Consider the following 72,089-nt stretch of genomic DNA (forward strand, 5'->3'; position numbering starts at 1 on the left):
AAGTATAGGGATAGAGGGAATGTTTCTCAACTTCATAAAATCGATCTATAAAAAACCCACAGCGAATATCATCCTCAATGGGGAAAAGCTGACAGCCTTCCCTTTGAGATCAGGAACAGGACAAGGATGACCACTCTCGCCACTCTTGTTTAACATAGTACTAGAAGTCCTAGCAACAGCAACCAGATAACAAAAAGAAATAAAATGCATTCAAATTGGCACAGAAGAAGTCAAACTCTCTCTCTTTGCAGATGACATGAAACTTTATATGGAAAACCCAAAAGACTCCATGCCCAAACTACTAGAACTCATACAGCAATTCAGTGATGTGGCAGGATACAAAATCAATGTACAGAAATCCGTTGCTTTCTTATACACTAACAATGAAAATATAGAAAGGGAAATTAGAGAATTGATTCCATTTACTATAGCACCAAGAACCATAAAATAACTGGGAATAAACCTAACCAAAGAGGTAAAGGATCTGTACTTGAGGAACTACAGAACACTCGTGAAAGCAATTGAAGAAGACACAAAAAGATGGACGAGCATTCCCTGCTCATGGATTGGAAGAATAAACATTGTTAAAATGTCTATACTGCCTAGAGAAATCTATACTTTCAATGTCAACCTGGTCAAAATTCCACCATTTTTCAAAGAGCTGGAACAAATGATCCTAAAATTTTTTTGGAACCAGAAGAGATCCCACATTGCTAAGGAAATGTTGAAAAAGAAAAACAAAACCGGGAGCATCATGTTGCCTGATTTCTAGCTATACTACAAAGCTGTGATCACCAAGACAGCATGGTACTGGCACAAAAACAGACACATAGACCAGTAGAACAGAGTAGAGAGCCCAGATATAGACCCACAACTCTATGGTCAAATAATCTTCAACAAAGCAGGAAAAAAAATACACAGTGGGAAAAAGACAGTCTCTTCAACAAATGGTGCTGGGAAAATTGGACAGGTGTAGAAGAGTGAAACTCGACCATTCTCTTACACCATACACATAAACTCAAAATGGAGAAAAGACCTTAACGTGAGGCAGGAATCTATCAAAATCCTAGAGGAAAACATATGCAGTAACGTCTTTGACATCGGCCACGGCAACTTCTTTGAAGATATGTCTCCAAAGGCAAAGGAAACAAAGCAAAAATGAACTTTTGGGACTTTATCAAGATCAAAAGCTGCACAGCAAAGGAAACAGTCAACAAAACAAAGAGGCAACCCACAGAATGGGAGAAGATACTCGCAAATGACACCACAGACAAAAGGCTGATATCCAAGATCTATAAAGAACTCCTCAAACTCAACACACACAAAACAGATTCTTGGTATTTTAGGATTCGGCCATGGAAACACGATTTGTTCTCAGGTCGTCCACTACCAATTAAGTGACAGCTTTCTCAGATATGATAAGTCTTCTTTATTTTCCAGATTTCAGAACTGTATTTTTCTTATCTTTTCTTTAGTTCTCTGATCTTGTGTTTTTAAAAATTCTCATTTCTAAACTTTAATAAAGCATCAAGAGGCAGTGAGTTAGACATTTGTACTTCATCTCATACTCTTACCGTGACAGATTTCAACACACCATCTGACACCATTGGAACCATGCATACGAACACTTTTGATTTCCACTTTTTCTAAAATTCCTTATGCTCCCCAATACAATTCCTTCCCTTCGTTTATTGTTATTAATAAAACAAGTAGAATCATTGTGTATGATCTTGTTAGATTTCCTTTTTTATAACATTTATATTATTTAACTTTCTAGATTATGTATCTAAGGACAAAAATTATCTGCCCACTGGTCAAATACTGCCTATCCTATTCTGTTCGGCCGGCAGAGTATTTGAAAAGGAAGACAATTGTATGAAATATGTGTTCTTATGACTTAGAACACGTAATTATTTGACCCCTGAAAATATGTATAAAGTACTTTATCAACCTATATTCTATAAAGTACTTTATCAACCTTAAATGAATAAAAACGGAACAAATAAATAAGTAGATGTCATACTTGTTCAATTTCTTTCTTTCCAAAATGATAACTTTTCATTATTTTTTTTCTTTATCTATAAATTTCTTTGAATGATCCCTACTTTGCCATTAAGAATGATTTTCAATTTGGGGCTGTTTTTTTAAAATTTCTTTGACAGCAATTATAGATTTTATTCATGAACTTGCCATTTGGTAAATGACATTATTGTGCTTATAAATGCTGAAAAGCTGCTCCTAATTTCAGTGTTTGTATTTACTATCTTTGCATCCTTCTTCCTCATGTATAATACATAAATTAAATCCCAAAACACCATGGTTAACTTAGTACTTTGGGTCTAGCTTGGTAACATACACTATTTCCACATACTGTTTTTATTTGTTTGTATTTCTTTTTCTTGAATAAGTTGTAACTTTTTCAAGGACAGCAACCATGACTAACAGAATCTCTAAGACCATTGATAACAAATCTACTCCATTGTTTGGAACATCTTAGCCAAGCAATAAATATTTGTTAAATTAACTTAGCCACTGTTCTCTTACCACTACTTCAGACATCTGATCAGACTGTCATTTTGTTTGAACTGATCTGATTGTTTATATTGCTATATAGACAATTTCCCCAGAATACCAAAAAAAAAAAAAAAAAAAAAAAAACCCAGATCTGGTCAATGTGGTGGGGGAAAAAAAAAATGAAACAAAACCAACAAACAAAAACACAAGTTAACATTGTTAATGCAAAATTGTCAATATGTTCTTCATTCTTTTTAATCTTCCAAAAGGATGTTCTGGCATTATTTAGAAGAAAGAAAGAAAGAAATAGCACATATGTAAATCAGATGGCAATTCATCTCTTTTTCCATTCCTTCTTCAATCTCACTCAGAAATTGATTTGCCTTGCTAAGAAATGGATCTACTGTGAAAAAAAATTACCATCTTCACAATGATTCTAGGATCTCATAAATCATAATAATTAGCATGCCTTTCCTTTCTAATTCAATTAGCTGCAAAGAAACAATTTCTTATAACAGATTCACCTCTATTATCCCTAACAGCATTAATCGGGCAAACTATATCTAGCATTTTGAGAAGTCCAGTGTTTTGTCTAGAAGCACACTTGCCTTAAGCTGAATCTGATGGTTTCTTTCCAAGGGTTTGAGTCCTTCCTCGCTTTGCTGCTACTCTTACTGAATGCTAACTGTGAGGGAATGTTTCCATCTTGTATGTACTGATTCCTCTTAATCTCTTAAAACTGCTTAGTTAAAAGTTTACTGTTGCTATTATTCCTAAAGTTCTCTATATGTCATGATCTTTTTTTTTTATTGTTTACATTGCAAGGGTTGTATTTGGAATAATAATAGTTTAGAATTTTGAAATTCTCTAAAATAGTAGGATAAGAAAGGGGAACAGTGATCATTTCTCTGGTATAAAATAAGAGGTGAGCTTGTATTATCATGAAGCCCCCTTCCTGTTCAACAATTTTAGGATCAAAACTCAGGAAAAGTGCTAGAACTAGTGTATGGTACACATCTTAAAAGAAGCTTGCGTATCCAGGCCCTTTCCCAGAAAGTTCTCAAACAAGTCATGATTTTAACCACACAACTCTGCCCATTTGGTCATAGTGGACTGGCCAGCAAGATCACAACAGGACTTGGAGAGCACTGTCAGTGAAATCCAGAGGTTGGGGAGTTCAGTATGAACCATTGTAGAGGGACTGAGTTAGTTGCTAGTATCAAGAGCCATAGAAGCAGAAGAATACTATCAGAAAACCAGTAAATGGAGTTGAATTGTCAATATATCTAAGTTCTAGGCCTTCAAAGAGTCTTGAATAAAATTCCAATTTCCTGTGGAGCTTATAAAATAATTTCCTTTTTTTTTTTTGTAAAATACTATCTTTACTTCTTTATTTTCATATATCCTACAACTAAAGCCTTAACCTTTGAGGTAACTTGAATATGTCAATTTTTTTTAATAAAGAAAAAGATTCTAAATAACAGTGATATAAAACTATTTATTTAAAAAATATCCTTATATCATCTAACAATAGTTTAAATACAAAATATTTATAGAAATTTTATTCTTGATTAGGTAAGTTATAACATATACATGATTCTTATTTTGTAAAGTTTATTTTAAACTATTTTCTTTTCAAGTTCATTTTGTGTGCAAAGTGGAGGACAATAGTCATATAATACCAGCCAAGTGGTGGAGTTCTATGAAAGCACTTTTTAAAAATGAAGTTTATTTACACAAAGTTCTTTCCTTTAGCTCCTAAATAATCTATATAGTTTCAGCATAAGCCGATAGTCTTAAAAGTAAAGAGTTTTATTTAATTTAAAAAAATATGTTATGGGTGAAATTTTCTTCAAGGGTCTCTGAAGAATTATTTGATTGGTTGCTAACACCCTTGACTTTTTCAAGGTATTTAACTCCACGATATCCAAAACTCTTAACACCCCACAAAAGCAAAGTGTTTGTAACTAGGGGCGCCTGGTTGGCTCAGTCCTTAAGCATCTGCCTTAGACTCAGGTCATGATACCGGGGTCCTGGGATTGAGCCCTGCATCAGGTTCCCTGTTCAGCAGGAAGCCTGCTTCCCCCCCCCCCCCACCGGCTTGTGTTCTCTCTCTTGCTGTCTCTCTCTCTCTCTCTCTATGTTAAATAAGTAAATAAATTTTTTTAAAAAAGTGTTTGTAATTAAATCAACAATATATAGATCATCTGATTCAGACTACAAATTATTTTGGTTTTTTTTTTTTTTTTGTAGATTTTATTTATTTGACAGAGACAGAGAGAGAGAACAAGCAGTGAGGAGCAGAGGGAGAGGGAGAAGCAGGCTTCCTGAGGAGCACAGAGCCTGTTGTGGGGCTCAATCCCAGGACTCGATCCCAGGACTCTGGGATCATGACCTAAGCTGAAGACAGAGGCCTAACCAACTGAGCCACCCAGGTTCCCCACAAATTAAGTATTTTATATAGAAAAGCAAGAGTACTTGCTTCAGCAGCCCATATACTATATAGAAAAACAAGAATATATTTGTAGAAAATGAGAAAATTATGTTTTTTTTTCCTTTACTGCAACCTTTTTTTTTTTTTTTCAGTCTTTTCATTAGACAATACAAAAGGCTTTAAAAATTAAACAGTAATGTAGCACCTGGGTGTCTCAATCAGTTAAGTGGCTGACTCTTGCTCGGCTCAGGTCATGATCTCAAGGTTATGAGATCAATTCCCTCACTGACTTGTGTGGAGCCTGCCTGAGATTCTCTCTCTCCCTCTTCTGCAGCACCCCCTCCCTCTGTGCACATATGCTCTCTCCTTCTCTTTCAAAAGAAAAATTAAACAGTAACTTAAAAAAACTAGAATGATATATTTGAAGTTACTGAAGAATATTGGGTTTCACACCTTAAAAAATAATACATACTTAGGAGTAAAAATAAGTCCAAATTAAATGCACATTGAATAACATTATTCATAGCACAAATATGAAATGCAAGGATAATGGAATCTGGAAAGAATAATAGAAATTAAGTTAATTAAATGAATGGAAAAATGGTAGCCATTTGGATCCATTTTTAAAATTCTCTAAGGCTGCATGTTTTGTGTTTTTTTTTTTTTTTCCAAGTGGTCTACACCCAGCATGGAACCCAACGCAGAGCTTAAACTCACGACCCTGAGACCAAGAGTCAGCCACCTAACCAACGAGCTACTCAGTGCCCCAAGACTTGCATTTTAAATTATACATTTAAGAAGTTTTTAAAGCATGATTTTAAATTGCTTTTTAACACAGAAGAGCAGTTCAAAGATAGAAGGAGAAGAATATATCTTCAGTTCAAGAAGTGCATTGCTTTTCATGAGATGAAGGAAGTCTGTTACAGCACAGTTCAAAAGAAATGGTTTTCTGTTAGCATAAAGTACTTGCCATGGTGAAAGTTCTTTGTACTTTCACTAAAAATACAAACAAGAGATATGTGAAAAATAATTTCAAAATTTAGAATTTACACACGACCTTTCGTTCCATCCCGTTCACCTCCCCATGGAGAAACTCTCATTATCATGCTCTCTGAGTCAGGATCCTGATCGGCTCTCAGAACATGAGTTACTAGGTTCTGGCAATGACTCTAATGATAATTTACAGCAGAGCAAAGCAACTTCCTTTACACAAGTTAAGAAAACTTGGGTGGTCTTCAAATCTTTCTGTTAAATTGGTATTTCTATCCGTTTACATGGTATACTAATTAATGACAGAAGAGAAAATAGTACATGCACAAATAGTATAAATGCTGACTGTAAATGATGTTAAAGATGGTATTAAAACTGACTTTAAAGGAAATAATAAAAGCTAATCTCCATAAAGGTGAACTTCTTTTTCTCTTTTCTTTTTCTCTCTTTTTTTTTTTTCTTTCTAATTTTATTTGTTTGTCAGAGAGGAAGACAGCAAGCACAAGCAAAGGGAGTGGCAGGCAGAGGGAGAAGCAGACTCCGCTGCTGAGCAGGGATGCCTGACTCAATCCCAAGACCCTGGGATCAGACCTGAGCCAAAGGCAGATGCTTAACCAGCTCAGCCACCTGGGTGCCCCAAACTTCATTTTCTGTAAGTAACATTATTTACAGAACAGTTACTAAGCTAAATGTTTATCTCTTCTTTAGAGAAAACAGTTAAACTAATTTTTTGATGTTCTAAGTCTAATGTTTTCTTAATATTTCCAAAATCTTTTATCAGGGATTCTTTTATGTAAGGATTTTTTTTTCCTTTTTAAAGAAAAAAAAATAACATAAAATTTAATCTAATTTAAATAGACATGTGATTTACATGTGATGTAAAAATTTAGCAAATGCACTTAATAAAACTTAATAAAACAGTAACATAACTGGAATTATTTTGAACCTGTGACTCGGTCCTTAGCATCTAAATAAATGGTCCCAACTCTGTCTCTTCTTCCACCCCAGGAAGTGTATATTCTAAAAAGACCATACTCTTATTTCAACATTGTTCATTATTTAAATCTCTCCCCCATGCCCACCCCACCCCCTCTTTTTTTTTGCAATCTGGAAATGCCATTGCTGAGTGTGCCTCCCATCTCGTGGCACAACTTCATGCAAAATCTATCATTGGCTCTATGATGATACCCTCTGTTCTTGAAAAACACCTTTCCCTGTGAAATGTGCTGTCCGGTGCCATCACATTTTTTCCCTCCTATTGTCCTCAAGGACCTCACAGTGATTCTTCCTCATCTGCGGAATATCCAACCCAGTTCCTGCACACGTCCATGTGGACGAAGCTTCCACGGCCTCTCTGCTCCTTGAGGGTCACATCCCAGTGAACGTCTCTTCTCATCTTCTCTGCCTACAGCCATGCTTGGGAGCTTTGTCTCACACAAAGTTACTAATTTCTACAGGCTGCACTGGCTTTCCTGATGTTGATCTTGTTTCATTCTAACTTATTTCCTGTCAGAGAAATTCTTTGGAAACACAGTTCAGGACTTTCTAGGCCCTGCTCAAAATTGCCTCATAGCTACACATCGCACCAGCGGCCACAAACCATGCCCTGTGTGGTGCTTGGTTATGTCTTCAAGTCTTCATGCCCCACAGCCTCCCAATGCACCCCAGCCCCACGGGTCCCCTGCGGTGTCTCAGCCCACTCAGCATGGGCTGAGTGTCTCTGGCCCCGTGCACTAGCTGATCCCTTAGCCTGATATTCTCTTGCCTTGCTCTGTAACTTCTTTTTGTCTCTGCTCAAATATCACCCCTTAAAAAGGTCTCTGAGTTAGCATTCAAGGGCTTCTGTTGCTCCCTGATTGGCTTTATTTTCTTAGGATTTCTTCCCATGTAACATCATATGCTTATTTGTACGTGTGTTTATTGTACATTTGAAGGTACAGTAAGCCTCCATGGGAACCGGGGCTTTATTTGCTTGGTTCCTTCACCTATCTTGAGCACTAAACCTAGCTAGAATTAATAAAAAAATTGTCAATGCGAAAAGGAAAAAAAGAAGGAAGAAGAGGTAAGAGTGACGGAGGAGGAAGAGAGAAAAGGAAAGAATCTTGTTTTCTGGAAACACTTCCTCTTCTTCCAGCTCACATGTGCAGCTATTTCTCTAAGGCCATTTTTTTTTTTTTTTAATCTACACCAGAACATCAGTATGTAAGTGTGCCACGTTCCCAGTCCTTCTGTATGTAGCTCGGTTAATGACGTATGTAGCACTGTTGCAAATACCAGTCTCTTTGTGCTGTGTTCAAGGCATGAGCTGACCTTAGATTGACTTTATGGTCTGCTTTGTCTGTGATTGTATCCACACAACTCATTACTTCTGTAGAGAATAAGAAAATAAAGCAAATGCTATTATCTTAAATATTCAGGGGATAGAATTGACAGAATTGGGTGCCAGACAAACTATGGGAGGTGGAGGCATGTGAGATAAGTGTCATTCTGACTTATGTGACTATATGTTGGGCCCCTCTCTAGAAAAAAGTGATGGAAGATGACCAGGTTGGGGTAGGAAGCATTCACAAATTTGAGCTTGGCTTTGTGAATTTTGGTTCGATTTTGAGACATTCAACTGGGACTTATATTAAGAAAACATTTAGTTACTTTGATCTGACTGTAAATGTGGGAAATTAATAATCTATGGGTGGCTATTAAAGATACAACCATGTACAAGATTGTATGAGTGGGAAGGGTAGAGTAAGAAGAGTAGATGGTCCAGGAGCTTGGAGGACCTCTGCATGTAATGGCTACTAAAGAGGTAGAGGGGCTAGATGGTCAGTTGACCATGTAAGTGATTGTTCCAAGAAGGGAGCACACAACAATATCAAATGCCACTGAGAGGTCAGGTAAGATGTGACCTGGAAAAGGTCTATTGGATTTAGCGACATAGTATGAACGGGCTCCTTGGAGTGAGCCCTTTCAGGGAATGGCAAGAGAAGAAATCAGAATGGATTGGAATAACAAGTGAGTGAGAGGTGAGAAAACCGACATTAATTGCTAGGCCAGGAGAGAGAATAATTCGCAGGACCCCAAGCAGAAGCGGACCCCGCCCCCACTGTAATCTGAGAGAAGACAACGGTAGATTATAAATCTTGCTGCTAACCAGTCAGGGAGTTCCAGTGTATTGGTTTTAACTTTCAAGGAAGAAGGAATAACTTCTGCTGAGGGTAAGGAGGAAGATGTCTAGAAGGGGGAGTGGAGTCCCAGTCTAGGGTCCCTCCTGAGGGAGAGGAAGAAGCAGGATCCCCACTGCAGAGGGAGCCCAAAGCAGGGCTCAATCTCACAATCCCGGGATTCTGACACCTTACCTTACCTGACTGAGCCACCCAGGAGCCCCTAGGACCTTTAGATTAATAAAAAGTTTATAAATGGGACAAGGGAGTAAAATATTGAAGATCCTCCAAAGGTAATATTATTGTCTGAGATAGTAAACCGCTGCAGATCTCCTGGTTAATGGAGATAACTTAACTTTTAAAACATATGATGGAAAGTTCAACTGATTATGAATGGTCTGATTTCCTCACTGCCTTCACAGCTCCTTGTTCAGAATCCAGCCCAAAGAGTAATGGCCATTTTCTCCAGAAAGTTACTTCTTCTATAACTGTTGTTCTGTATTCTTTGTCCACTTTCACAGTACCATGCAAATGTTTCCTTGTAATTCAGTTCTAAATTTTATACACATTAACCCTAATATTTCAATGGAGTTTTTTTCTCATCACTAGAATGTATACTCAGTGACAATTAGGACTATGTCTCTCTTCTTCCTATTATGCAGCAATGCTTACCACAGGGCTTGGCACATGATAGGAACTCTACTAACACTTGCTGAATAAATGAATGAATAAATCTGAAAATGTGCTTGGGAAAATCAGTATACATATTGGGTTATTTTTATTTTTAATGGTCATCATGATATAATGGCAAGCCATAGTGTTCTAGAATTTACTGTATGATCACGTAAAAAAATTATGAAAAGAAATGACCTTTCTTTTTTTTTCTGTAACCATGACTTTTATAGCGAAGCCCTCAAGATGAAACCAAAAACAAATGGAATCGTAATACTGAGAAAACACATAAGTCCTTTCTCCTCTCATTCTTGACTCCCTTCTCCCGGGGGACTTTAGCTGCCATGTTGTTCAGAAAATCAAGCGACCTCATGGAGAAGTCCGTGCAATGAGGAACTAAGCCTTCTGGCCACCCACCAGTGAAGGGCAGAAACTCTATGCCAATGGCCACGTGGGTGAACCTTCTGAAGAACAGCACCCTGAGCTCCATTCAAACCCTCAGAAGACTGTCAGCCCGGGCCCACTGTAATATCATTTTTTTTTAAAGATTTTTATTTATTTATTTGACAGAGAGAGATCACAAGTAGACAGAGAGGCAGGCAGAGAGAGAGAGAGGGAAGCAGGATCCCCGCTGAGCAGAGAGCCCGATGTGGGACTCGATCCCAGGACCCTGAGATCATGACCTGAGCCGAAGGCAGCGGCCTAACCCACTGAGCCACCCAGGCGCCCAATGTAATATCATTTTTAAACATGTTGCCTTGAGTCAGTTTTGAGGTCCTGGCTAGAGGCCAGTCAGTCCTTTTCGTGTGTGGCTATGTCTACACCCCAACTACCCCCTTATCTCACACTCCGGAACAATATACACCGCTTTATCACACCAGGGTCAGGTACCAGACTTCCGGGCTCCGATGCCCAGAACCCAGGGAAGTTATTTAAACTGCCCAGTCTTAAACTGGCTAACCCTGTGTCATTCCTCCCTTCCCTCAAAAACACAGTGAAGGCCTTTGCCTAAGTTCTGTCTCCCTCTGCCCTGTGACTCACCCTGGTGCCTTCCCTAAGTGGCCTTGCTTGGCACACTGTGCTCTCCCTAGGGAGCTGGGAGCAACAAAAGTCTCAAACCCTTTCCAGCTCCTCTCTCTTGCTGTGAGCTGGGCCTCACGCTACCTCACTCAATGTAACATGGTTAAAATACAGACATCTTGACTGCGGCCGCTTGAGAAACCCTGGCTAGAACCTTCTCGTTAAACTGTTCCCGGTTGTTAATCCTCAGAAATTGTCTGAGAAAAGAAATGTTTGTTTGTTTTCAGCTGCCAAGTTTTGGGATAATTTGTTATGCAGTAATAGATAGCGATATCCAAGCTAACATTCTTCAAAACTGGCCTGATATTTGGGCTTTAACTCCCTCTCTGTTAAACCAGATTCCGTTTGTCTGAAGGCTAATTTTCTCCAATCTCTCTCTCTCTCTCATATATATGTTCTCCAGAAAGAGGAATGTATCTGGCAAGAGAACTATGTTTCTAATTCAGATAAAATTTTATAAATGATATCTTTGGAAATGATTCACCCATACATGTGCTTCCCAGATTTTTATATAATCAAAACATTTTGCCATAATTTGATTTCACCACAGTTCAATTCAATAAGAGTTAACTGAGTGAAAAGTGGCTGCCTGAATTCTGGCTGGAACAGATGGAAATACAAAAAAAAAAAAAAAGACAATTTTTGGTCTCAAGGACATAATAGTTTAATCAGCTAGTTCTCAAATATTATTGGTAAACTTGATAAAAATACAAATTCTCATACCTCACCAAGATTCTGAGTCCAAAAGGATCTCCAATGGACACAGAAATTGAGGTTTTTAAAAGGTTTCTGAAAGAATTTTGGTACAGATGTAAACCAGATAATTCCACGAAATACTGCTTTATTTTAAGAAGCATACAGAATAGTTTTTTTTAGAAGTTAATTTAATATCAGCAGAAACAAATCTAAAATATGTTTCATTGGAGTTATTTGAAGATAAATCACATTTTCAACCACGCAATGGCAGGACTGCAGATCTGCATTAAAAATCCCGAGTTCTTGTTGGTCCGTCTCTCTCTCACACATTGAACAAAATTATTTTACTTCACTGGGCCTCAGATTCTTTACCTGTAAAATGAGAGAAGTGGATTAGCTGTGTCCTTAAAATACTCTTGGTTTTTAAAATTAGACAAATTCAGAAAGCAAGTTGCTAGACACCAGTGCACTATTTTTGTCACATTATCCTAAGAGATGATATTTTCCATCCGGAATTTTTCTTAATCTTTTTTTTAATACAGTCAGATCTCAGAGATATTGAGGGTTGGGGTCCAGACCCCCAATAAAGCAAATATCTCAGTAAAGTCAATCAAGTGAATTTTGTGATTTCCTAGTGCATATAGAAGTTATGTTTACATCCTACCATAGTCTACTAAGTGTGCAATAACAGGATGTCTAAAAACATGTACACAACTTAATTAAAAAATACTTTGTCATTAGAGAATGCTGTAATCAACTGAGCTTTCAGCAAGTCAAGATCATTTGCTGGTGGAGGGTCCTGCCTTGATGCTCATGGCCGCTGGCCGGTCAGGGAGGTGCTTGAAGTTCGGGATGGCTGTGGCAGTTTCTTCAAATCACCCAGCAAGGAAGTCGGCCCCGTCCATTAACTCGTCCTTTCGTGAACCATTTCTCTGCAGCACACGATGCTGTTTGATCGCACTTTACCCACAGCAGAACTTTTGAAATTGGGGCCGATCCTCTCCAAGCCTGGCTCTGCTATATCAACTAAGTTTAGAGAATTATCCTAAGTCTTTTGTCGTCATTTCACCCATCTTCACAGCGTCTTCATCAAGAGTGGTTTCTATCTCAGGAAACTCCTTTCTTTGTTCATCCATAAGAAGCAACTCCTTGTCCTTTCAAGTTTTGTCGCGAGGTTATAGCAATCCCGTCCCGTGTTCAGGCTCCATTTCTGCTTCTCGATCTCTTGCTGTTCCCGCCCCATCGTCAGTGACTTCCTCCACTGACGTCTTGAACCTCCAATTTGTAAAAAATGCACATTTGTGAAGCACAATAAGCAAAGAGTAATAAAAGGAGGGATGCCTGCGTATAAAACGGAGTGAATCAAGTATCATTCAGATGATTGTTAGAAGAATTAAATGAGACAAATTATGAAAAATTGCTTTTTAACCATAGAGAGCCTTCGCAGAGTACTCCCGGAGCTCTGCACTGACTGCCTGCCTCTTCTCGCTTAAACGTCACAACTGTCCTTTGCAGTTAGTAAATTTCACAACTGTCCTTTGCAGTTAGTAAATTTCCAATCCCATTTCTGCAGATGAGGACGTCTATATTCAGAAAAGTTATATAACTAGCCCAGTGCCTCCGACGTGGACTCCAACCCAGGACCACGTCGCTCAAAAGTCTAGGCCATTATAGGAGAGAATCACTTTCTAGCCTACCTGTCTGCTGATAACAATCACTCGATGTAGCGACCATGAACACCAAATTTCGGATTTCCTCCCAGCCCCTGAATCAGCATTTCCGGCACAAGGAATGACCAAGTGCCTTCAGTGGCTCTTATCATCAAGGTCTCAGGAAAACATGGTTCTGTCCATCTCTGTTTTCAATTTTTTTTTTTTAAAGTTTAAAATGATCACTAACAAGAGAGATGATTTTCGTCTTGCTTTCTGGGGTTGACTGCATCCTCTGATAGAAAGCTCTGACCCAGGGTGACACCTGTGTCAGCGGGATGACCCCGTTCTTTCCTCCTGAGCCTTCTCGATGGCCAGCTGCCAGGAAATGGCTCAGTCTCATCCCCAACAGTCCCTAGATAAATGGCTGAACCACCACACGCGCTGTTTTTGAATTCCCTCATTGTCTATGGGAAACCTCTGGCTAGCTGTGATGGAAAGTCTGGAAACCTGTCAGCAAGAGAGGATCCAGGATTCCTTTCTGCAGTAGTCAGCCAGCTCGCTCCAGGCCTGGCTGGGCTCCAGGGCTTCTAACAGAAGGGATGCAGCTCTCTGAAAAAGTGCAAACGTCCTAGAGATTTCTCCCCACGTTTCGATTTTTATCCATGTTCCCATTTCCTGAATCACTACTAATCTCTCCACTCTCATCAGTTTAAATGTACTTTTGCAAATAAATATATCTCACTAGTGAGATAGAGAATCCTTCAAAGATATTTAAACCCTATGAAGTAATGATTAAAATACAGAAAATAATTGAAGTAATAATTCCTAACTCTTAGGCCTTTTCATTATGACTTTTCTTTGCGTAAGGCTAGGTAAGCTCCATTTGGCTGGTAATTTTTTTTTCCCCCGTAGAGGTTTCCCCCAAACAGTGCCTGGCCCAGTGCATTCTTGATCGCTTAGTGAATATTTATTGAATACATGAAGGAAATAAAGTGTAGCACATTTCTGCTAATGTAAATATTATTATTTGAATATATCATCAATCTTTGATTGTTCCAGACTGAGCAGGGTCATAGCAGTAGATCACTTAAGAGAAAGAATAGTACTTTTCTCTCTCACATTAAAATGAAAGTTGACTTCCTGGGATAGAATTGGTCTAACAAAGATAAAATCAGGAAATTAATTTTCAGGGCATCCAGCTTCTAAATCAAAAGTCCAAGCCTTCCCTTGTATGATCCAAATTCAACTCACATTCTTATTTTATTTGGCCTTCATGGTGTTTTTAAAAAAAAAAAAAAAGTAAGCCACTAAAAAAAAAAATCTCGCTATTTCACATATAAATCCAGATTTCTGGCTTTCTTTGCAAAAATCAGACTATCTGGTTACTTGGGGCTCTGAATTCCACATACATTACCCAGTAGGAAGACAGTGTGGTGCCATGGTTGGTATGTAGGTTGTTTGAAGGATCACGCGCTACATGCTCAGTGTCACCGTTACCACAAGCGTTAGTACGTCAACATCATCTTAATTCAATGTCATGGTCACTATGTACTAACTCTGCACAGGCCTACGGCGGGGGACTTCTGCTATGAATACTATAACGTCTTTCTCCCTCCCTCCTCTACAGCGTTATCCAAGAGAACTTCTGCAACAAAGGAAGTGCTCTAATCTGTGGTATTCAAAATTATAGCTACTAATCACAAGTGTTATTAAATGTCCAAAAGGTAGGCAGTGAAGTAAAGAGACCACATTTTTATTTTATTTCACTTTAATGAATTTTAATTTAAGTAACCGCAACTCTGGACAACACAGCTCTCTAACTTCACTCACATATATACCTTTTATCCTCCATCAAACTGCTCTCAGGATCAGAAACTAATTTATGTTCTATTGTAAGTGGCTGGCAATATTTTAAAAAGGTTCGCTCTCTAAGGGTAATTTGCCAGTTTTGCATGATCAAAATGGCATTTAGAAATATGAATCCCTTGTATCTCCTTCCCCACCCATCATTCTAAGGTAGGATTTCATATTGTGTATTTTTAATAAGCACTTCTAGGTGATTTTTATAACCAGGCAAATTTAATAAATCCTGCCAAAGAAATAATTTTCAAAGAGGGATAAGAAAGAGCAGTCAGCTTGCATTATGCCATTTGTAGACATTTTTGAACAACTTACGCTAACCTCCCACCCTTCTTCCTGCTATCCCAGCCCTACCCCAACCTCTCCCACCTCTACCTCCCACTATCAAATCCACTGCTTTCACTATGCCTCTCGGGGGAAGCATGACCCTCTGATAGGTTAGTTTACAGTGGATTTTTTTTTAATATGAGCCTGCTCTGTTTTCTGATGATGATTGATACCCCAAACCCACAAATGTCAGCCCCCGTAGCAAGGTTCGAGCTACTTAACCCGGAACCTCTTTCCATCACTGTGTGAGTCAGGATGTAACCCTGACCATGCTGTGCAATCATCTTTTCTCTCCTGAGACTTTGAATCTGGAGTTCAAAAAGGATAATTTATTTCTGCCTGGTGGTAGAATGGAGGTGATATAAACTTGTGCAGAGGAATGGCCATATTTAGTCCTACCCCATGACAGGTCTGGTAAAGCTGATCCTCAAAAGCTAAAGAAGGAAGCAGAGGCTCGAAAGCAGAGAGAGGAGTCTCCAGGGCTTAGACAGGTGGAGAGAGAAGCCTTGCTCCTGGTGGCTTTCCAGTGAGGACGTCTACTGGCGCACATGGCAGCTGGATCTGACAAGCTGACAGCTACCAGGGAAGGTTACGGCTGAGATTATACAAGAACAGCCTGTTCCTTCTGCTCACAGCTAACCTCACTATTTTCTGGGCAATCTGTAAAGAATTGCAAGTTGGCCCCTCACAGACCCAAGATGAACCTCTCTGCTACCTTTCATTTCATCAATTTGCTCCCAAAATGTGCAAAACAAGTCCCACTGTTCCCACATTGTCTTAGTTTTTCTCTCTTCCCCATATTATACCTTCTATTTATCTCACTCATGTGTGAATAAACAATTAGCATGTAAAATAATCAAGCCAGCTACAGAATAACTACCTCCCTACAAGTGTCCGGGCTGTTATGCAACACGGACTCTTACCCTCATGAGACCCTGTGCTCCTGTCAGCCTGGGGATGGCTTGGTTACACACCCAAATAAACCCTCAGACACATTGTCTGGGTGTGTGGGCAAGAGAAGAATGAGAATTCTCGTCTTAGAACAGAGACTCTCAAAATTTGGGTGTGTACCTCAGCCACATCTGAAAAGTGCAGCTTACCCGATCATACACCTAGAGATTCTTAATCCATTAGGGCTGGGACAGATTTGAAAAATTGGCATTTTAAACAACACCCTGATCTTTCTGATCTGTAGGGACTCAAGAATTTTCATTTGGAAGCACTGTCCTAGAAGAAACATTTCAGAGAATAAGAAAGGTGCCCAGGGTGTGCACGGACGCACGCGTGTGTGCCCGTGTGCGTGAAGGGATAGGATTGTTTTAACATCAGACGGGCATTTCTCACAACCCTAAAGCCACATCTTCCCTTTATTGTTTGGGGGAACTTACTGACTTACTGCCATTCGTGCCTGGAAATTCAGCCCTGGCTCTTATTTGAGGAGGCATAGCTGGGCTTAGGCGTGTCTTGGGTCGAGCAAAGAGAGACAGACCCAGTACTGGTAAACAGAAAGACATGTATGAACCAACTGGGTGATGGCTGGCTCTGGAACTAATAGCCAAGAGGTGATGGAAAGTCCGGGGTATAATTTAAGACTCGATTTGAACAACTACCAACAATATGAACATACTTTTTAGAGTCAGTGGACCAGGATGAGGTTTCTCAGACTCAGCAGTGTCAACATTCTAGGCAGGATAGTGTTTTATCTGGGGTCAGGGGCAGGCTGTTCTGCCTTTCGTAAGATGTCTAATCGCAACCCTTGCCTTCTCCCCACTGGATGTCCGCAGTCTTTCATCCCCCAGCAGGGACAATCAGAAATTTCTCCAGACATTTTCAGATCTGCCCCCGGTTGAGAACCACTAGTCTATGAGAGGGGGAAGGGAGAGGGGAAACAGCCCCATCTTGTGCTCCCCTTGTAAGTTTCACTTTGCCTAAAATTTTCTTTCATAGTGAAAGCAAAACTGTATGTTATGCAGATGTGGGAGCAAGGAACCCTCCCATTTATGACCCCAGGGTTTTAGTAGACTTCTGGGGAAACTTCTTTCTCCAGAATTTGGCCGTGGTATTTTTAAATTTTTATAAATCCAGTTGCTGTCATACAGACTCTTGCGTAGCCTGATAAACAAACTCAGGGCACACACGGCCACATCTTCATTAGCAACTCTGCAGGCACATTCCCTGTCATTTTGAGATGTTTTGTATTCAAAGCAATTGCAGAAAGAGTATTTCTAGATTCTACTGCCTGCTTTAAATCTGTGGTTTTGTCTTTATTATTGGTGTGGCCTATTACTGCTGGCCAATTGTGCAATAAAATTTGCAGCTTAAGTTTGGTGCCGGTTTCTGTACATCCGCAGCTGCTCTCTCTCCCAACTCTGGGGAAAACACTAGTTCTAACAGTGCTCATGGGTCAATATAATATACATCTGGCCTTGGTAAGTGGTTCAGGAAATCTGCATGTGAGCTCTCACAGCCAAAACCACCTCAAGGAAGAGCTATGCTAAAGAAGAATAACAAAGTCACCCCCTGACTGGAATGCCTGCTTTCGGAGCAAGCCCGTGCATTGGGGATCTGTGTGTGGTCAGCTGCTGAACGCACAGCAATTGCTTCGTGCATATCTTTTCCCCGATTGTTAAGAGTCCTCCAGAATAACAGATCATGGACAAATAAGATTTCCGTCAAGGGACTTTACGTAGTGTTTTGGCTTGTATTACTGCTTCCATTTTATCTTCCTGTAAAGCCATATTGTATTTACCTTATGTTCTAAGGCTCAGGACTTGGAATTTACCTATCTTAAGACATAAAATTCTTGCAGAAATTCTCCTTAAAATGTTGGCCAACTTCCCAGTCTTAGTTTTCATTTGAATTAAGTCACCCCAAGAAAGCTCCAACTACTGATTGTGTGGTAACAAGCTCCTCAGCACAGTTGGAGTAGAAGAGTACCTGATTCTGCTTAGAACTCAGCAACCCACTTTAGACATTTATGACTTTTTCCTCTTCCACCATAAAATGAAGGTGATAATTCATGTTCAACATTCAACACACACTCAAGACAAAGTGCTGGGCTCTGGGTTAGGTGATGAGAAATTAAAAAAAAAAAATGAAAGAGAGACAAAAAAGAAATAGGAAGGGAGGAAAGAAGGAAGGAAGGAAGACAGGCAGGCTCCTGCCTTGGGGAATCTAGTCCAGAAAACATCATCTCTGTTTTAAGTAGGATGACTGAGGATAGGGCTGGAAGACTTTCAAATAAAGAAAACAAATTTTTATAAATTCTTTGAAATCACGAGCAAAAGTTCACATAGATTTAAGAAACTTTTATATAGTGGGAAATTCCTAGAGTGATAGACTGTACTGTTCTCCACTTATATTAAAATAAGATATCGCTCCAGGATTCTGAATTTAGCAATTCAGTTGGCATACATGCCTCTTGCCACACTCATAAAGGCTTTTAATGTGGAATAACGTAACATATAGCTCATCTCTTCTATGGTTGGATGCGTTATTTATAATAACTAACTTTGTACCATCTTCATGTGTGGAAGAAGCAATAATAGGAGCTATCCATTTTTTTGTCCACAGGAAACAAGACGGTATTTATTCTGCATAGTGCCATTTACATATCACCCCTTCTGCCAATGATTTGAATTGTTTAGCAATAGTTCTTATTTATCTCAACACACTCCCAACTGGGAGATGATGCCTGTTCAAAATGAATTAACCTGAAAGCTCATCTGGAAATACTGAGAAGTTAGGTGCATCCTGCTTCAGTGAAGATATGTGGGGTAAAACTGAAAGACCACAATGTCTGTCCCTAATTCATTCATCTACAAAGTGGAAATGATCATACTGATGTGAATAAACCTGAAAAAAAATCGGAGGTAAGTTTAACTATTTGCCTAGTAGATGGTAAAGCTCGTAAGAATTCTCCATGATTCACTTTGCCCTGGCATCATGAGGAACTTTGGATCCACAGAATGAAAGAACCCCCACCATATGTTTTGTTCTGAGAAAGGGTCTGCATATTTACTCACTGTGTTTACTAACACTAATTCCTTGGCAGTTTCCAAAGCTCCTTTATGAAAAAATTACAGGAATCTCTGCATTTGGGCTCCTCTTTCTCCCAACAATCATGAGGCTGGAAGCCACACTGGGTCACATAAGGGACAATCCAGACACTTCTGGAGGAATTTCTGTACTTGGAGTTCAAAGGAGATCCCCTGCTTGAGAATGAACCTCAGTGGCAGAGGGAATGTTCTGTGGGAACCCAACTGTTAAAGGTCCAGCTCATTTCAAACGCAGATGTAGTGCTTACAGAAGGGATTGAGAAACTGCTAAGGACTTGAGGAACTTCGAAGAGAGCGCAGGAGTCAGGTGAAATATTAAGCACAAAACAAATGATCTGAATACTGAATATAGATACAAATCATAGAGTACTGGAATAATTCATTATTACTAGGGAAACCTAAGAGGTATTTACAGAGACATTTAAGCATCTGCGCTGAGACAAGGATGATGAAAGAACTGGGGTTCGCTGGGCAGAGGACACCACAGGGAGAAGAATGAGATAAGCATAGTTACAGGGGGACCAAAACAAAAGCAAGTTTGGCCATTTGGGTGAGGGGTAGGGTTCCGAAGAGGACAAAGTGGAAGAGTAATGAGGTAAAAGCCACATTTCACCTCCAAGATAAGTTACTTGAAATTTCCTCTGCTAGTTATGGTCTACCATTTAGTTCTACCAAGAAGTGATCTAAGCAAGGTTGCTCCTTTCTTAAGCGACGGATCTGTCCATTTTACCAAAATGGAATGGAGTTGGAGGGAAATGAAGCTATGACCAACCCCCAACCGAGGATGGGCTTGTTCATTTGTGAGGTTTGATGTTTCACTGGATTCCAATGATTACGAAATCACTGTGATAGTTGACGTCAGACCCTGTAGGCTCAAGAGGAAGCGGAATTTCAGATTATCTGCGAGAAATTCCAAATGTCCAGTACAATAGGATTCACAGCTGCTCTAGCAAATCCGAACCCTGGAACTGCACACCGGCATCACAGTAACTGAGACACTGTCTCCCGTTTGTGGGTCTTCACCGAATTTCGCTTCTCATTTCTTTAATGAGAAAAAGATTCCTTCCACTTGTTTGTCTCACACCGTTTCAGATTTATACCGCCAGATAAATTATTTCAATCAATAAAACGGATTATCCTTTTTGTTTTCCTCTGATCTTTAGCATCTGAGCTCTGAAGTCATCCCATATTAACCTGGTATATCGATTTTGTCCTTCTAAGTGACAGCCTGTCTTTCCTTCTGTCCTCACCCGCTGCTCGTCCTAAGGGTAAGTCCTGACATCCCACAGCGTTACCCCGCCTGTTCCCGCTTCTCCCGGTACTTGTATCACGCCCAGAAACTCTCTCCGCCCCCCCGCCGCCCCAGCCCACCCGTCCGCCCTCCGATGACCAAAGGATAAATATCTGCAGGACCCAGGCAGCAGGGGGAGGTCTTCAGACAACTGCGCTTCTAAACGTCCCCCTCCCCACTGCAGCCAGAACTCGCGCTGCTCGAGACACCCACAGACTCGCTTTGGGACCCGGGGATGGGGCGTTTGGCGCGTCCCTGGCCCCGCCCTCCCTCCCGGCTTCCTGAATCGCAGTCTCTGTTCTCCCTACAGCCCCCCGGGCCTAAGGCCCCGCCCACACCTCGTTCCCGCTCCGCCTTCGCCTCGCGTCACGGTCTCTCGCGCTCCCAGGTCCCGAGGCCCCGCCCCTGACCCCGCCTCCGTCCTGCTCCCGCCCCGCCCATTCGTGGCCTCCCCACCCACCCCCTCCCGGGCCTGAGGCCCCGCCCCGGCCCCGCCCCCGTCTCGTTCCCGCCCCGCCCCCGGCCCGCATCGCTGTCTCTCGCCCTCCCCAGGCCGCACGGCCGGAGCTGGCACGGAGGAGCGGCGGCCGCGGCGGCATCGCGGCAGCGTCGCGGCCTGGGGACTCCAGCGCTCCGCTGGACTCAGCGCCCGAGAAAGCGCCCATCGCGCGCGGATCTGCCTTCCGCGGTGCGGGGCTGCCTGGAGCGTCCCGCGATCCCCCAGGGCGGGCGTGTCCTCGCGGCGCGGGGCGGGGGACAAGCGTGGGGCCGCAGCCTGTTGGAGCGCGGGGGGTGCCGTGCTCGGGGCGCGGGGAGCCTTGCGGGGGGCGGCGCGGCCAGGCTTCCTGTGCGGAGCAGTTTTCTGCAACTCTGCACCTCCTCCTCCTGGGCCCAGCGCAGCCGGGAGACCCTGTCCACATCTGCGGAAGGTAAGCGGACTTGGCCATTTAGGGGTCGTTGTCCCCAAACCACAGCCAGAGGTCGAGGCTGGGGAGCGAAGGCCGGGGGCGGCACGTTCGTAGGTTCGAGGAGGCGAACGAAAAAAAATGCAACAGGCGGGGCGGTTCAGGAAACTCCAGCGTTGATGTTTCCTACGGAGAGGAGACTTGTCCAGGACCGAAACTTGGTTAGTTCTTCAAAACCGAAGACGGGCAAGGCGACGCTGCACCTTAGTCTGGGTCTGAGCTCCCTCTGGTGGCCTCTTGTGAGGATGGAAGCCGAGGCCGCAGGTGAGGTCGGAGCGCCGCTTGCTTGCTCCCACGCGTGGCCATCATTTCCCCTTTGAGAAACGTGACTGGTCGCGGTAGTTTCCCATACAAGGTGCCTTTTGATCCCATAAAGCGAATCCCTTAACCGGAATCAGAAAAGGTCTTTTCAACCTCTGCTCTTTGTCCCTGATTTCTTTGCGACCAAATCAACAAGAATGATAGCAGGAATCTCATCTTTGTTTAACCGCCCTTGAATAAAAACACGTTAAAGGAGTAAAGCAAGCCACAGTTAAAATAAATGCTGCAGGAAAGTTGCATTTGTAGCTACTTGTCATCTGCCACCATTCATTGTTATCCTAATCTGTCCATTTAAAAGTGTAAGAAAAAAAAAAAGGATCACTTGAGGTAACTTAGATTGTATTCAATTACAGATTTTCTTGTGATTCTAAAATTTCTGTCAAGAGATTGTAGAACATGTAAGTCATCAGTTCATGTCCACTCCCAGCATATCCGTAGCCTCAGAGAATTTCTTTTTGTTTTTCCTCCAGAAAGGAGTGTCATGAAAAAGGAACAGAAAAGAACCATCCCTCTTGGTGAATTGGGAGTTTTCTCTCCCAGTTGGTGGCTACTTCATGATTGGAAAAGAAGTACCTAGGTGGCTGAAGAGATTAGATTTTTATAGTTGTACAGATGAAGCTGATAAAAGAAGACATGAAAATGCTTTCTCTGGGTCGTAATGGGTGATGAGTAAGTAAACCTGAACAAGACAGATTTGGAATGAGGGTAGAAATTTTGATTTTTTAAAGACAAGTAGGACTTCGTAACACTTGTTGAGGATGTTCTTTTCCCAAAAATGGAAGAAGAAAAAATTTTCAAAGCAAAAGTGTAAAAAGTGGAAGGAGATAACAACCAAGTCGACTTCAAGAATTTCAGTACATCATCAGCTCCTTTGGGCAAACGGGCACAAGCATCGTACATGTGGGTGATTTTATCACTAGAGATGGTTTCCTACCCTAGGAACGACTTTTTAATTCGGATTCTGGAGTGTTTACTCTTTTTCTTTCTTTCTTTCTTTCTTTTTTTTTTTTTTTTTACACTGTGTGTTTTGACTCTTCATGTTAGATAGATTTGTGTAAATGAAGTAAATCCTGAATTTATAGTATGTTTGACTATACCACTGTTTGCTATGTGATACAGAAACATACAGGTTTTAACATTCCTTGAAGTTTTATTGGAAGCAGATCTGTGTCAGGGACACAGACAGTATAAGTTTTGTCTTTTTGGCAACCCAGCTTGCTTTGAATGAACCGAGTGTCAGCTGGATTTCACAGTATACATGATTTATAGTCTTTGTGTTATCAAGGCCTTAAATGTATGTTTTATTCCAGGCAGAGGGAAATACATTGAGCACTGTTTTTGACATGTCTGCCTAAGGAAAGAACTCCCCGATGGATCATGGCGTTAATGTTTACAGGACATTTCTTATTTTTAGCATTAGTGATGTTTGCTTTCTCTACTTTTGAGGAATCTGTGAGCAATTACTCTGACTGGGCAGTTTTCACAGATGATATAGATCAGTTTAAGACACAGAAAGTGCAAGATTTCGAACCCCATCAAAAGCTGAAAAAAAGTGTGCTTCATCCAAGTTTGTATTTCGATGCTGGAGAAATCCGGGCAATGAGACAGAAGTCCCGTACCAGCCATTTGCATCTCTTTAGAGCTATCAGAAGTGCAGTCACAGTTATGCTGTCCAACCCCACATACTACCTACCTCCACCCAAGCATGCTGATTTTGCTTCCAAGTGGAATGAGATTTATGGTAACAATCTGCCTCCTTTAGCATTGTACTGTTTGTTATGTCCAGAAGACAAAGTTGCCTTTGAGTTTGTCTTGGAATATATGGACAGGATGGTTGGCTACAAAGACTGGCTAGTTGAAAATGCACCAGGGGACGAGGTTCCCGTTGGCCATTCCTTAACAGGTTTTGCCACTGCCTTTGACTTTTTGTATAACCTACTGGATGATCATCGAAGACAAAAATACCTGGAAAAAATATGGGCCGTTACAGAGGAAATGTATGAGTATTCCAAGGTCCGTTCATGGGGCAAACAACTTCTCCATAATCACCAGGCTACTAACATGATAGCGTTACTCACCGGGGCTTTGGTAACTGGGGTAGATAAAGGATCTAAAGCAAATATATGGAAACAGGTTGTAGTAGATGTGATGGAAAAGACGATGTTTCTGTTGAATCACATTGTCGATGGTTCTTTGGATGAAGGTGTGGCCTATGGAAGCTACACGGCTAAATCAGTCACACAGTATGTTTTTTTAGCCCAGCGTCATTTCAACATCAACAACTTGGATAATAACTGGTTAAGAATGCACTTTTGGTTCTATTATGCCACCCTTTTACCAGGCTTCCAAAGAACTGTGGGTATAGCAGATTCTAATTATAATTGGTTTTATGGTCCAGAGAGCCAGTTAGTGTTTTTGGATAAGTTTATCTTGAAGAATGGAGCTGGGAATTGGTTAGCTCAGCAAATTAGAAGGCACCGACCTAAAGATGGACCAATGGTCCCCTCCACTGCCCAGAGGTGGAGTACTCTTCACACCGAGTTCATCTGGTATGATCCCCAGCTCACCCCACAGCCTCCTGCTGAATATGGTACTGCAAAAATGCACACATTCCCTAACTGGGGTGTTGTCACCTATGGGGCTGGGTTGCCAAATACACAGACCAATACGTTTGTGTCTTTTAAATCTGGGAAGCTAGGGGGGCGAGCCGTGTATGACATAGTTCACTTTCAGCCATACTCCTGGATTGATGGGTGGAGAAGCTTTAACCCAGGACACGAACATCCAGATCAGAACTCATTTACTTTCGCCCCCAACGGGCAAGTATTTGTTTCTGAAGCTCTCTATGGACCCAAACTGAGCCACCTTAACAACGTACTGGTGTTTGCTCCGTCCCCCACAAGCCAGTGTAATAAGCCCTGGGAAGGTCAGCTGGGAGAATGTGCACAGTGGCTTAAGTGGACCGGTGAGGAGGCTGGTGATGCGGCAGGAGAGATCATTACTGCCTCTCAACATGGAGAAATGATATTTGTGAGTGGGGAAGCAGTGTCTGCTTACTCTTCAGCAATGAAGCTGAAAAGTGTGTATCGTGCTTTGCTCCTCTTAAATTCTCAGACTTTGCTAGTTGTCGATCACGTTGAGAGGCAAGACAGTTCCCCAATAAAATCTGTCAGTGCCTTCTTTCATAATCTGGACATTGATTTTAAGTACATCCCGTATAGGTTTCTGAACAGGTACAATGGCGCCATGATGGATGTGTGGGACGCACACTACAGAATGTTCTGGTTTGATCATCGTGGCAGCAGTCCCACTGCTAGCATCCAGGAAGCCGAGCAAGCTGCTGAATTTAAGAAACGGTGGACTCAGTTCGTTAATGTCACATTTCAGATGGAATCCGCAATCACAAGGATTGCATATGTCTTTTATGGACCATATGTCAATGTTTCCAGCTGCAGATTTATTGATAATTCCAATTCTGGACTTCAGATTTCTCTCAATGTCAATAATACTGAGCACGTTGTGTCCATTGTAACTGACTACCATAACTTGAAGACGAGATTCGATTACCTGGGTTTTGGTGGCTTTGCCAATGTGGCTGATCAGGGCCAAATAACCCGATTTGGTTTGGGCACTCAAGCAATAGCAAAGCCCGTAAGACAGGATAGGGCTATTTTCCCCTTTGGATTTAAATTTAATATAGCAGTTGGGTTGATTTTGTGCATTAGCTTGGTGATTTTGACCTTTCAATGGCGGTTTTACCTTTCTTTTAGAAAGCTAATGCGGTGGATCTTAATCCTTGTCATTGCCTTGTGGTTTATTGAGCTGCTGGACGTGTGGAGCACTTGCACTCAGCCCCTTTGTGCAAAGTGGGCAAGGACGGAGGCCGAGGCAAGCTCGAAGTCTTCGTCTTCCCAGGGGCACCGCCTCGATCTTCCTGACGTTGTCATTACCTCACTTCCTGGTTCAGGAGCTGAAATTCTCAAGCAACTTTTTTTCAACAGTAGTGATTTTCTCTACATCAGAGTTCCTACAACCTACATTGAAATTCCTAAAACTGAATTTGAAATTGACTCATTTGTAGATGCCTGTGAATGGAAGGCATCAGATATCCACAGTGTGCATTTCCGTTTACTCCGAGGCTGGTTGCAGTCCTTAGTTCAAGACACAAAACTGCATTTACAAAATATCCATCTGCATGAACCCAGTAGGGGTAAACTGGCCCAATATTTTACAGCAAATAAGGACAAAAAAAGAAAATTGAAAAGGAGAGAATCTTTGCCGGAACAAAGAAGTAGAATGAAAGGCACCTTTGATAGAGATGCTGAATATATTAGGGCTTTGAGGAGACACCTGGTCTATTACCCAAGCGCACGTCCTGTGCTCAGCTTAAGCAGCGGGAGCTGGACCTTAAAGCTTCGTTTTTTTCAAGAAGTTTTAGGAGCTTCTATGAGGGCATTGTACATAGTAAGGGACCCGCGGGCATGGATTTATTCAATGCTGTACAGTAGTAAACCAAGTCTCTACTCTTTGAAAAATGTACCAGAGCACTTAGCTAAATTGTTTAAAATAGAGGGAGGTAAAGGCAAATGCAACTTAAATTCAGGCTATGCTTTCGAGTATGAATCGTTGAGGAGAGAATTATCAAAACCCAAGTCAGATGCAGTCTCCCTGTTGTCCCATTTGTGGCTGGCAAACACAGCCGCAGCCCTGAGAATAAATACAGATTTGCTGCCCACCAGCTACCAGCTGATCAAGTTTGAAGATATCGTACATTTTCCTCAGAAAACCACTGAAAGGATTTTTGCCTTTCTTGGAATACCTTTGTCTCCTGCTAGTTTAAACCAAATATTATTCGCCACCTCCACAAACCTTTTCTATCTTCCCTATGAAGGGGAAATATCACCAACTAATACTAATGTTTGGAAACAAAACTTGCCTAGAGATGAAATTAAGCTGATTGAGAACATCTGCTGGACACTGATGGAGCGTCTAGGATACCCAAAGTTTATGGACTAAATGCTGCAGGTCAGCAGAAATTTGCACTAATCCTTTGCAGCCCGGTTTGTGGATGTGAAGAGTTTGTTTATTCTTGTACTTTGTGTGTGTGTGCGCGTGCGCAAACGTGTTCAGTTTGTTACTTGCACAGAGATTATTTTAAAACTAGGCACCGTATTTGGCCTAGGAGGATTTATTTTTATGTCACTACTTTCCTTGCCTTTGTTTCTGAATTTTTTTTTTTTTTTTTTTTCTGCTGAAATGTTCCTGCTAGAGGCATGGATGAGGTTATATGATGGCGGTCAGGGGAGGTAAGAAGATTTTACAGGTCTTTGTCCAGCCATCTCCCTCATCTGTAACTGTGCTGATCTATCGTGGAACCTCAAATACTGCTAAAGGCCTTTCAATTGCTGCTTTGCCCAAGCATCTCTTGCTTTCAAGATGGACTACAAAAGTTCCTTATCTTTTTTAAAAGATCTTCTAACACATTTATCTTGCACAAAAAAAAAAAAAAAAAAAAAAAATGTTTTTTTTCCTGTGTATAGTGTTCAGTGATATCACTGGGGAAATGGTGAGAGCTCCTATCAGAACTATAGAATTCCTTCTGGGAAATACAGATAAAAATACAGAATGAACATTTTTTTCAGGTCCAAAACAGTGATCTGAAAAGCCTCAAGTTTTTTACTTAGAAATAATAAGGAGTCAGTCTTTGAACAGTCTGGGTGCCAAGAGCTGGTAGAGTATTTTCAACTTGCTTGTCTGTTTAAAACTCTTCTCTTTCTTGCCTCCTTGAAGCTACAGCTGGTCCCATCCCACCACTCACACCCTGTCCTTTCCATCACTGTCATGCAAAACAATCCATTATTACGAATGGTTGAAGTCCCCACATTTGTGGGAACTTTTTTTTTTTCCCTGACGATTAATTTTGCATTAAAGCCTGACACTTAGAATCCGATTTCTTTTTGTGGAATTACCACTGTATGACTCAGAGAGAGCAACGCTGCTGCCGCCAGTGTTTTTTTAGACTGGAAACAGAATTGGAATACTGCCCGACTTACCCTGCATCCCTTTGAATGAGTTTACAGACCACTAGTGTCTGCAAAAGTTAACGGCAAATGTGGGAGATGATGTCAGAGGCATCTGTTTCCTTTACCGTCCGCATCTTATCATAAATGTAGTCGTCATGAAATGTGCTTCATTTTATTTTGGTAGGCTCTGAAATCAAAATGTCCTGCCATTAGAAGCCAGTGGAGTAATTAGAACGCATTGGATGAAAACCATGAGGCAATGTCGAGACCTGATGAAAATCTCTGTAGAGATTGCAGTCTTCCTGACATTTCAAACTGTAGTTTCCCCAAGCTCTCCAACACGTGGGAGTCTCATTCTGACCGAGATAAAGGCGGTTCTTTCTCGGTAGTTTGTTATTATGTCAAAATGTGTCTCCAGAGTGATAAAGCTGTGGCTACGTTACGTTCCAGCGACACCTAACTTGGCTGTCATTTTTCTTCTGTGCTAGTGTGAATGCAGACTTCTCCTCCTCCCCTAGATCTGCTTCCTTCCCACCACTCTCCCTGCCTTGTCTCTGCAATGTCAAAATGAATGAAATCCTGTTGTATTAATATAGGTTGAGAGGACAGCTGGAGAGTGGATTCTACACAGGTATTCTCAAGGAAGGTTATTCTAACCTATCTCAGGGTTATCAACAAGCAGGTAAAATTGCTACATGGATGGTAACACTCTTTCCATTATTGGTCATAGTCTCAGCATTTGCTTTTAATGCCCACGACGTGTGATCTCAAATCAGATCAAATAGAAAGGCTTTGAGTTGGCAGTAATAGCAGGTCTGATGAAGGTAGGAATTGCACAGGTGTGCAGAACCTGTGCCACTGCCTTTTAATATTGCAGGAACACCCACCAACCCCCCCCCCCACCTGCCCTGGGGAAGGAGAGAACCCGGTGGAGTATGTGGAAGGGTTGGAGGAGAGGTGGAGGAAACGAAGAAGACTATTCGTGTGAATGAGCGTGGGAACGTTTACTGAGAGCTAAAGGAAGGGGCATATTTATCAAAGTGATCTTCACAGGGAGTCCTAACTTTCAGCCTCACATGGCAATGCCAACATGAAGTCCCCTGGCACTGTACTCACCCACCCCCACCCCAAAGGAAAGTCTGCTGCAAGAGACCCCTATTTGCAGATTCCCCCGTTGAGGAAACATTATGAGTGAGGGATGACCCAGCCGTTGGATCTGTACACAGATGTTCATGCTTGGGACCCTTTGCTTTATCATCATTTCCTGAGGTGACTTAACTCCCAGACCATCCGGGTCCTCTGTCCTTCGACTGTCCGCTTCAGAAAAATTGAAATAGCCTCCACACTTAATATTCTTCTTACCATCTTTAAGGGGATGATTGTCACTATGTGACACTTCTAAAGGAAACACCTGTCCTCTCTAAAATTAACTGCTTTATTAACTTCCTCAAGCCTAGGCCTAATTGGGATTAAAAACTGTTATTAAAATAATAGAATTTAAGTCTTGAAATTAAAAAAAAAAAGGTTTTGCTGACAGGAGTAACAGATGCAGTGGTAATAATATGGTTCTCAGTAGTTTGAAAGAATGCAAATTACTCACTTAGGATGAGAGAATAAGGCCATATCCAGAATTGGGTTGATGGTCCTGAAATATTGGAGAGGCTAGGAAGTGGGAAACTCTCTTCAGGAAAAGCAAGATGAATTTATGAGTATGCTTAAATTTAATTGATAGAAACCTAGAGAGGCACAAGTTTTAAGCAAATGACAAGAAAATGTACATATTAGGCAAGGTCTTAAAAAAAAAATACTAGATCTAGACCCCAAATATTAGTCCTCTGATTGACTGTCTTTTTAAGCCAATAGAGAAGAATGAGTAAATGCCTGATAAGAATGGGATGTTAAACTCCCAGGCAACGGCAGAAGACTCATCACAAAATCTTCAGTCCCGTTCCACCCACACGAGTGCATCTTAAAAATTTTCCTTTTGTGGCAGTGTTACCCCTCTGCCACTTACTTTTGATTAACATTATCAGCACTTTTGGGTGTATCCTTAAAGATCCAGCCAATCTTGCTATGTAAAGGATATCCAGTTATCTGTGAGTAGACATTAGCAATGGTTTTAAAATCACTGCGTTTGATTGGCTTGATTAGCTGATGATAATTAGATAACAATCCACTGATTAATTTAGGAAAAATGTAAATAGAAGGCAATACATAAATACCATTTCCAGAGGCAAAGATGCCTAATATAGGATATGTCAAGGAATTTAATATGTGGGCTATTTACAGCTTATTTAAGTGTTAGCTAAAGCATGTCTAATATATATAAAAATGTCTGCTAAGGCAGTTTCTTCCATTATCTGACTAGTGTCATTATTCCCTTCATGTTGGCAGAAAAATTCAAGAACTAAATGACTGAATATTCTAAGAACTAAATGACTGAATTCTTGCACAAATGGTGATAGGAACTTCAAACAATACCTTCTGACATTCTCTAACTTGTAGATGTTTGAGCTATAATTTACATGAGCTTGTGTTATATTTAGTCCACATAATGTATACGTATTAATTCTGTTTCCAAAGATCGGTTCAGCTAAGGCTTCCAAACCGGAGAGCGTTTCGTTTTCGTTTTTGTTTTTCTTCCACACTTACTCCGTTCTTCAGTGAAGAAAAGATAGAGTGAGAATCATAAACTAGATTATTGCAACTGTATGTATAACAAGACTCCACTATTAATAAATAAAAAGCTAAAAGCAACTTGGCTATGGTTGGGATAATTTTGTAATAGCTCTTTTCAGATCTCTGGGCAACCCTGAGGATTTTATGTGCAGCGGAGAAGGCAGGGACTTGAAATGGGGTGGGGGGGGTGCACACTGAATACTGACATTCAGCCTCAGAACTTCAGCCACAAAACTTGATTCGTTAAGTGATGAGCTACCCTCTTTCCCCCTAACTTAATCCCAGTTCTGTCTCTGACTTGGACTCATTTCAGTCTTCTGCGTACATCATCCCACTTACTAAATGGCAAGAGCTTCCCTGTACTATGCACCTGTGCTTGACGTCTGCCCCTTCTGCCATTGTAAGACCTTCATGCTGCGTGATGTGTTGCTCATGAGGAAGGTTACTTGAGACATTCTCAGTTTGGTGCATGGGACTGGCACAATGAAGGCTTGCTTCATTTTTTTTTTTTTTTTTTAAAGAGAAGGATCTATAGAGAATTAGTCTCCATGTGCTGCACATTGAACCATAAGGTTTTTCTATGGCTCGTTACAATCCTCACAACTCTATACAGTACTTATTTTACCAATAAATTTGAAACCCCTATTACCGCTATAGGAAATACATTTTTGTAAGGGAATTTTTAGTGCATTTACAATTCATCAGTTCATTTATTCACTATACTTTTGGGGTATCTACTGTTGAGATACTAGTGTGAGGGAAGAACAGAAAAACCAGTTGGCTGACCCTGCTGTGTGAGGAATTAACAGTCTTCCCAGACTTCAAAGCTAATAGGAATTCATCGAGAAGCAGAGAAGGGGGGGCATACCAGTCAGTGATTACCAACCAAGGAGGGACACCAAAAACTGTTGTCTTTCGCAGTAGACCTGGTTTGTTTATTTCTGAAATGGTGGTTGTGAAGGAAGAGAGTCATTTATTGAGTTAGAGGAAGTTATGCTTGGTAAACTTGGATGGAGATCACCACCTATTTTTTTCTTGATTAGGTTTTGGCTCTTGTTGTCATAGGACATCCCATTAATGAGTAGCTTTTCCAAAAGAGCACTGCAAATAGAACAACACCAACATTCCCACTCACTCAGCTGCCCCAACACTACTCACAACAAAGAAATCTGGTTGTAGTTGAGTATCAAGAAATGCTCTGAAGAGAAAAGAATCCATGAGTACGGTCTGACTTGTGTGTTTACAGGTCATTGCTAGTAATGACAGAAAGAGAACACATGTCTTACATCCAGAGTCCAGCTGGCCAATAGCATCTTTTCCTGTCCCTCCTCTCTGAGTGCTTCCAGGTCCGTGGTGTCAGGCACAGAGAGCAATACTGGGAATGCAGGAGGGAACAGAATCTATGGAGATGACAGTCTGGAGGGGACTAGAAAGAAACACATTTTGCATTTCATAGTGTTTCTAGCTCATAGGAGTCTACACCAAATGGAAGTGCCCACTCGTGTCACATCTGTGACTAACAAACAGATATATTCAAGTAGATTTCATTTTAGGGGAAAAAAATCTGGTCTTTTCCTCTACCAAGTAAATAATACCAGCAGGAAGGGAGGGAAAGAGAAAAAAGGAAAGAAGGAAGAGAGGGAGGAAGGGAGGGAGGGAGGAATGGACTTAGGACACAGAAAGAAATGTGCACAAGGAGAATCACTCATAACAATTGTGTTAATTATTGCATGAACTATTTAAAAATCTCTTTGAAACCTTACTGTAGTTAAAACGAGAAAAAATTACAATTTGAGCAAATGTTTTTCCTAATACACTGCGATTGCTGTTTCTGTTTTATTTCTTTATACTATTTTTGTATTGCACTCTCTCAAGACCAAACGTAATTTTTCTTTGCAGTGTATTAACACTGATGTTGAGTTTTACTTACATGTCTCAGGTTTTCAAATGTCTGAGATAGGTGATGTTTTCCCTCTCTATGTTATCTTCCTCTCTATTTTGAATGTATACATTGTTCTTAATGGTTTAAGGAAGCAAACTTTCTTTTACACACATGATATCTGTGGTGCTTTCATTCTTTTTTTTTTTCTTTTTTTTGGAGACCAATTTAGCTCCCAGTCACTGTACTTTTCTCATTTAGAACATTAGCAATATCCCTGCATTAAAATCTAGCACCCCTTTATGCACGATGCATAACACACTTCTTATTTATTGCATGATGCAAATAAGGCTCTAAAACCTTATTGTACTACAGTGAAAGAATATTCTCCAGTTTTTCTGGTATTTATTTATTGTTTTAATTATGTATTCATATATTCCTTCACTTCGTTCCAAAAGACTGATTTTATTGTAGATTTGCTTAAAGTACATGAGATTTAAAAATATGGTTATTTTAAGTATATTAAGTCTTTTGATTTGATACCTTAATGTCATAACTTCACAAAACTTTGAAGGGGGGATTTATTTATGTGTAAAAGAACACAGTGATACAACCAAGAAGTAATGAAATTGCTTTCATAAGGTACCCATAAAAAGATAAATACATACAAAGAATGCAGTAAAAGGTAGTTTTACTTTTCATTATCAGATGTTAACCTGAGCCCTATGGCTAATTTAGTGCTAACAGTGAACAGTATGTTTACAGTGAGCTTATGAGCACCAACAAACTCATGGTTATTTGTCCAGATTTACCAAAATAAACTGAATTGCACACACATTCATTCATGACTTTGTCTTCTATCCAACACTAACTATAAAACTTAAAAATATCCCATTGTTGAACACATGAATAGAAAGGAACATGCTTGTATACACACATAACTTGGCAGAATTCCATTACCATAGAAGGCATAAGGTTTTTTCTGAATAACTAATGGACAACCCCTGGGCGTCTCCCACAGACCTTGTTTGTACCTTCCCACATTTCCTTGCTTAATTTGAAGAGGGCCATTTCTGTTAAAATGTTATATTTATATAACACACATATATATATATATATATATATATATATATTTGGAAGTGGGAAAAAAAACAAATACAAAGCCCTAGGTCAGTAAATACTGACCAGGTGTGAGGTTTTGGGCAACTTTTTAAATTTTAAATCTCCATTTACTCTGTCAAACTTTCCTAGAGTTGATGCATGGATTAAATAAAATCACATGTCAAAAATGGTGGAACAGTACTTGTTTCCTCTTTGTGATCACCTAAAATTCTCTGGTCTTTTGTATTTTGCTTTAGCATTTAAAGTAGCATCCGTTTTAGTGTAGTATTTAATATATCAATTGAGTTGCACAAACATGTAAAATCCCAATCATACATTTAATACATTAATTGGAAACAGTGTTTTCTTTACGTTCACATTTCAAGAAAAAAATTTTGTTGCAGTTTTCACTTACTTCAGCTTCCATGTCTTTGTCATTTCCAGAGCCATGCCCCCCACTTTCCCGAGCATATCATATTTGGAGTTTCATTGAGATCGAGACCATTTTTAATTTAGGTATGATGCAGTGGAAACTGTGTTCCATATTACAAGTGCCTTTTATATAACTTCAAGCATAACCTTCTGCCTATACCTTCATTCAATAGATACATAATTGTGATCTACATTGTAATCATTATATTTTTTCTTTTTTATTTTCCCCACTTATTTATTATGAAATGAGCATGAAAGCTGAGGTGTTTAAGAGTATATGTGAACATTCCATTTACTCCATGAACTATGATGACATAGGGAGAAACCAATTGGAGGTAGCATATCCAAATTACATATATAATGATTGTTCACCTTAATACCATACTTAACAAAGATTGCATCAATATACAATTATCTGATCTCTGTAGAATATTTTTCTGTTAAATCACATGTGATTTAACACACATTCTTGGGTCAAGGTAAAATTCTACAGTACCTTGTCCTATAGTTGATGTTTTCTAAGTTCAGATGCTTTCTTGCTTCCATGAATTTATAATAGAATCCAGGAACAAATTCTAGAGCCTCCAGCCAGAAACTCAGCCTTCCAGCAATGAATGAAAAAGAGAATGCCCATCTGTATTGGGTCCAACTGCCGCAGACCTATGGTAATAGGGTTCTTACCATTGATGGACAGGAATTCCATTTCTGTGAGTGGTTTTCTTTGGGTATTGCTGTCTACGCCATTACTAAGCATGGTTCAATGCATGCAAATTAGAAATCACTCTTGTGTTGACTCGTGCATATGCCAACTCCACTTCCCCCACTTACCAAACTATAAGTACTATGATTACGCAAAATAGGTTACAGTAATACGTTGACACTGAAAAGTTGAGTTGACCCTATCTGAGAAGTCAGAAGCCCTCCTCTGTGATATTGATGAGTTTCTGCGGCCAGACCTGGAAGTTAAGAGTAAGAATTTACATACTTGCATGCTCTCTATATAGTACAAAACATATTTGATACAAAAGAAATTAATAAAATGAGTAAGAGTGTACCTGTCACCCACAAATTACACGAGTAGTTAAGCCTTCCCTTGGACATTCCATTATCACATCGTGGTGCTCCCAACAGTGATCCCAGAGGAAACATCTGTCTTGGTTTTGTGTTGACGGTTTCCTTGCTTTTCTTTATAGCTCTGCATATGTGTCTGTTGTTGTCAACAGAATGTATATTTTTGTGTGGTTTCAAACATTATGTAAACAGTAACATACTGCATACATTTTTATGCAACTTGCTTTTCCTTACTCAAAATTTTGTGTGTCTAATGCATATGGATGTTCATAGGTATAGATCACTTATTTTCAACATGGTAATATCCCATTATATGAATATGCCATTATCGGAACATGCTGTACTTTATCTTTTATCTAGCTGGATTTGGGAAATAATCAAACATAACATATTTACAACAGGAAGTATTCAGACATTGCATGTAAAAATTGTATATGTTCTACGATACACCTATGTCAGAATTTTGTTATTGTGTTTTGTTTGTACCCAGAACCACCTTTCCACCCACCCCCCACTCCAACCTCCCACATTCTTCCTGGTGTGTGTGTGTGTGTGTGTGTGTGTGTGTGTGTGTGTGTGTGACTGAAAGCACATCCTGAACTATTCTAGGTGGTGCCAGGTTAGTGTTTTTCTAGATTGTCTGTACAAATTGACACTCTAGTCATTGTAAGAACATTTCTGTTGCTCCAACTTTTCTCCTATATTTGACATTTTCAGACCTTTTAAAGATTTTCCTGTCTGGTGGGGTGAAAAGGAGTCATGTTTTTAGTTTTGTTTTTCTGGATGTGGAAAGACAATGATGGGATTGCAGGGTGTCACATTTTTGTTTTTATTGGCAGTCCTCTGATTATTAATGACATTCAGCACATACACCTGATGTGTGTGTGCATATGTAATACTCCTTCCTATTTCCATTTGTTTCTTCTTTTGTGAAATGAAATCCATGCTCATGTCTTCCATCCATTTTTCTATTGAGTTCATTCTTTTCTCTTATTGACTCATTGGAGTTTACCATATATTAATAATACTAATCCTTTTTTGGCTGTCTGTCTTGTGAATAATTTTCAGTTTGTATTCTCATGATGCTTGTACTGTATGTAACTTTTGGGATGTATTTTAATGCACAAGTCATTTGAATGTAAGAAAATTTGTCAGTGTTTTTTATCTCTTATATATACTTTTTTTTGCCTTGTGTTAAAGAATCTTCTCCAAGGTCTTAGCACAGAGAATGTTCTCCTCTATTTTATTTTGAGCATTTTAAATTTTTAATCATTATCTATTGCTGAAAAACAACATTACCACAAACATAATGGCTTAAAATAACCTATTTACTGTCTCACAGTTTCTGTGGGCCAGGAATCCAGGCATGGCTTACCTGGGTCTTTGTTCAGGGTGTCTTACAGAGCTGTAAGCGAGGTGCTGCCCAGGATGGGGCTCTTACCTGAGACTCACTTGGAGAAGCGAGAGCTTTGGAGCTTTTATGGGCCTTGGCAGGAATCACTTCCTTGTGGGTTGTTGGACTAAAAGCCTCAGTTCTTTTCTGGCTTGGCTGGAAACCGTCCTCAGTCATTTACCATATGGGGTTATCCATATGTCAGTTTCCTTCACAAAAGACAGGATGAGAGAGAATCAGTAGAAAAAGTGCCAACCATGTAGCACATTCACTGAAGTGACACCTAGTCCGTTTTGGTTAGACGCCAAGTCACAGGTCCCAGCCACCGCCAAAGGGAAAGAGTACACAGGGACATGAATACCAGGAGCTGTGGTAATTGGGGGCAATTTTAGAGTCCTTTTAACACAGATTTTGTTTTTTATATTCATTTAATCTGCTTTACATTAATGGTGTTGATTCCGAGATTTTTATTTATTTTTTCTGTATGAGTAATCTGCCATCCTAGACTGAAAAGATTGAATAACCTTTCCTTTCCCACCATCTTTTGGTGCCATCTCTACCACATATCAGGTCCTTATGTCTTGTGTGAGTCTCTTCTGAGCTCTCTGTTTCATTCTGCTGGCAAATTTGATTACGCCAATGATGGTACCACACTGTCTTAATTACTATTGTCTTCCTGTTAGCCTGAAATCTGGCAAGACAAGTCTTTTTATTTTCTCTTCCCTCCATATGCATTTTAGAATTAATTTGCACAGTTCCTCAAAACAAACAAAGAACAATACATGTTAATTGTAAACGCATTACATCAATGTTGGAGAATTCACCTCTTAATTCACCTCTCCAGAAGCATGTTATTTCTCCTTTATATAATGCTACATTTGTTACTCTTTTGATAGATTTCAGTCTGAGCACTTTATATATTGTAATTACAGCAGATGCTCTTTATTTTTAATTACAAATGCTATTCGATGCTAGTATATAGAAAATGCAATTGATTTTTGTGTATTTCTGTTGTATCTGGGAACTTATTAAATCCTCTTACTAATTTAATAATTTACCTGTAAATTTTTTCAGAATACTTACATGGAGGCTTGTGTAATGTGTAATTAATGAGAATTATATCCCCTTCCTTCTTACTACTTTTTAATGTCCTTAGTGCACTTGTTAGGGCCTCCTATGAAATACTAAGTGGGTTTAGTCCTAGTGAATGTTCCTGTACTGCTCCTGATGTGAATGGAGTGCTTTTGCATTGCCATTGCGTTGACTGAGCAAATGGATGCTGCGTGTGTCCGTAGTTTCCCCTTCTCACCATGTGGTGTTCCCTTCTATTTCTAGTTTGAGAAATAACTTTTTATCATCAGGGCACGATGAGATTTCTTCAGTGCTCTTCTCGGCATTTCTTTTGATAACCACATGTTTCTTTGCCTTTATCTGTTACTATAGTACAAATATGTGAAAATATTTTTTTCTTTTGAGATTAAACCAGACTTGATTTGCAAGGATAAAACCAGGCTGGGAATGATTCATTATATTTCTATATGTTGCCGGATTGTGTTTGCTAATATTTATGATGTTGACATCAACATTTGTAATTGTGATTTTCTCATACTGTACTTACCTAATTTTGAAGTCAGCTTACTTACATAAAATAAATTGAGGACGCTCTATTTTTATATTCTCTGGAAGAGTTTGCATAAGATTGAAATGATCTAAAATTAAGAATGTTAGAACTTATTTGTAAAACCAACTGGTCATTGTGGTTTTTTTGTGGAAACATTTTGACTATGTATACAATCGTATTTGATGCTTATAGGCTTATTTTATTGAGGTCAGGTGTTAATTCTGAAGCCCATTTTGGACAAAGGAATTTGTCCTTTTAATGTTCACATATACTGTCCTAAATATGCTCAAAATGCATTCTACTACCTCTCTCTAATTATCCAACCCCAACAAATTTTTTTCATCCCTAGTATGTGTGCCTTCTTTCTTTTTGGTCCTTTATCAGGTCTTGCCTTTTATCTAAGTCTCTTCAAAGACTAACTTTTGGCTGTTTTTGTTCATCTTACTATTTTGTACTTATTTGATATCTCATAATTTTGGCTCTTGATCTTATATATTCTCTTCAAACTATTTTTATTTATTTTCTCTAATTTGCTGCTGTTGTTTTGTTTTGTGTCTTTAATCATATGGCTTTTTTTTTTTTTTTTTGTCAATGCCCACCACCCAAAAACCACCAGGAGAAAGAGGATTTATTGTTTATTACAGTAAAAGGGATGGAAATAGTACAACTTTGCTCTAAATGACCTGTTGTTAGGAAGTGGGGTAATTCTATGATTGAGTCTCTGAATAAATTCTATCTAGAATTCTATCTAGAATAAATTCTATCTAGAAGGAGGGAAAATGAGAGGCCAACTTTGTAATTGGTTAAGAAGTAGCCATAACTCCTATGAGCTAGAAGAGAGGGATGTGTATCGTGTTCTGTGGTTTGGAAGATATTCATGTTTTTTCTGTGTCCAGACAGACAGACAGTTATGGAGTGGCTTTGCTTTTGTCTTGACCCATCTTAGTCACAGAGTTGCTCTGTTCTTGGAAATAGTTTATGGTCAATGGGAGGACACCAGACCTCCCCAATGACAGCAAGCCAGCTTCTGGAGGTCCAGAGCTGTTTTGTTTTGTTTTGTATTCTCATTGAAAAATATTTATTCTCTTTATTATGTTAATCTAAGGCTACCAATTTACCTGTAAAATCCTGTTGGTTATATTCACAAATTTTAATGTGTAGTTTTCCCACTATCCCTTCTAAGTATTTTCTCAATCCCAGCGTGATCTCTTATACAACCCTGCATATTCACATATTTATAGAGTTTCTCTGACTTATCTCTTGCTGTCACTTTTTATCTTCAGTGCATTGTAGTCAGAAACTCTGAGCTGTATGGCACTAGTTTTGTCAGATGTAAGGCTCTCTGCCTGGATATGGACTGGTATCTGGTAAATTTTTATATAAATGCTCTATGTGTTGTGTAAAAATAGTGGATATTCTCCTCTTGTTGGGTAAGATACTCTGAAAATCTGCTGGGTCCAACTCGACAATTTTCTTATTCAAACGTGTATCCGTATGAGTTTTTTCCTAACCTTCCAATTACTATAAATGCTTAATGTCATTAAAGGCATATGCATGTTATATTTAGTACTTATAAGACATTTTATGAATAAAGCCTTAATGTAGTGATTCTCTTTTCTCTAAAATTGCTTTGGGTTTAAACAGTGTTTTTTGGATGATACTAGAAAACAAGTTTCCCCGTCGTTTAGTATTAGCCTATCATGTAATTTTCATCTTAATGTCTTAAAACATTTATGGCCATTTATTTATTTAATTATGTGTTGAGAGAGAGCTGGGGGGAAGGGCAAAGGGAGAAAGATGATCTTAAGCAGGCTCCATGCCCACATCCGAGGCAGGGCTTGATCTCCCCATCTTGAGATCATGACCTGAGCTGAAACCAAGAGTCAGATGCTTAGCCAACTGAGCCACCCAGACCCCTGGCCTTATATTTTTAATATACAGTTTGTAAATACAATTAATTAGATTTTTATTCCCATTCTAAAAATCGTTATTTTTTTTTTATCTCACGTGTTTAATCTTTTGATTTCATTGTGATTATTCATCTGCTTGGATTTATTTATAATAATTAGTATGTACTTTCTGTTTATACTTCTCTTTACTATATTCCTTTTTAATTTTCTTCTGTTTTGAATTATTTTGAAATAATTGTCCTTCCTTCCCTTTTGCTGGTTTAGAAGCAATGTATACTATGTCTGTTATTTTGAGGCTTATAGCAAAATGAAAAGCAAATACCCAATATTTGTTTATACTTATTCATGTGTTTACTATCTTTCCTTTCTATGCCATCTAACTGTCAGAGTTTTTCATCTGTATCTATTTTTTCCTATTTGAAATGTATTTTAATATTTCTCTCAATTTTTTTGGCCTAAAATTTGTCTGTTTTTGTCACTCACTCATAGAGGATTGTGGTTACAGTTGTAGGTTAACAGCACTTTGAATCCATTATCCCGGTAAGCGCTTTGGCTACTTCTGTTTTCTTTGTGAGATAAGTAGCAAGATCGGGGTTAGAGGTATGGGAGATGGGAGCCGTAAGAGAAGGTATAGAATAGTCCTGTGGGAGATGAGAGTGTAAAGAGGGTGGGAGCGGAAGTGTTGCACCATGGCCCGCAGCGCTCAGGACCCCCTCGATGGGAATGGCTCTGCTTTTAGGCCCACAGTTTCTCCCAGCCTTGTTCAGCTTCACCCATGCAAGTGTGAAAAACAGAAACAAAAACAAAAACTGACAAGTTGGATTGACCAGAAAGTGGCAATGTCAGAGTGAGATGAGAGGATAAAAGAATGTGAGATGAGGTTGTGAGTGGGGGGAGGGATTGTAGGGAGAGAGACTTAAGAGAGAATAAGGTTTAGGACATAGAGTTATAAAGGACCCTAGATTCTGGTGGTACCAGAGACTTTTGTCAGAAGCACATTGGGAAGGCAGGAAAAAATGCTTTAAGAGTAAACTCTTGGAACTGAGATTACTGAAACCTGGAAATTACTGCTTACATTCAATCTAGGGCACCTTCAAACCACGCAGGAGGAGAGCCCAAGAGAGCATAGCCAACCCTTGAATGAAGTTCAGAGAACAAATGCCTTCTGGGGTGAGCCAAGTTAGAGTGGGGACAAGAAAGGAAAAGGCATGTGCAGAGGAGACATGGGGATGTGGAAGATTTTACTGGCTGAGTTCCCCAAGGCACAATGCGGAAGTTTCAGGAGCTGGAGAAGGGCGGGAAATAGTTTTGAACAGTATCACTTGGTTTTAGAGTGTAGCCGAAGAGAAGAATGCCACGCTCTTGGGATTGTTGGCCTGAACGTCAGTAGCACACGTGTTTACCGTCCGCGAGCGGAAACAAGACAGCCCCACCAGGTGAACCTCAGCTGGGCGCACCTGGGGCCAGCGACTCAGGTTTTTTGCCCCTCTGTGCACATCCGCATACGACGCGTGTCTTGATCATTGATTTGGGGCTACCAAGTAAGTGTTAGAAAGTAAGCAAGTTTGCCAAGACAGAATCTGCAAATACCAAGGGTCCACTGTATCTCAGGTTTTTTTCTCTCCTAATCTGACTCTTTGGTCTTTCAAGGATCTCTGTCCGGAAAACAGCTTCCAAGCTACCCCCCTTCTGGGTGCCTGAGCGCTCCCTGACTCACTTGAACATCACCAGAGGTTCTGCCCGGCTCTTTCTTTCTATAACTTATGAAAATGTTTGTCTTGATCTTACCCTTTCCTTCATTTTTCAGCACTTTTTAAGAGTGATATTCTTTATTCTCAATAAGCCATTGAGAGGGGACTTCTGATTTTTTTTTTAAGTGTTCTTTGCAGAAAGTCTTGAAAGTGCAGTCAAATTTGAAGATCACCCAAAAATCCCTCACTGAGAAACAGCTTCTATTAACATCTGACCATGTCCTTTTACTTTCAGGTTTATAAAGATGCAGTGTTCTGAACTGGGATCTAACTTGAATTCAATTTTCAATTAATAGGGTAAATATAGGCCCAGTGATACTAATTCTAACTATGGACCTAATTGCTCATTTCTTTAGGTATATTTTAAGTTTATCATTCTCAATGGCTTTCAAAAGTCATTGTTGTCAGTGCGTCCAATTCAGTAATTAGAGGGTGAGGCATACTGTGCAGAGTAGGAACCAATTTTATTTTTCCCCCAAGTACCCTAAAATGTTTCAGATGCATTAACGATAGCAGTGTAAACACAGGCATTTCAAATGACAAAGAGGGGATAATTGTTCATACAATATCATGGGCGAAGAGGGCAGGACTAACTAATCATGGTATCAAAGACAGAAACCAGAAAAGAAAAGACCAAGAGATTTGCATGAATATTTTTTAAATCTTCTCTATGTCAAAAACCAAACTAATAACAATAAGAGCATTAAAAAAGATTAGAAAACACAATTTCACCATAAACAAGTAAAGATTTAAAGTCTTAGTGTAGAAAAAGATCTGTGTATTTGTAGACAAAAAATGATTATTGCAACTTTAAATGACAGAACCTAAAAGCGATAAAACATACATAAAGCGAATAATCTGTTTCACCAATTGCTAGTACAAATACTGTTACTTTCCTTTTAGTTTACAATTCATAGTTTCAAATTATTTCTTCTTAAGACCAATCCTCCCGCTACTAAGTAATGGGGGAAAAAAGAAATACAGGAAAAATGTCTTAAAGTTCCTTGGGATTTAATTAAAAGATTTCAGAACTACTTCCAAACATAAAATGAAGAAAGAGCTGTAATCCCTTGTGGCCAAAACTTTCCCTGCTTCTCACCGGTATAAAGTGTCTTTTAGTTGACTGGTCCTGCCGAACTCAACAAGTGACTCGTTTACAGGGGCTAGAATCGCGCGCTTACACTGTTTCTGTGCAGCTCATATTACTGACCCATGCACAAAAGCCTAATTCATTTCAGCTTTCACTCTCTTTCTTTCTTTCTTAATTATATTCTCTAAAGCACAACCTACTAGGCATTGCTATTGGGTCTAGAAAAGCTGCCTACATTAGGTACACATCATGCAGAAACCACCATCCATCCCTCCCCAACCTTGAAAAAAAAAACAAAAACAAAAAACAAAAACCCAGGTACTTCTGTTGAGCCTGAATCACCAGCCTCAAATCCTCTCCCATGGTAATCTGATTTCTGGTATTTTCTTGTCCTTTTCTACACATACAATAGTTTTTGGGGTCATGCTGAACGAAATGTCAAGGTCTCCCTACTTCCAAGTTTTGAAAAAGAAAGATTGGTATAGGTCACTGCATTTTCACAAATGTCCTGGATCCTTCAATAAAGAAATCAGTAGTCATCATAGTGACTAGCTTGGTCTCCCAAAGCATAGGTGAGGGACTTTTCTCAACCCACAGAAGTTTCCTTGTCTCAAGCAAACAGGCTCCAATTTATGTTAACACACAGTTATGTTGAAACTGTGTTTCTGTTGCTTATTTCTTGATTTACACAGTATGAGAATAGAATGCATCCCTCTGCCTGCATAAAGAGCAACTTGGAATGTCAAAAGATACAACTGACCAGGAAATATTAACACCATCAATGCCATTATTAAGTACATAAATTCAAATTAAGAAGAAACCAGTATTACATCTTAGCTTATAGAGCAAGAAAAGACCACCCATTTTGCTGGATGTAGCAAAAAAGTAAATTATCAACTAAAGCTTTGGAAATATAAGTATAGATTATTTATTAAAACAAGTTGGTTAGGGGCGCCTGGGTGGCTCAGTGGGTTAAAGCCTCTGCCTTCGGCTCAGGTCATGATCCCAGGGTCCTGGGATCAAGCCCCGTATCGGGCTCTCTGCTCAGTGGGGAGCCTGCTTCCACCTCTCTCTCTCTGCCTGCCTCTCAGCCTACTTGTGATCTCTGTCTGTCAAATAAATAAATAAAATCTTAAAAAAAAAAAAAAAACAAGTTGGTTATATGCCAGGTATTTTAAAGCTCCTCTCTTTCCCCACCATACATTGCCTTTTGGCCCAGAATTCTCATTTCAAGCATCTTATTCCATAGGAAAACAAAAAAGAAACATGAAAGATGTATATATAAGGATGTTCATCACAAGTGTCCTTCATCACATCAGGACATTGAAACTTCCTAAAGGCACAAGAAAATCAATGAAGATACATAGTATCTGACTAGAAAAATCCGTCTGATAATTTTTATTAATTAATTATGAGAAACAGCTATAAAAGAATATTATTTTAATATTGGACAAATTTATATCTATAGATTACACTGAAGTATGTCAAATGTCATTCTAATAGGTCAACAATGACTATCAGTAATTTCCAATTATTCAATCTAATATTATATGCATCGATATCTGAATTATCTATACAGTCATATTTTATATACACATACTTATGGATTATTATAGGTCAAATGTTAGCATGGTTATCTTTGGGTATTGAAATTTCAGATGAGTGTTTTTAGTTTTCTTTATGTTCATCTGTGATGCTATTAGAATAATTGTTTTAAACTGATGGGAGAAACTAATTGAAAACTTAAAGAAAAACATACCAAAGTATTCCCCCCCCAAAAGAGTATCCTCAGAGGATTGGATACAAAATTTAAAAACTGAGTTAAAAGGGCTATTAAGCAAATGAATAACTGTTCAATCTCAAAAGTTTTGAAAACAACTTGAAATCAGACTTTTTGCCCCAAAACAAAAAATTATTTTAAAAATACAATGAAGACATACAAATGGCTATCAGACACATGAAAAAATGTCCATCATCACTAGCCATCAGGGAGATTCAAATTAAAACTACATTGAGATACCACCTTACACCAGTTAGAATGGCCAAAATTAGCAAGACAGGAAACAACGTGTGTTGGAGGGGATGTGGAGAAAGGGGAACCCTCTTCCACTGTTGGTGGGAATGCAAGTTGGTGCAGCCATTTTGGAGAAGTGTGGAGATTCCTCAAGAAATTAAAAATAGAGCTTCCCTGTGACCCTGCAATTGCACTACTGGGTATTTACCCCAAAGATACAGATGTAGTGAAAAGAAGGGCCATCTGTACCCCAACGTTTATAGCAGCTATGGCCACGGTCGCCAAACGGTGGAAAGAACCAAGATGCCCTTCAAGGGACGAATACATAAGGAAGATGTGGTCCATATACACTATGGAGTATTATGTCTCCATCAGAAAGGATGAATACCCAACTTTTGTAGCAACATGGACGGGACTGGAAGAGATTATGCTGAGTGAAATAAATCAAGCAGAGAGAGTCAATTATCATATGGTTTCACTTATTTGTGGAGCATAACAAATAGCATGGAGGACAAGGGGAGTTAGAGAGGAGAAGGGAGTTGAGGGAAATTGGAAGGGGAGGTGAACCATGAGAAACTATGGACTCGGAAAAACAATCTGAGGGGTTTGAAGGGGCGGGGGGTGGGAGGTTGGGGGAACCAGTTGGTGGGTATTGGAGAGGGCACAGATTGCATGGAGCACTGGGTATGGTGCAAAAACAATGAATGTTATGCTGAAAATAAATATAAAAAAATTTTAAAAAATATCAAAATCAAAAAAAATAGATGACTTCATTTTTTAAATAAAGTAAGTGCTTTTACTTAGTGCTGCTGTTCACAGAATTTTCATGAATAATAAATGGCAATAGATAGGAAAAGCCTAAAAGATGTGAATAGCCTTTCATTCAACACTTCCAGCTCAAATTAAATTACAAATAAATCTACTTCATTAATTTAAAACATACTTCAGAGGACATAATTTAAAGCTTAATTAGACTTATTTTGTGAAGTTTTCTTTTTATAATTTATAGAAATAGGAACATATTTAATTTCTTTTTTCCCTTTTTTTCTTTCCTTTTTCTTCCTCTTTTCCTTTAATGACCATTTAAGAAATGACAACTATGGCCGGGTAAAGTGAAAGATTCATAAGGACATGATCTAGATTTTTCCAGGAAACAGCTAAAAAATAAAAATGGCCAGAGAACAATCGAACCCAATCCCTAGCCCATCTAATGATCACTAGTAAGCAGAGTTTGAAGTCAGCACCAAACTTTGAAAATGAACTGGGTGACTGTTGTTTTAAGGTATTGTGAATGAAAAAGAAATAGATCAAAAATATCATTGTCAACCACGTCACTCCTGATTTATTACTTCGTATTCTGTTCTTATGGTAGGATTCTCCTAGAGTCCTAACTTTTCTCTTAGACCAGATGGTGAGGACAATGAATGTGATTGTGGTGAATTCTCTTCAGAGACACTTTTTAATTCTTGGTATTCTGCGTCACTCCTGCTTTTAAGAGGGGTACCCTGCAGCAGAACCAGACATGGCTAGGAGTAAATGATTATAGGTCCTTAGAACTTCTCTTTCTTTCATTATTACTTATTATCTAATTGTTAGATAGTCAGAAGTGTGTGTTTAGTTTTCAAATATTTAGAGGTTTCCTTTCATTTCTTTCTTTTATTATACATCTTATTTCATTGTGGGTAGATAAGATGCTTAGTACCATTTCAAGTCTAGAATGTGGTCTATCTTGTTAACTGTACTTTGTGCACTTGGAAAGAATGACTGTGCTGATATTATTAGGTGAAATATTTTATAGCTGTCAATTCCATCGAGTTTATTTATATAATGTATATCTTTACTATTCCCTTCAGCCTGAAGGACTTCCCTAAAACTCATAGTACAAAGCTGCTGAGAAAGCATTCTCTCCCTCTTTTGCTCTCTCATTGGAAAATATTGTCATTTTCCTTTAATTTTTGAAAGATATTTTGAAAGAAATTTTGAAACATATCTGGTTTCTGTTGATTTTGATGAAAGGTCATCAATCACTCCTATCACTGCCCCCATGTATTTTTAAAGTGTTCGTTTTAAATCTACACTTTGAAATTTTTCTTTCAGCTTGATTGGCAACAGTTTATTATGATTTGCCTGTGGGTTATTTTCTTTGTATTTATGGTGCTTGACATTGACGAACCTCTTAAATATGTAAATGTGTGCCTTTCATCAAACAGAGAAATTTTGTCCACTGATTCTTCAGATATATTTCCCTTCCTATTCTAGGATTAAATTCACTTGCGTATTTAAACCTTTATTTTAAAAGGTTAGCTTGACTAAACTGAAACCACAAAGTCTGTCTTCCTGTTGTCAACAACCGCTGAAACATGCTTATAGTTCTTTTGTCCTTATCTGGTGTGCTCAAATTCTGTTATGTACCATCCTAGCTTTGGCTCTGCCAGAAATCTGGCTAGAGTTTATATGCAGAATTTGGTCTTGCTCTCCCATGGTTTTCTTTCCTGTACTTTCACTTTCATTTTTTCACTTTCGTTTTCACTTTCATTTTCTCTTTCTCTTTCTCTTTCTCTTCCTCTTTCCTCTCTCTCTCTCTCTCTCTCTCTCTCATTTTCTCAATTCAGGCATAGGCATGACATCTATCTTGTCATTCATCAAAAGGGTAAGCATGCAGTTTTCTGGCTAAGTCTTATTCACTGAATGTAAAGCTACCTTTCTTAGAGGTACACAGGGGTCTCCAAATATAAAATAATGTTTGTTTTCTTTAGTTGGTTGATGAGTACATGGTTATTCACATTTCCATTTATATTATTTTGTGTATATTTATGAGTTAGTGTATCTTAAGGCTACTTTATCAGGTTGAGAGTTTTTAATTTCTAGACAACAGTAAATAATAGTGTTCAACTGGAAAGAAATAATTTTAGAGTTAGAAGGAATCTTGGCGATCACCTCGTCTGACTATACAAAAAATAATACCTAGGTTACATAGGTGATCTTTCCAAATGGTACATTGTCATTTGTAAAATTGGTATGTAAAAACATCCTGAAAATTATCCAAATACTTACTATTAAATAAAAATCCATGGATATCCTACATAGTCTTAAATCTATTTTATTTTATATTATTTTAGGCAACAAATCTGTGTTTTAAAGACGAAATATCTCCTGAATGTGACAGTTTATTACTGCAAGATGATAAGTATTCATTGTGAATTGAAAGGTTACAAATTTACAATTTATAGTTAAACTTGGATAAAAAAGTTGGTTTTCTGTCAAAATATATTTTTATTCTCACTAGCAACAAACTAGATTTAAAATGTTTCCTTATCATCATTTTTCAAGTGTCTTGAAACTATGGGGTTATCTTCTAGCAATGCCCTCTGGATATTATTCATCAGTTTTCCATTTGGCTGAACTCCTGTGATTCTTCAGTAACCTTGAAATAAAACTCATAACCCAGGATACACTCCTTACTAACCCCTTCCAGAGAAAATCTGCAATAAAAGAAAAAAAAAATCTTCCGAACGATTTGGAAGATTTTTGATATGCTAACGATATGCACTCTGCAGTTTATAAGGAACATTCAAGGTGGATTCACAAACCTATTCAAACAGACTCCGCTTACACAGCATCCTTGGTATTCATTCTCTCACTTTCAGTAAAGAACTGGGACAATTAATGCAAAAAGAGGATAAATCCCAGGTCTCATCAACTTTGCCGCTTCTGTTCCTAGTTCTTTATTACCTTTCATAGAAATGATAGAGTAACTTCCAAATTGAATAATTTAGAGGATTCATGTTGTATATATCCCTTCCTGAGCCCAGATCATTATTGATCAAATATTATTTTACCCCAGTTTTTTCAGCAGAGATGAACCTAGGTTACTTGCTATTGTAATTATGATATCTCTCCTAGTCACTGAAATATTATTTTATAATGCATTGTTGTAGGTAACTTACTTTGAAATATTAACAGGAGGCTGATTGCACTTCTGCAACTAGCAGCAAAAGTGTTTTTTATTTTTAACTGAATGATATTGGTTTTGTGCTAAAAGTTCATGAAAGACTATGGTAGCTTTTGCTGGAAGCTGCAATACCAAAAAGAGATGTTCTGGCTCTGGCTCCAGCTTTGGCTCTGACAGCAGAGCTGCCCCCAGCCTCTCCTTCAGGAAATTCAGCTCCTTCGTATGCAGCACAGCACTAAGGCAGCAGGCTGCAGAGGACAAGCCGACCGTTACCCAGATTTGTGTCCACAGTCTCTACTACAGTACATCTCACATCGGTCCTCAAGGCAGATGGTGACCTAGGTCATTCCTGACATCAGTCCCTCTCACAAGAAGAACAACCAGCAATGATTTGTAGAAAGGATACCATTATGAAGCTGTCAGAACATGGAGATGAAGCCACGACACCTCTCTGGACTCCAGGGTCTGAGAAGAAAAGCATTAGACATGTGCAAGAAGAGAAGCTACATTCTGACTGCATCCCCATCCCAAGGCTGGTGCATTGCCTCACTAAGTGGGGCCCCCGAGGCCTGTAGGTTGTCCATTGGGAAAAGAGAGCCTAAAATGCATATTCAGTTTCCCCACATTGTAAGCTGCTTCTCAGGAGGTCACTCAAGTCTTGCCTCAAAGAGATCCCTGAAGAATCTGTGGGGCTCAATGAATGGGAATCAGGAAAAGACACAAAACAAGGGTGGGACTTCAGAGAAACCAGTAATCAGATCATGGTGGACTGCATTCCTGCTTGTCATAGTACCAGCCAGGGACTCTGCCCACCTATTGATTTCTAGAGAAATCAGGAACAGGAGGAAAGCTGGAAAATTCACAAATACATGGAAATCAAACAACACAATACTGAAATACCAATTCATCAAAGAAGAAATTTAAGAAAGATATAAAAATATATCTTGAGACAAATGAAGTGGAACACAACATACAAAAACCTGATAGATGCATCAAAAGCAGTTGTAAGAGGAAGGATTATAGCTATAAATGATTGCATTAAGAAAAAAAAAAGAGAAAGATCCTAAGTAAACAATCAACATTATATCTCAAGGAACTAGAGAAAGAACAAATTATGCCCAAATTTAGTAGATGGAAGAAAATAATAAAGATTTGTATAGAAATAAATGAGAGAATGGGAAACAATAGAAAAGATTAACAATGCTAAGTTACTAGTACACTAATACTAATGCTGTCTTTGAAAGACAAGCAAAATTGACAAACCTTTAGCTAAACTTACCAAGAAAAAAGCACTCAAATAAACAAAAGCAGATATGAAAGATAGGAAATCACCATCACTGCCACAGAAATACAAAGGATTATGAGACACTACTGTAAACATCGATAGACCAGCAAATTGATCAACCTAGAAGAAAGAGATATATTTCTAAAAATATACAACCTACTTTATGAAGAAATGCAAAATCTAAGTAGACCAATAATAACTAAGAAGTTTGAATTAGTAATCAAAAGACTCCTAATAAAGAAAAGCCTGACACCAGATGGTTTGTTTCACTGGTGAATTCCATCAAACATTTAAAGTAGAATTAACACTAGTCTTTCTCAAACTCTTCCAAAAAAAAAAAAAAAAGAAGAGGAGGGAACACTCCTGAATTCATTTTACCAGACAGCATAACCCTGATACCAAAGTCAGACAAGGACACTGTAAGAAAGGAAAACTATAGGTCAATATCCTCAATATAAATGCAAAAATTCTCAATAAAATGCTAGCAAACAAATTCAACAGCATATTAAAAAGAGCACACACCATGATCAACTGGATTCACCCTTGGGATACAGGAATGATCAAATATGCAAAAATCCATAAACAGATACACCACATTAATAGAATGAATAAAAATCACATGATTATCTCAATAGATACAGAAAAAGCCTTTGACAAATGCAATTTCTTTCCAGATTAAAAACTCTGAATAAACTGGGTATGGAAATAAACATAATATAAAAATCAAAAAATATATAAAAATATAGAAATCAACATAATAAAGTCTGTATATGACAAGCCCACAGCTAACATCATACCCACTGATGAAAGATTGAGAGCTTTACTTCTAAGAGCAGGAACAAGACAAAGGGTGTCCACTCTCACCATGTCTATTCATTGTAGTATTAGAAGCAATTCGGCAAAAATAAGAAGTCAAATGAAGGAGTAAAACTGTCTGTTTGTAGATGAAATTATTTTACATACAGAAAACCTTAAAGACTCCAGTAAAAACTGTTGGAAATAATCAATGAATTCAATAAAGTTGCAGGATATAAAATCAACATACAGAAATCTGTTGCATTTCTATACATTAACAATGACATTTTTGAAAAAAGAAATAAAGGAAATGATCCCCTCACAATAGCCTTGAAAATGGTAAAATACTTAGGAGTAAATTTAACCAAGGAGGTGAAAGATCCATACACTGAAAACCAAAAAACTCTTATGAAAGAAATATTACCATAAATGATAAGATTTATCATACTCATGGATTGGGAGAACTAATATTGTTTAAAATGTCCATACTCCCCAATCTCAGTCATACCTCAATAAACCTGGGGAAAAAAATAAAAACACAAACTGTAAATTATTAAAAAGGCAATGAAAGCTTGAAGAAAATAAATATGTGAGAGAGCATTAAGATAAATCTCTTCTAGTTAGAACGATGTGATTACTTTGAAGTCTTGTCTTTATCCTGGATATCCATGCTTGAGTTCACTTCTCTTAAAAGCCAAGTAAGCTCTGGTTTTATCAACCCACTTACAGATAGCAGCTATAAACTCCAGAGAAGTTACAAAAATAAATGGTAAGTAAACAAGCACACAACCACTGGAAGACACTGGAGAATGATCCAAAGGTATCAGAACTTTCAAAGAGATTCCTCATTGGAAGGGGGAATGGACCTGGTGAGTTGGTTGGTCTCACCACTTCTAGCCAAGATGGTGGGACTCCCCTGTACTGCACATGGCCACTACAAGGCCAAGAAAAAACTTCACTGGAGAGTGAACAAGGAAACTGGGAAAGGGGGGTGTCAGAGATTGGGGCACAGATTCTGTGCATTAACTCTGCCTAAATATCTGGCTGAGCCTAAACACAAATGCCAAGGACAGAATCTTAGTAGTTTACACGAAGACACAATAGCTGAGCAAAGTTGGCCGCTACTCAAAAGTCTGACTTTCAATCTGAGAACAACCAAATTAAACTACTAAAAACAAACAAAACAGAAAGTTTCTGTGGGATAAAATAACAGAATCAGATTCCCACAAAATAAATTTCCCAAAGTTTAAGATACAACATAAAATTCTTAATACCTGAAGAAATATGGAGATGGAAACTATATTCAGTACAGAAGACGATTATGTGAGACTGACTATGAAAAGACCCAGATTTTGGAATTAGGAGACCAAGATTTAGAGACTGATTTATTTGAGATAAAGAGAAAGAAAGCGAGAGTGTGTGGGGGAGCCATGGGAGGGGCAAAGGAAGACAGAGAAAGCTGACTCCACACTGAGCATGAAGCCCAGTGAGGGCTAGATCTCACAACCCTGAGCTCATGACCTGAGGTGAAATCAAGAGTCAGATGCTTGACCGACTGAGCCACCCAGATGCCCTGAGACCCCCAAGGATTTTATTTTATTTTTAAATTTTTTTAAAAGATTTATTTATTTATTTAACAGACAGAGATCACAAGTAGGCAGAGAGGCAGGCAGAGAGAGGGGAGGGGGAAGAAGGCTCCCTGCTGAGCAGAGACCCCGAGGCAGTGCTTGATCCCAGGACCCCGGGATCATGACCTGAGCCGAAGGCAGAGGCTTTAACCAACTGAGCCACCCAGGCTCTCCCCCCTGACCAAGGGTTTTATAAAGCAGTTATTATAATCATGTTTTGTGACATAAAAGAAAATTATTCTGGAATATCTGAAAAATGGAAATCTCAATCAGTAAATAAAACTAAAAAAAAAGGCGATATTTGAAATTTAAAAAGACCAAATAAAATTGTCTAATATTGTTATAGTAGAATGGGGAGAACAAAAGTTGTGAACCTGAAGACACATACATAGAAATGACTGAAAAACTGAATAGAACATTAATAATATTTAGGGGCAATGACAGGCATATATTTGGAGTCCCTTATGGGAAAAAAAAGAAGAATGGGACCGAAAAGATATTAAAAAAATAATCACTGAAATTTTCTCAAATTTATTGTAAGTTAAATTTTTATTCAATGACTTCAGGAAACCTCAATCAGGTTAAAAAGGGAAGAAAAGTATGACTAGACCCACCATAGTCAAAACGAAGTAAATCAAAGAAAGATAACATCTAAATGCAGTGAGAGGAAAACACTACATATCAATGGAACAATATTTCAGAGGATTCATGGCTTCAAAAATAATGGATTTTAGAGGATATAGGACCAACATCTTTACAGTGATGAAAAAAAGAAAAAAAAATACACTCACAAAAACAAAAAACCCAAACTGTCAACCTGGAATTCTATAAACCACTTCTAGCCTGAGGGTTGTCAAAGGAAAAAGAATTGTCTCACAGTTGTCTCAGGAAAAAGGAAATAAAGACATCGTATCATAAATAAAACCTGAGAAAATGCTCTCCAACTCATTTGAGCTACGAGAAATGTTAAGGATGTACTTTAGGTTGAAAGTCAATGAAACCGATGGAAACATGTATTCAGGAAGGTATGAAAACCATCAAAAACAGCTAGTGCCTTTTGCCACATCTACTGTGAGAATGAAGCCCATTCTCAGCAATCAGACTGTCGACATTCTGGAAAATGTCAACATCACTCTGAAGGGACGCACTGTCACTGTGAAGGGCTCCAGAGGAACCCTCTGGAGGGACTTCAATCACATCAGCATAGTACCCAGTCTCCTTGGGGAAAAAAAAAAAAAAAAAAAAAAGAGGCTCAGAATTGACAAATGGTGGGAAATAGAAAAGCACTGGCTACTGTCCGTAGGATCTGTAATCATGTGCACAACACAGTCGAGGGCGTTACACTGGGCTTCCCTTACAAGATGAGTCTGTCCAGGCTCACTGCCCCATCGATGTTGTTATTCAGGAGAGTGGTTCTCTTGTTGAAATCTGAAATTTGTGGGGTGAAAAATATACCTGCAGGGCTTGGCTGAGGCCAGGTGTTAACTGTTCAGTGCCTGAAGTCCAGAAAGATGAGTTAATTCTTGAAGAAAATGATCTTAAACTTGTATCAAACTCAGCTGCTTTGATTCAGTAAGTCACACCGTTAAAAACAGGGATATAGAAAATGTTCAGATGGTATGTGTTTCTGGAAAAGGAACAGTTCACAGGCCGATGAATCAGATCTAAATTGTCCAGCTCCAGAAAAACACAAGATTTCAGATGATTTTTCAGACTCATTTGTAATATTTCAAAGATGCAGTTAAAGCTATTGATTTGGGGCTTTTTCTTAAACAACATATATCTATATATATAAAATGCTATTGCATCGGCCTTCTTAATCTATTGGAATTCATGTGTAATAAAATTAAAATGTGATATATTTAACCACATACAACTAAAAAAAAAATGCATGGCAAAACCACCAAAACAATACACAAAGAAAAATGGAAAATGAGGATATAAGTTACTGTATCATTCATAAAGGACTAATACCCAGTAACAGGGAACTTATAAAAATGTGAGAAAAATTTACAAAAAACCTCCACCCCCTATAACAATGGATAAAAAACATAGATAATTTACTAAAAACATTTAAAAGTGATCTGAAAATACGGAAGTATGTTAAAAATCGCTCATACTCAAAAGATGCACAAAAGCGATCATACCTATCAGAATGGCAAAAATTAAGAACTATAATAACACACTCTGCTAGCAAGAGTGTAGAGAAATGCGAAATTGTACATATCAAATAGGAAAAGCTTATTGGTAAAATCCATGTTAAGGAGAATTTGGAAATTTCTAACCAAACTAGATGTATGTTAACCTTTTGATCCTGCAATCCAAATTCTCGGAATCTGCCCTCGAGACACATCTCATTCAGTAGAAAAACAGGGGCTCCTGGGTGGCTAAGGTGGTTAAGCGACTCCTTTACCTCAGGTCATACTCCCGGGATCCTAGACCAGTCCTGCACCAGGCTCCTTGCTCAGCCCAGAGCCTGCTTCTCCCTCTCCCTCTGCCACTCCCCCTGCTTATACTCTTCCACTCTCTCTCTGTCAAATAAATGAAAGAAAAATACATGTGTGTTTTTTAAACATGTCGTACATTCTTTTCTATTTTATTTTATTTTATTTTATTTTATTTTATTTTATTTATTTATTTGACAGATCACAAGTAGGCAGAGAGAGAGGGAAAGCAGGCTCCCTGCTGACCAGAGAGCCCGATACAGGGCTCGATCCCAGGACCCTGAGATCATATCGTGAGTCGAAGGCCGAGGCTTAACCCACTGAGCCACCCAGGCGCCCCTCTATTTTCTATTTATCAGAATTTCATCACTATTTTACATTCTGTATCTTTGTATGTGAAAGTAAAAACAAATACCCACCCAGAAATCTGAAAATAGATCTGAATGAAGGAAAGTAGCCCTTGGAAAGAAACATCTGGTTGTGGCACTAGCCCATGTTTATAACCAGCCTGGGATTTATTGTCTGTCAGCAGAATGGTCACAATGTAAGTTATTTCTTTTTGATATTTCTTTTTCTAAAACTTCCTTTACTCATTTCTGTTTCTGCATACTTTCCCGCGTTTTCATACAGGTCTTCTTAGGTGATGCGGAGTTTGGGTCTCTGGGAAAAGGCACAGCGGAGGATTTCACCAGCGCCCATTACAGCTGTGTTTTGTCACAACCTTACGCAGTTGTGTTTCAGGGCCTGGGGCTTCTCCATTGTCCAAGGTGTTGCGGGGAAGCCGTCCGCTCGAGCGAGTGCTTGTTTCCATTCTAATCACCCTGGCCCACCCAGGTTCCCGCTGCAGAGTCGCGGGCTCACCAGGGCTTCAAGTGCGGGCACCAGGGTCCCACGCCATAGACGTGGTCCCTCCCCCGCACAGCGTCACCGCGGAGGGGAGGGTAGCAGCAGGAAGAACTTGAGCCGAGGACCCCTGAGAGCACCCACAGCGGCCTTCTGCGGAGCTCTCGGAATTTGCTGGTAACCTCTTGGAGGTGGAGGTCAGTTTCGGGCAGTTGGACCATCGCATGTGAATAAAACCGTAATACGGATATAAAACCACGGCGTGATGCTATTATTGTCCACCTTTGAGGAATGGGGAGATGGAGGCACGGAGAGAATCACTTGGGGTTGCCTACTGCGAACCCCCAAATTTCCTTAAAGTCCGATAAAACAAGTAAATGCCGTATATGTATGCCATAATATAACAGATTTTTAATAGTGAAATTGTGAATTATTATTAATCTTAACATAGTCATGAGACATTTCTGTGGGGGGGAAAATCAGTTAAAATTGAGAAGCCAAGAGGGGTGGCAGGTGCCCTGTGGCTTCACGCGCGGTCCCCTCCCTCGCATCACGCACGCCGCTGCGCACCTGTGCGGAGAGCATTCGGTATGAGTCCTGTTTCGTTAGCTGATGGAGAGGAGAGAGGAAAAGAGAAGACGTGGAGAATCCAAGGGGGGAAAAATGGAGAGCCGAGCTCCCGAGTGGGGAAGGCTGACTGACCTTCAGGCACAGCAGACGGGAGAGACGTGGAAGAGGACTGGGCACCCGGCTGTCATTCTCGCTGTTCTCCTGGAGAGCCGCCAGCATCCAGAGTCAGCCTGTCATCTGTCTAGCGTCACGTTGGCACAGGCAGGCTCTCATCCGTGCCCCAACACGCTGCCCTGCTCTCCTCTTGCACCTGGAATCCGGTGGCCTTTCTTGACTGAGGGAAGCAGGACTGAAGATCCGGGTCACACGTGTGGCCTCCTGCCATTAGGTTTAGGACTTGGACAAATTGAGTGCCTTTTGTGATGGCATGAAACATCCTTTACATCTGACAAAGGCAGAAATAAAAATAGTTTGAAGATGTTCATTGAGCCAGGAGAGTAGTAAAACAGAACACCCATGAACTTATTTTGCAAACTGGGTGTCTTTCTAATGGAATTTTTAGGACCTCCTGCTGCTAATTACAATGTCCACATAAGTCCAATTCAAATCTATAGGAGTGTGTGTGTGTGTGTGCGTGTGTGTGTGTTTTAAGGTTTCCTTTTTCTCTGAAATGACACCACCAAGTTTTAAAAAAGTACCAGACTTCCGTTAGATTTCTATAAAATGTTGTCTGGGTTTTTACATAGCATGCCAGATGGTCAAAACCATTTTTTTCTCTTAATTTTGTTTCTAATGCTTTAGTTATCACTCCCAGCTTGCTGCCATCTACAAATCTTAGAGCCATGCCCTTATCTGTCTTCCTCCTGGTTATTAATTAAATTTTTAACAAGACAGGGCTCAACGCCAACATACTGTGGGACTTCTCTAAAGACTACTCCGCTTTGTAGATTGATACTTATTAACATTCTTAGGGCATCTCACTACAATACAAGTTGATTTTTTTCTGTGAAAAACTATTAATCTTTCTATGGCTTTTTTCCCCTTTAATATGGAATGGATTTTATACTCTATTTCTTAAGCCATCTGTGGTTCAGGACAGTTTACTTTTTCAATTTTTAAATGTATGTGATCTACATATTTGTAAAACACAATGAAATATGAGATATAAAAAATGAAGTTTCTAGAAAAATTAAATATAAAAGAAAAATGAAAAAGAAACAATTTTATTATTGACCCAACAGACATAAAATCACATTCCAGGGGTGTCTGGGGCTCAGATGATTAAGCATCTGCCTTCAGCTCAGGTCATGATCTCTAGGTCTGGGGATTGAGCTGCACCTTGGGCTCCCAGCTCAGCAGGGAGTCTCCTTCTCCCTCTCCCCCACCCCTCCTCTTGCTTGTGCTCTCTCTCTCTCTCTCTCTCTCTCAAATGAATAAATAAAATCTTTCAAAAAATCACACTCCAAAAATCTCTCAAACGAATAAATAATATCTTTCAAAAAATCACACTCCAAAAATCAGATCAAACACACAATATGGGAAAAAAAAGGATTGCAAAATCTAGGCACGTTATTCATTGAAATCATGGATGGATGACAATTAGTATTGGAAATACTATTACAGTTCTAACTTTTTTGTTGTTCTCCAACCTTGACCAAAGTCTCTGAGTCAAGTGACAATCCTCATATTAAACTCCCATGAGCACATTTTAAATCAGCTTCATGTATATTGATAATGTTTTTAATGTGACAGAGGAATTTGCATTTTGTTTGTTGATTCATTTAATTTCGATGGGATAAAAGACAGTGCCCTTTGTAGAAGTTAACCTTTGTGCTCTGGTTTTATACCACTCATAGGGGAGAAGTCAGTCTTAAAGCAGCACCCAGACAGGACTGAAAGAGAAGAATTTGAGGTAAATCAATAACCTTAAAGAATTCCTTTTTAACTACCAAAAAGTGATTTTTTTTTTGTTTTGTTTTTTGAGAGAAAGTGTGCATGTGTGTGAGTGGCAGGCAAAGATTGGGGGGTGGTTGACTGGGCAGAGGGTGAGGGAGAATCTTAAGTGACCTATCTGCTTAACACGGAGCCCAATCCAAGGCTCCATCTCACAACCCCAAGATCATTACCTGAGCCAAAATCAAGAGTCTGATGCTCAACCGACTGAGCTACCTAGATGCCCCAGTGATCTTGTATTTTTATAATTTATCTTCAATCCTTCATTGGTAGTGATTTCCAAATATTAATCTTGTATATTTCAAATTATACTTCAATAAAAGAAATTGATTTTCTGTTTTTCTGGTGTGGCTCTTTGTTGGGAAAATAAAATTTAAAATATCTTATTAAATTTGTGTTTGGTGATAATTTTTCACAAGTGTGCAGAATCAAGATTTATTGCAGTAAGAGTGTGTGTGTGTGTGTGTGTGTGTGTGTGTGTGTGTGTTTCCTTCCAGGCATGGAAATATTAAGGTGATTTTAAAAATTCAAACATTCTGGTACAGAGCAAAACTGTATCTGGTGCCTTGATCAGTTGGCAATACTGAACAGGGGATTCAAAAGTAAAATAGCATTCCTTATTACATTATCTTAACAAATTTGAAGATATGGCTACATATCTGTGAAGGAATACTATTGTCGTATCTATATGCAGACATTTAGGTTGAAACCCTCACAAACATATCATTAATTTTCTCAGTGTGTTTCTGCACACTGTTATTTGAAGATAGTCTCCAGGGCGCTGGCTGTCTCAGCGCTGAGTCACTAACGTATTAGACTCCATGCGACGAGGAGCTACTTCACATCTGGTATTAGAAAGTGTTCGTGTTTCTTGCTTCTTTTGACAGCGCTTGGCAGAAGTTGTTAAATCATAATGTTTATTTAAACATTTTTTTTAAAGTGTGCTCAAATTGCTTTTATTTTCATGGAGTTTATTCATAAAATCATCTCGTGTGGAAAACCAGAGGCTACATGAATTATACAAATTACCTATCTATAAATTGTTGCTGCTTGAATTTAAATCTTTTGATATGTGATGAGAGATGAAGCTTATAATTGTGAAAATAATCATAACATCATGCCTAAATAATAGAACATTTCTGCTCATGAATGACTTTTGATTCTAGCCAATCTTCATTAGGCATCCAAGCAGAACTAGGTACTTCCGTTTCTGTGCTTTCATAGAATTTTGGTCATACATGTATGTATAAGGTTATTATTGCTGCTGTAACATATTATACCATAAACTTGGTGTCCTAAAACAACACATACTTGCTGTTTTTCAATTATAGAGAAGTCTGAAATGAGTCTCACTGGGCTAAAATAGAGGTGGTAGGAGTCTTCTATTTCTTTCTGGAGTGTCCAGGGGAGAATCTGTTTTCTTGCATTTTTAGGTTTCTAGCGGCCACCCATATCCTTTGGCTCATATCCCCACTTCCTCATGTTCAAAGCCATCAACAATGGGTCATGTCTTTTTCACACTGCCATCTCTTTACTTCTCCCTCCTCGTCAGTCTTTTCTGCTTTTAAGGATCCCATGAGAGAAATCTCACCTCTCCTGCTTCTCTGGGTAATAGTTGCCAATCTTATCTGCATGTCCAAGCTTGATATTTTTTCTGCTAGATTTCTCCTAAACTTATACAGAATCTTCCTTCAATTTTCTGGTACACCATTCCTGAAAGATCATAATAGCATGTAATATTTTCTTAACTTTCTGGGTTTACTTCAGGAGAATTTTAGCATTGTGCGGAATTCTTAGTAAAGTTAAAAGTTAGTATAAGTTAAAAGTGAATAAGAGATTCTTTTTTGTCCCCCAGCTCTTGTCTCCTTACAGAAAATCTCTTCCATCTCCTCCTTCCCTGGATACCAGAGAAATCAAACTTCCAGTCTCTTTTGCATACCAAACAGAGGCTGGCATTAGCTACTGACACTTCACATCAAGGTCAGCTGAGAAAATAATTTATAACGTCATATTATATTAACTAATTAAGTTAGATATTGGGACCATGAAAACAATCATGATACACACAGTCTCTATTCCCTAGGAAGCAAATTTTGAAATTTATATTATTTTTACTAGTTATGGATTTTTGTAGTTATTGACCACTTAGCTATCCAGTTTCTGAATAATATGAAGCAATCAAATCTTCATAGTATGATAGGACACAGATAAAAAGAAACTAATATTTATCAAACATTAATTTTTTAGCAGTTTGACTTTTTTCCAAGAGAATAAAGTTTTATGTACAGAAAAATACTTTCTGCAACTCCTTGAGAGATAGATTGCTATTATTTTATTAAAGTGACACATAAAAATGCTTCAGTTTACCTTTAAATTCAACTCAAAATCTCACTCGATTCATTTCATTTATAACGGTAATTATATTCCTTCATATATTTTAAATTTTATTTTCAGACCTAATATATATTATAGTTGCATTGTACTGTGTATGGATATAATATTACTTAGGTGTAGCCAAAGATTCTTATAGATATTTTCATGTAATATTAGTAGTTTTGCATACCTCAGGTCTCTTTCTGGCTCTGTGGATGACAGCACTCAAGTTCTGCTCATGCTGTAATTATATGCATGATGGTGGGCATACATTAGATGATTTAAGTTCTGTATGTTCGGTGAAGTATGTACTGTCATTTTGTTTTCAAAAATTAGGAAAATGCCCTTGAAAATCTGAACAGCTTATACCATATCTCATGACCCATGGATGTAGGCAGGTATAGAAGCCCAGGCTGATCTGGTACGAAGTCAAAATCCTCTCCAGTAAGACATGGGGCTTTGTTCTTCCAATAGACATCAACAGAATATTGATTGAGATGCTATAGCCTAAGCCCAGATTTTCAGGAAGACAGAAAAAGATTTATCATCTGGTGGGAGGCTCCTTGGATACAGGGGAGCTTATAATACCATAATGGCTCTAGGGCAGAAAGACTGTGGTTAAACAGAGGAATGATGAAATTCATGTCCGTGTGGGTAACACTTGAGCCGCATTGTGTAGAGGAAAGTTCTGGATCTTAAGAGTTAGGCATTCTTAAAATAAAATACTTGTTTTATTTATTTGTAGTATGACTTGGAAAAGTTACTTAACTATTTTGAGCCATACTTTCCTCATCAGTAAAGTGAGAACCCTAGTATCTACTACTCAGTTTTATTGTAAGCAAAGGGACACAAAGGACACATTAAATGATGTGGGTGTGTGTTTCTATGTGTTTGAAATGTGTACTTTTATAATTTTAATGAAGTCCACAAATTATCTTAATTATCTTTTCAATATGTGTATTTTTTCTGCACACTTCAATAAAACAATTATTATTATACCTATTTTTTAAACATAATTTTGCCAGTTCTAGCCCTCTTAGAAAAAGTGACAAGTTCCCTGTACATGTATTTGGAGAAATTATGATGGAAAGCCAGTCTAAGTCACTTAGAAAATAAAAATATAAAATATGTCAAATAAGCTTAGTATTATTAATTTCAAGTACAGAATAAGTCACATCTTTTTAAGACTTAGTCTTTATTCAAGAACCAAGTCACTTTTGAATGTCCAACATACCCATTCTCTCTTTTCCATAAATACATGTATTTTTCTTACTGGTTCTCTCCATTTCTGAGTGTCTAAAAATTTAGTGTAGCTTGTATTGAAGTTCCTAATCAAATGCACATTTGGGTAACACAAATTTTTATTCATATTTTATTTTTTAATGTGTGCTGATTTTTTTTTTTCCTCTTCAAGGCAAGTATTTAAAAGCATGGTAATTTTCCTCTAAGATAATGGTGGTTGCAGAGCAGGACAGTTTTGACTGATAGAGAAAATAACTTCTTCCGTGCCAGATGTATTTATAAGTAAACACGCAGTTTACGGTCCACTTTCCCACCTAATCCACTTGCTGGTTGTGGTGTCCATTGGTCCTCCAAACCTCTTTTTATCCCCAAAGGACCACCATCTGGTAGCACCAAACAGTAAAATCAAACTTCGCAGAGCACATGCAGAAAGCACTCCCTCATCCTCCCTCCTCCCAGTCAACATCTGCTTTTCTCTGCTCTGTGGAGTGATATTTTGAAGGGAAAAGTAAAAACCAGTAGTAATTTGAACTAGGTTAAGCAATTTTGATGCTTGATGAAGGCATCTGTAATGAGGATTTCAAATCACCAGTATAATCAGTGTTGTCTTATGTTAAAATTCTATGTCTTAGGCACTGAATTTATATAGTTCCTAAAAATCATTTTCTTAATGTTTGTCACTAGTGCAGCAAATGCCTCTTGTGTACTGGTAGTTGTGAGTTTAAATGTTGGCTGGCCACGGTTTGTATTGCATTACATTTCTGAAGAAGTTGAGTCTTCTGAGCTATTAGAATTTCCTTCTTTATAAGTAAGAATACTCTTTGGCACGAGTAGTCACATACATCATCAAATATCTAGTATAGAACCACAAGTTAAAGTGATAACCTTTTACAATGAAATAAATACTCTGTAATTCTCTTTATTTAACTCATATCAGGTAACTTCTAAAATGCTAATTGTATTCCTCTTAAAATCTATTTTTTCTCTGGGTTAATTCTTAAAGTTTCCATATTTATAGTTGCGCAAATCAAATAAAAATCAAATATAGTAACAATTTATTAAGGATGGAAGATTAGGTTTTTTTGTAAATGCGTATTTTTGAGAATCTAAGACCTAAATTTCTGGAGTTGGAGGGATGTGTATCTGTGCATCTGCATCTGCTCTAGAGATGCTGAACATATTGGTACTAGTTTGGGGCAGGTATATACATGCTGTTTGGTGGCCAGATGTTTAGCAATTCGATTTCCTTTCTCAGATCAGACCACATCTCCCAACATCCCCAACTTCCATCAGAATAAAGTACAAGCAATGTGACTTGTGATTGGATTTTGGACTACGAAGTATAGAGAGAAATAATCACGGAGCCCCTAAAATGGCCTGCAGGATCCTCATGGCTTCCCTCTCTCTTTCTTATCCTTGTAACTGTTAAGTGAAGAACTTCAAAATGGCAGAGCCACAGAACAGAGAAAACACGGAATCCCTGCCCCTTGGGGAGAGCTACAGACTTGCACTGTTCTGTGGCACGAGCTGGAAAAACCACTGATCTGGGGTGTTTGTTACAACAGCAGGCGTTACTTACGCTGCTTGGTATAACAGGCACGTTCTTCGGTTTCATCTCTTCTGAATGTCGAGATGACTGAGTGATTGCTTGCTGTTCAGTGAATATTATCAGCAAGATGACAGAGAAGAAATATCTGCTGATGTGGTGAAAATTGAATCCAACTTCTCATGACATAATTAATGACTTTCTAAGGACTCCTCAGGAGGTTACAACATAAGAGGTAGGCAGGCAACCCTCTTAAATAACTTAGTAACAGTCACGATTAGACAGATTCTTTTTAAATTATAGAAGGAAGTAAAAATCTCTCCTTAAAAACACTAAACACAATATACCAGAGTGTCAGGTAATTGCAGATAGATTTAACAACACAGTCCTGACATAATCAAAACGTAAATATCATTAAAATCCTGTTGATCAAATAAAAAGTCAGTCTATCATCAGAGGTAGTGCAGTCCTAAGAGAAGTTGAGTCCCTCCCTGGCCAACTAATTCTATCAGGGGTACTTCAATCCTGATAAAAGATGAATTTTTCCATGGCACATATTTTCTACCTTTAAGTCATAACCTGAGCTTTCCAGATTGCTTGCTTGTTCATCTTTTCTTCTTGAATTTTGTTAAAAGGATGAGTGTTCCATGCCCTCTTTTACCACCTGGAGGTTTTCTAATTATCCTCCAAGTCCCAAAGTAACTACCCTCTTCTGCACGAAGCACTTCTGATTTCTGATCTCTAACTAGTGCTCTCTGCTCTCTCCACTGTGCCATTAAAACAAATCATAAGTGCCTTCTCAGCACTTAATCCTTGCTGATATGATTTACGCCTGCCTTTCAGCCAAAGGTGTCTCCATTTATCCCTGGAACATGGAATATAGAAAGAAGTAAATTTATTTGCTCTATTTATTTGTCACCCAAATAAAGGTTTGCACCTTTCGTAGTCCCATGATGGTACAGGACAACATTCAAGTAAAGTATAGAAGAAGAAACCCTCTCTCTCTCTTTCTCTCTCTCTCTCTATATATATATAGACATGTCTCATACATAGGTAAAAATATATGTGGGTGTAAATGCATGTAATCTTTAAACAAACATTCATATTCATATTCTCCCCACCTAAAGTTTAAAAAATTAAACTTTTGTATATTCTCTTCTGATTTTTAAGATAAACTTACAAACTAATGTCTTTCTTAAATATTACACCAGTTTCATTTTCTGACTCTTCTCCATCTTTCCAGAGGAAATTACTACTGTGAATTGATATATACCTTTTTCTTCCTTCCTTCCTTCCTTCATTCCTTCCTTCCCTCCTTCTTTCCTTCCTTTTTTTTTTTTTTCCTAGAGAGTGAGAGAGAGATTCTTAAGCAGGCTCCATGCATGGCACAGAGCCCCATGCGGGGACTCAACCTCACAACCCTGAGCTCAGGATCTGAGCCAAACCAAGTCAGTCACATTTTAAAAAGTATTTTCCATTTCTGGTTATTTAAAAAAAAGAAATATATGTGTTCATTTATACATTAAAAATGTGATGTGTATTTTATATTAAAACATGTATAAGGGTGCCTGAGTGGCTCAGTTGGTTAAGCGACTGCCTTTGGCTCAGGTCATGATCCTGGGGTCCTGGGATTTAGTCCCCTATCAGGCTCCCTGCTGCGTGGGGAGCCTGCTTCTCCTGCTCCCTCTGCCCCTCCCCCTGCTTGTACTCTCCCCCTCTCTCTCTGCCAAATAAATAAATAAAATCTTTTTTAAAAAGTACGAAATAAACATACATTATATATTTTCAACCCCGAAGTAGGAAATACGTGTAACGGCTGCGTAGAATAAAATACAGAATGCTGTAGTATGTCAGCTGCCTCATTACACCACCGTCTAAAAACACGCATTCCGACCATGAAACATACAACCATTATCTTGATTTGTGTTAAATTTTTCCTTTACCCTGTTTTTTTTTTTTACTTTACCTTATTTTATTTTCTGCATTTTTCCGCATATGCATCCTTATTAACAATGAGGAATATATCACTTCCTGTTCCATAAGATTACTTTAAGGACTAACGACTTTTATAATACACTTAAAATTAACTTCTGCATATATGAAGCTTTTACGAGTATTATTTGTGATCTTGTTGTTGTTGATCTTATTACTATTATTTAACATGTTTCTCTGTGCACGGCATGGAATTTCTCAAGGGCATATATGTAGGCGTGCGATATTTGGGTTGTAGGACAGACGTTAAACATATTCAGCTATACCACCCAACGCAAAACCGTTTACTGAAGGTACATACAGTAATTTCTGTTCTCATCAGCAGCAAAGAAAAGGATGTCTTAAAGCGATATGTCTTGTTCCATTTCCTCACAATACTTGATATTGTCAGACATTTTTGTATTTGTCGAACTGAAGAGTATTGAAATATATCTTGTGAGTTTAATTTGGACTCTCCTGGTGAGATGTTTAACCACCTTCTCTTTCATATGTTCATGGGTTCTCTGGGTTTTTGCTCTTTTGTGAAGAACCTCTTTAAGACTTTGGACAATTTTGTTGTGTTATTAGTATTGAGGCATGAATCTTCCTTATATATTTTGTATATGCATCTTGTGTCAGTTTAAATATTGTGCATAACTTTTCTGAGGTTTTGTCAACTATTTTTGTACTCTTTATGGTGATATTTCATAAATATAAAATTTTACATTTCAGTACAGTTGAATTTATCATTCTTTCTTTCATTTTCTGTGTTCTATATAAAAAGTACTTTACTAACCTCTTGCATTTTTCAATATTTTAGAATTAGATACAAACAAAAGGGGGAAATCACAAGAGAAAATTAATTATATGACGTAAGTAATATTTTCAATAGCCATACTTACACATAATTTAACCATATAATCTTTTGCATTATTATTTCTATTGGATTTTTCTGATAGGAAAGTACACTACTCTAATGGATCACAGTAATTGCCACACCTAGATACATTGTTCTAGCATATTTTCATCCTAATGATACAAACAAAGATAAGAAATAGAGAATTCTGGTGGTGAGGGAAGTGTTGCAGATAACAAAAATGTACATTTTTACAAAGGACTTTTTGTTAGGATTTCAATGGTTTTTCTAATGCATCTTATTCAGAGGACAATTTGGGTCAATAAAACCAGGTTGGCTAATTAAAAATAAACTCAACTTAATTGACCAGATAAGTATGGATTTATTTCTGGGCTCTCTATTCTAGTCCACTGATATGTGCATGACCTATATATCAAGACATAACTGTTGTGCTTGCTTCTTATGAGAGCTTTGGGAGTTAACTTTTACCTTGAGTTTTATAAATTCCTCAATGTTAAGAGATTTTGACCTCTTTGGATTTTCAGCCAAGACTAGATGCCTAAAAATGACAAAATACTACAAGGAAACAGTCTTGTAATTTTCTGGCAGTTGCCCAGGATATATATAATATAGGAAGCAAGACTCAAAAGTACATTCTATGAAGAGCCACTGAAGTGATAATTTTTCAGATGTTGCTAAGTGGACTGAAAGACATGATGCAGGCTCAAAAGAAAGGCAAAAGAGAAAAATACTCACTTGAATCCAGGGAGTAACTTGCCAAGTGATGTATCAGTTTGGGAATACAGCAGAAAAAGAAATAGATTCAATCTGTGGAACTCTAAGAGATCTAGAGGTCATTTAGTACAGGCATTTCCTTTTGGTCTCCTGTTATAAGAGCTCAAAAACACATTTTATTAACACAAATATATTCTTATATATTACAAACTCAACCCATAAAGCATAAAATAAATATTCAGACTTGTGTACTGCTCTACATGTTAACCTACATGACAGGGTCAATTTATTTCCTACAACTTCTGAATTTATGTCAAGGCTTACTTTAAATTTTTAAGTTTTGAATTTACATATTCCTTTCAGTTTCATTTTTTCACAGAGTTCCAGGATAAATTTGATTATATTATGAAATCTACTTATTGGAAATGACTAATTTTTTAGCACTTAGTGATTTCTGCCTTGAATTTTATTTGCATTTACCTGATATGATTTGCCTATAATGTTCCTTCTGCAAATTAGTGTCCCTCTGTTTAAGGGATCTCACGAACTAGGATTTTGTTTAACCCCATCAGAGTCAGGGTTTCTTATTTGTCTCTTGTGTCTTGTTTGATTAGAAGGTTTATCTTACTTAACAACCATTGTTGTCACAGGGCTACTTGTCACAAATCTGTAACCTACAATTTCTTTATGTTTCCTTTGTTTTTATCTCTCGTCGTAGACAATTTCTTTTTATTAGTGTTTGTCTCCCCAATGTTTCAGAGGGTGAATATTCTGTTTTAAATTCTACTGTGGTTCTCTTTTATTTTTTCAAAGTGATTCTCTTTTCTTATTTATCAATGATAGGATTCAAAAGTAAGATTATAATTCCAGCAATGTCTGATAAACAGTATAGTCTTAACATCTGAAAACTTCTTCAAAAGCGACATTCCTTTCATTTCTCCAACCTGTCATTATAATTTCAAATATGGAATCTTGATTATTATTTTTGAATTATTATTTGACTAGTATGTGTTTTTACAGAAAAAAATTGGCACTTTACAATGTTTAGAAATCCTGTTTCCCTGCAGTTATTTTCAATCACACCCATTTTAATTGATTTCAAAGCCCATAATATGTCCATTTGATTAGAACACATTTTTAAGTATTTTTTAAAGGATGAACACATTGATGGTATATTTTGTGATCCCTCTTATGTCTAAATCCCTATAATCACAAAATCTGTCAGTCACTTTCACATCAGAATAGTTTATTGGCTCCTTGAAATTTTTCTTAGGTCATATTTTTCATGCAGTTCAAGAGTTTTCTTAATTTTGTATCAACCAACTGATTTCTTCTTTGCTAACTTCCTACCCAGTATCTATTGACTTCTTTTCCCCCAATTTTACTGAGACCATTTTGTATTCAAAATTATTTGCTCTCCCATTATTAGTCTGGGTTTCTGCAAGAAACAAGTATCAGTCACAAAAGGACTAGGTAAAGAAATAAAGGAACTATTTACAACGGATTAAGGGAACCTGATGAGAGGAGCCAAAGACAAGAAGGGGTAGTGATTGCCCTACATCTCTGTGAGAGCTGAAGCTGTGGGAGAGAGCCAGGTGACGTGAGCTGTGGCCTTTGCAGGCAGGAGTCATCACTGCCAGACTGGGGCCACCCCAGGAGAGTCAGGGTAATGAGTGCTTCAGTCTCTCAGTCTCCTGCTGGCCCTTGCCCAGCCCCATATTCAGATGCCAAGAGGCAAGGGTGCTTGCGGAGATGGTCATTGTGCTCCCAGAGGTCAGCCATCAGTGGGTATGTGGTGTACTTCTAATGAATGAAAGAGAAATCTAGGAGAAAATCAGGGAGGACAAAAGACGCTTGTGCAATTGTTTTCCTTTGCTGATAAATGGCACCAATGCTTCTTGTTTCAGCTCTTTCCGCATCCCTCTTCTTCCTGTCTGGAAAGCAGCTATGAACCAAGGTCCCCAGCAGCAACATTGTGCAACTGTACCAGGACCAGATTGACTCTATTTGAATTTTTTTATATAAGAAAAAAAATCAAACTGGAACTTTATATTTAATATCCCTTGCTATTCTGCATCTCCAATGTATGACAATTCGCCTAACTCTGTTTTCTATCTTTGGAATAGTTTTTCTCATTTCCACTCCTATCTGACTTTCATTTTTCATCGTGTATAATGATAATTAGTTATTAACTCTTTTTAAGACTCTCCATTTTAAAATACCCTTTAAACTCTCTCCAATTTTTTATACTCTCCATTTTACCATTTAACTATGGATTAAATTAATCTTCCTGAAACACCATTTCCACCATACTATCCTCCTGACAAAAATCTCGGTAAATATTCTTGTCCTATAGAATTAATTACTATGCACTATAAGGACTTGCATTATTTGGTTCTGACCTACCTGTTGGATCTTATCTCTTCACACTTCCTACGGGTATTTGATATTCTGACATAGCCATTTTAATACCAAGCACATTTTGACATAATGGAGAGAGAATTTGGATAGATAAAATCAGGGAATAGATAGCTGTATTTATATTCCTTTCTATCCTTTAAAGTTACTAGAAGCAAAAGACACATTGTCACTCTACTCATAACCCCCTGAGCCGTATACACCAACTCACCCCCTTTCCTTTAGGGACATCACGGAAGAACAGAGTAAAAACCCATTGACATGACTCTGTCAATTGTTAAAATGCTGAAATAAATCCATACCTGTGCTTAAAAACAGTAACAGTAACCTGTAGTAAGGGTAGAAAATTAATGAAATAAACTCTCAGATGAACACATAGTTTATGGTAACAGATGTGGATGTTACAGGGACCCCATAAAGGTCCTCTGTCACAGCTAGATCAGAGTGTGTGCTCTGTTCTGCATTACAAGAGAGTTTGCGGGGTTACTATGCGAAGTATTGTTTTGGTGCTCATTCTCTAGGGACACTGCTTTAGAACTATCAGTGTATTACTAGTCACAAAACACGTCACTGCTCCCACACTTCCAAATTGTTGAAAATGGGGCAATCCTTGTGTAAAAGCAATGTATACATCCTGAATGTATCAATTCAAGAATTCTAATAAAATATTAAAAACTAAAATCCAAAATAAAAAGACAGTAAAGTTTGGATAAGATTGTGAGCATTTCTTTAAAGTATCATAAAAATAAATCTTTTGAATCTATGGAAGAACAGAAACTGTATTTATTTTTATTCAACTGCTATGCCCGGAACAGACAATAACCAAAATAATATATGAAACTGTATTGTTAGTACTAAAGACAAGTATTTCAATATGAAACATTCATATAAAGCCCTTATGACATTTTTATAATTTGTGCTGATGTAATGACAGAAGAAAGCCTGTATTTTAGGGAAAAAAATGGATCTTTTAATTTGGCATTAACTCCCATACAATGATCAATTAAGTATGGATCATTCAATAAAAGACGTAAATCAGAAAAATTACACAAAATCCTATCTTGACCAATTGTATATTTTTTCTTTTATACACCAAGTAAATATCAGAGATTATTAAATAATAAATCTAAAGAGTTGACAGTTGAAATAATAAATTTGAAGATTATATCTCAAAAAGAGTTATGTAATGAAGAGATGCAAAAAGAGTTTCAGAACATTCTTTTACCTTATGTTTTAGTAGAAAATGTGAAATCAGAGTAATAAGCTTTCCAGAAATATGTGAGTATATAAGTAAGTATATATTATACATATAGTTAAGAAAGCTTAATTTCTAAGACTATATATATAAAATTTTAGAAATTAACTATTGTCCAAAAAACGATATTAACAACTGTCATTCAAAAAAGTCAGTTAACTATTTTACTTAGAAAGGTAATGTTTCACTTATTCAAAATCAACTTAACCCAATAAGTAATTGGTTATATATACAACTAAATAAAAGAAAAGAAAAGCAGAAGTTGTAAAAATGGGGAAATGAGATATATTTGAAAAAAAAGCAAAAAGAAAACAGTTTTGAAAGAAAAAGCTATTAAATTGGCTAATATTATATGAAAATGCATTCATTGTCTGATGAGAAGCATGTACATTTTTAATAAATATTTAAGGTCTTTCATTTTACTTAGTCCTAAAACTAGCAAAATGTTTATAAGATCCTGTGTATAATGTGAAAAAATTTATTAAAACTAAGAATCATTTACAAAAGGTTCTCATGAATAATTTTTTGACTTAGTAAATGATAGAAATATTAAACACTCAAGTATATTTACACACAGTATACACATTGTGTGTTCTTGCTGTTATTTCAGAAGAATCTAAGAACAGACTCAGGTCTTAATAATATAATAAAGTACAATATTTATACAACAAGTAACTCCATAATAATGTATGTGTCATATTTATAAAATGTAAAATGATTCTATGATAAAATATAATATCACAGATAATGATGGGATTATCCTTTGGATTAAGACATCTTGTTTTCTAACCATTATAAATATAATGCAGAAATCTTGGGAAAAAAATTTGATATGTTTACCTACAGCAACCTCTACCTCAGATAGGATCATCCTTTGCTAGTGTCAGCTAAGTCATACAAAAGATTACATTCACAAAAAAAAATTACTAAATGACTTAAGAGTTAATGATAGACAATTCTTGTTATAACTTACCACTTAGTAAGACGCTTAATAATATGTGTGTGTTTATACGTATACACGTATATGTACATATGTGTGTATATGTATATATGTATATATACAGCCAAATGTGTGTGTGTGTGTGTGTGTGTGTGTGTATTTACAAGCCTATATGACTTATATATTGAATATTACCCACTGGGTATGAGCCAGTAAAGGATCACCTATGGGATGTGGATGGAACACTGAGAAGTGTTATGAGTTTTGGCAATATCTGTCAGGTAATCAGATGTAATCATGA

General features: G+C 38.2%; 1 protein-coding gene and 1 pseudogene across 1 annotated transcript; both read left to right on the forward strand.

The window, feature by feature from the left end:
• Nucleotides 1–23,371: 23,371 nt before the first annotated feature.
• Nucleotides 23,372–27,034, forward strand: LOC111154301 (dermatan sulfate epimerase-like). Its single transcript, XM_022513809.1, has one exon. It carries the CDS (start codon nt 23,396–23,398, stop codon nt 27,032–27,034), a length of 3,639 nt encoding a protein of 1,212 aa, XP_022369517.1. The 5' UTR covers nt 23,372–23,395.
• Nucleotides 27,035–53,719: 26,685 nt separating this feature from the next.
• LOC111154277 lies at nt 53,720–54,310 on the forward strand (annotated as a pseudogene).
• Nucleotides 54,311–72,089: the final 17,779 nt, after the last annotated feature.

The sequence above is a fragment of the Enhydra lutris genome, unplaced genomic scaffold (genome assembly GCF_002288905.1).
Source record: "Enhydra lutris kenyoni isolate GAN:26980312 unplaced genomic scaffold, ASM228890v2 scaffoldscaffold36, whole genome shotgun sequence".
In the NCBI taxonomy this organism is placed as follows: domain Eukaryota; kingdom Metazoa; phylum Chordata; class Mammalia; order Carnivora; family Mustelidae; genus Enhydra; species Enhydra lutris.

Coding starts and splice junctions, on each gene's coding strand:
- LOC111154301 (XM_022513809.1), top strand. CDS start 23,396: ATGGCGTTAATGTTTACAGGACATTTCTTATTTTTAGCATTAGTGATG.